This window comes from Typopeltis vanoorti, chromosome 22 (genome assembly GCF_054136105.1).
Source record: "Typopeltis vanoorti isolate ZY-2024b chromosome 22, IOZ_Tvanoo_1.0, whole genome shotgun sequence".
NCBI classification, from domain to species: domain Eukaryota; kingdom Metazoa; phylum Arthropoda; class Arachnida; order Uropygi; family Thelyphonidae; genus Typopeltis; species Typopeltis vanoorti.
Genome location: NC_143570.1, coordinates 69,390,943 through 69,463,031, shown reverse-complemented (window position 1 = coordinate 69,463,031; position 72,089 = coordinate 69,390,943).

Sequence of the window (72,089 nt, the reverse complement as noted above, 5' to 3'; positions counted from 1 at the left end):
ACCATAACGCATGGCGAACGACTGTTTTCTCCGTTTTAACGTAATTATGCCAAATAAAACTTTTGGCTCATTTAGGTGCCAAAGCAAGTCGGCTCCATTCAAGCACAGACGTGCGGATTTCTTGCAAACTGTGGCATGACATCTGCAAAACGTTTGCCTATACGACTTCGTATAGGCATACTTTTTGCAGGTCTGTCGTCTTCGTCCCTTTATCTACAACTCATCGTAGATCACGTTTTCAGTGGCTTGTATCCATAATAATTGGACAAGACGCCAGTGAGCTAATGTGCTCTTTACAGATGAGTCGTTTTGTCCTTCTTCCGATTCTAGGCGACCCCTGACTGGTGTGAAAATGGTACTGCTTACCATCACGAATGTTTCTGAAAGGAATAGATACGGTGTTGTTGGGGTCACTAAGCTTAACGGACACGCCGAGCTATAGCTACTGGAAAAAGTGTCTGACTAGTAAACGATATTGCAACGAAGTTCTTCAACGTCATGTTCGATTGTTCTGTAGTGCTGCAGACGAAGAATTCATTTTTATAAATGACAATGTGACATCACATCCTACATGAACAGTGGAGATACTGGAGAGCGAGGATATTAATCGAATGGCCAGCGTGCGCCCCAAATCTTAACCCAATGGGACACTGCTGATGTAAATTCCCTTGCAGGAAAGAAACAAATCCTCATCCATGCTCTGAAGGAGAAATGGGCCAGTTTGCCCCAAGAACTCCTGAATCACTTGTGGTTAAGCATGGTACGACGTTGTGAGAATTGCGTCGCAGTACGGGATGAATAAATTCCATATTGAAATATCTATCCGAATAGTTTTCTCTAAGTCCTGTACATTAATTCCTTACCTACGAACCTAGGAAATTTAGAACTTTTGCCAAAAACGTATTACAATTTAATTTTTACGAAATATATAGCATATTTTTGTCTAATGTAATTTACTAGTTTGCTGGCAATAAATTTATCTCTACATTTGTGTGTGTGGTCATGATATTTTTTTCATACAGAGGTGAAAATGTAATTTGTTCTTGGCTTTTAGACGCCGGTGTGTATATATATGTGTGCTTTTTGTAGGGTACACATTCCGAAGAGGGTTCGGTCAACTGTGTGAATGACATGGTACACCTATGCTAAAATGCTATTAGGAAACTTCACATTTTTTGATTATTTTAAATCATTTTCTTACTGATCTTCATAGTACCATAGTTTCTTGCTGATATTTTATAGATTTGCTTTCCAATACATACTTAAATTATGCAAAATCATAATTTGGTTATCATGTGATTTCATGGCACTGTGTGCCATATTTTTTCTCTTTGATGACAACCAGGAGTACGGAAACAGATCATTCCACTAAAATTCTTGTATAAATCAGACTTGATATTTTATTTTTTATTTTTTTTAACCGTAAGGAAAGAATCGTAGAGTATCGTGAAAATGGTGTGTTTTGTAATAGCATTCTTAGAGGATACATTCATTCGCATAATAATTTTACTATAGGCATGATTCCCTCCTCTCATTTGTGCATTTAAAATAGTCCCAATAACACAAAGTTTAAAATTCCTCGACATCTTTTAAAAGTATCATAAATATAGAAAATTGCTTAATTCCATCGTCATTTCGGACTGTTTTGCCAATGATAATGCAGTTTTAGTGGTATCGGGGAAAATAAGAACTTTAACCCCGAAAATCAGTTAATTGCTGTACGCATATGATCAAATAACATCACCATAGAAGTCTCTTATAATTATTTAAATGCAGTATAGATTCGATTTGTTCAGAGTTAAATTTAAGTTTTCAAGATTATTATCAAATCTGAGAAATTCTAGTAATCAAGATGAGCTATCTGAATGGTGGCATTCCTGTTAATACCAACGAGTACCAAGAAGTCGGGCACGGGTTATGAAACTTCCACCCTAATTTGGTTTATGTATTGTAGACATAAAATAGTGTGCTCTTTAATTTTGCTACTGCCTGTTGTTACTTTTTTTTCTAAAGAATAGTACGCGATTCTTAACTATCGTGAATACCAAATTTCAATGTAGTCTAAGACTGTCTGGGACTGTGAAAGTCAATTGAAATTATTTTTTACCATGTTTTGCTAATGAAAATGAACTGACTGAAATATAAACTGAACCGAATGAAGAAAAATAAATATTCGATCAGTCGCCCAAAGGAACTTGTGTATGGCCACAAAAATGAAGCTAATAGGTCTATACGCAGTTAGCGATATACCAACGATGTGTATTAATCTTGGATTTATAAAAACATCACATGGTGTGTCAAAAATTAAGGAAAAGGGAAACAAATTCATAATTTCTTTTGTTTTCTTCTTCATAAATCAGTTATTAATTAATAATAGTGAAATCTGTAATGTGGTTTGACATTCATTCGTAAAACCCAGTTTAGTCGCCAGTTTCTGCTTTCATTCCACTCATAAGTACTTGAAGTGATTACAATGCATAACATTGGTTTCTGCTGTGCAGCTAAAAATATCTCGGTTGTATTCTTACAATGAACATTCCATTCTTTCTTTATCCTGTTCTTTTGTCTCCTACATTTTATACATGCATGTGAGGAATCTTAGGATGATATCTGCAGGAGGTATTGTAGATCTCGAAAAAGTAACCGCTGCCCTTCTTTTTCTACCTCTACATCTATCACTCCATTACACCCGGCAGTCACATTATCCGTGCGAAAAGGAAAACTGTGAATGAAACGTTTTTAGCATAAAATCCACTGCTTGATGTCATATTTCACCCAGAAGAATGATTATAGGATCTCAATTCCCCACCATCGAGGTGAGTTTAAAGCGAGCTTGCGATGCGCCGGACTCTATCCTAGAATCAGCAAGCGTTCTCACAGCAGGCCTCACCAAAGACATTGTTCCTTCCCTTGCATACAAATCTGTCAAATGCAGCACAGTATGGTAGGGGGAAACAGTGATGTATCACGTAGATAGTTGACTTTTTTCGTACCATTAAACATACAGTCGAGATTCCGAATTCACGGTGATCACTAAGGAAAGAAAAATGGTTTTATTTATATGTGAGAAATAGACATTTCTAGTTTCGTGAAGAGCGATTATTCTATATATATATAGTAGTACAAAGCTAAAAAAGTTGCTGTTAGAATACAACTGAAAGGATTTTGCACGTGATGTTTCGAAATATATTGAAAAATCAGTAGCCTAAAATTATATGCTTGTACGATAGAGAGAATTAGATAATATCACGTAAGAAATAATTGCATCGTATGAACATATTTCTATTTACATAAACAGAGACAGACTTCTGGAGGTCGACTGATTTAAATCTGATTTATATGTTTATATTATTTTATTTGGCGATCGCTTATTTTCGATATCCTTGGCGCGATTGGCGCAAACACCTTCATTCACGTTTTGATGTAATACCGATAAACTGCTTAATTGTTAGTTTAATTTTGCTCAGTTTCCATATATATTGCTGTATTCTTTACCCGGTATAAGACCATGACCTGTTGACTGGAAGCCTCAATCGACTTTAAAAATTCTTTGTATTATCTTTAAAATATGATTTTTCCTGATATAATACTAATTTACTATAAATTTAATTACTCATCTTTATGGGTGGAACAGATAGGTTTTTTTGCGTAGATAACAATCAAATTACTGAACATTGAGCAGCAACGATGCATAGTTTATATTTGGTCAAAATGACAATGATAAGATAAGCAGAAGAGGAGGAATCTTCCCTACAAATCCTCCAGTGCTTTTCGACTCTTTTGCACTTCTCAGTGGATAAAGTAACTTCTTGAAGGCATGCCAAATACCGTTTTTTGGGATTAATTTCAGCCTTTCCTTTTTTAAAACAACGTGAAATAAATGTTTTGTTAAATTCTTTTGTCAAACAAGTGAAGCCAATCAATAATATTCCATCTGGAATGGACGTTACTGTTGATCTGCAGTGATTCTAGAAATAAGCTTAATTGGTGACTTTACATCGTACTTGACATAAGAATCACTGCCAAGACTCCTAATTGTTAATTGCAGTATGCTAAATATTCATCTTATACTAGTCACGTAATCTAACTAGGTAACAACATTAAAGATTTAAATGGAAATGTCTGCTACATTGGAATTGAACATTCACTCTTTCTTAATTTCACGAATACTTAGTTATTTCATCTACCTTCATTTCAAGGAATTTACGAACTTTGCGTTAAGGGATAATTTATAATCTGATGAATAGAATACCTCCATTGAGGCTGTAAGTTTCATTTACCACATGAATAACAGGAATCTAGACGAATGGTTCTATCCACGTCCTCATAGTTAAAGTAGCTATTTTTGGAAAAACGTAGTTATTTTTTCTGAGCAGATGCCCGTTCAGAAAAAATAAGCACATTCAAAATGATAAACTAATTCACTAAGGTTCATAGTAGGGATTTTCAACGGCAAGCGAATTACTGAATATATTGCGACCGAAAATGAAGGCTTTTCTGATCGAATTGAACTGTGAAGTTTAATTGACTTTTGAACTGAACTGAACTGCGCAAAATCAACGGTTTTGCTAACTCAGATTCCATTCTATGCTTTTATTCAAATCGTCTACATTGATGAGATTTAAATATCATGACCGTATTTATTGTAGTCAACTGTAGACTCGATCAAACACATTTCGTCTTACTTCGGAAAGAATCGTCAAACCAAGAGTATATTCTTTTAGTTTTTTGAGAAAAACAAAACCAGATTTCTCCGTGATATAGTTTGTCATTTCTAATTCTAAAATAATTTTAATATCAACTTAAAAATTTTTTAAAGAAAAATTTCAGATCCTGGAGTTATACAGCTATTTCATGATTCGCGCGCATTTCCATAATTATGAATCTCAACTGCATGTTTCTAATTATCTCAGTCATTCTTGCTCAGTCTTTCGATTGGTAAAGGAAGTCCCTATCTTGGTGGCTAGGTTTCCCAATTCTTTAAACCATTTTTCTAGAGTTATATGAAGGCATTGGTTTACGCGTGGAACGTAGATAATAGGTAGGCACTGCATTAGAAATTTTCCGGATGCAGACTATATTCGAACTTACCAACGAGAGAGACAGAGTCGGAAATGTGCACCATTTGGTAGACTATTTTAGCATATATATTCAAAATACTTTATTATTTTTTTAATTATTGATTTCCAACTTTATTACTCAAGAAATCAATCCCTAGGATTGAGCAGATCTCAATTTTACATGAAAATGGAGATATGTTAAATCCCAGGGATCGATTTCGTATACACGGGATATGAAACTTACCCTTGTAACTGGATGTTAAAATCATATGTTACGAAATACATTATTAGGAAGAATAACTTAGGTGAACTTTTCTTGTGTTATTTTAATTTTCACTACGTTGAAAAGAGAAAAAACCAAAGAGGAAAATACCAAAGTGGATTTTTTATCTGAAATGCATGTTACTGCTCTACGCTGCGCTTACATATTTCAGTAATTTTAAATTTCTCTCGCAATAGATTTCTTTGTGATGCTGCGAAACTTGCCAAATCCGAGCACATTGCGAATTAAAGCATTATACTAGAGCTTTTGCGGTATTATTCGATATTCTTTTCAACTGATGTGTACCTTTTGAACTGTAACGATCGAAAATTGTAATGTCTCTATGCTCTTCTCGCCTTCCAACAGATCCATGACTACTTCTTCGGCTATACGCCTAATGTAGTAGAATACAGCTGTACGTACATCTTTACTGAGCAGCCCGGAGTCTCGTAAATGGATCATAAGCCCTACCTAGAGTTTGTTCGTTTCGAATTACACATTTGTTACCGAGCAGCTGATCTCTTCACGCGGTGTTTAATGGTGGAAACATGGAAAGGGCTGGTCTGATCGTTATGGCTTCTGAGTTTACAAGATTAATGTGAAGCACTAGATGTGAACTGTATCATTTAAGTGTGTCTTTAATATTATGCCTGCCGGCCTGCCATATTCCGTGCAGAAATGTGTGCCTACTTTGGAATTCCACAGCTTGCGATAAGAATGAGCAAATATAATGCAGCCGACGGAGTCGAAAGTTCTTTATAATCCGAGAAAAATAGAATGAATCATAAAATATGGAATGATACATTCAGCAGTATCGATTTAACACATATATTTTCTCAAATAAATCGGTAAAAGAAATTCAAATTCAAACAGCAAAAGATTTGCTAAATGTTCTTAAGGTTGCCACTTTACTAGATCTTATTATATAAGCAAAACCTACGATGTCACAATGGCCCTCCATACGCGAGTGATACGGGTAGAACGTGAAAAAAAAAAATAAAGATAATAAAATATCCTGAAATTGGCACATTCGCATGTTTATGTATATTATTTCGTACGATGATACAATGTCCATGAGCCCCTTTAACGGGGAGGTACGGCATCATCCAGTCCCCCCCATTTTTATCCCGGCTCATGACCGGGATAGCTGACGAATCAGACCTATGGCTAGAGGGACCGTCTTAAGTATTCCTGACTGTAATCGGCGTATGTTCTGGGGGACGAAAAATCCGAGTTTACCGGTGAACCTCCCCCCCCTACCTCCGTATGAGACCGGCTAATTCACCTTTAGTCGAAAAAGACCAGATAGATTCCTCACGTCACTGACGGGAATCAAACCCAGGTCTTTCCGACCAAAGGGCTTCGTCTATACCAGTGATGGCGAACCTATGACAGCGTGTCGCCACTGACACACTTGAGGGTTTCAGGTGACACACCTTGGATGTTGAAAGATATTGGTATTCTGATGAAAAAAACTGGGATAAATAGTGTAAGATCGCTCTCAGTTAAGGCGAAGGTAGGTTTCGGTTCATTGAATGAATTATATTTTATAGTTAGCCTATTTCTATTTTATTTTGTAACTAGCCTATAAACAACGAGCGTTTTAAGTTTACGTTTTCTTTCTTAATCATTATAATTTATTCATAGTCATATCATATTATAAAAACTTATAAAAATTATTATCAATATCAATTGTATTATCAATATAATACAATTGCAAAGTTTCGGAAAATCTGTCGATGTTATGTTTGGCAAGAGCTTTGAGAATAAACTCAAAATATTTCAATGTGATTTAGAAAGTAACAATTTTAAGTATTTCCCAAGAGTGAAACTTTTTTTAACGAAACCAGTCCCAAAAACCGTGAACAACATATCAACCAATCTATCGAAGTTCTAGTCAGTAACTGAGCAGTTTTCTTCTAGATTTGAGCAATTTCGAATGTTGGAACAAACACTCCAATTCATAAAGTATCCTGATGAAACAGAATTCATGGATCTTAAATTAGATGGCTTTGAGTGGTTGGATTTAAAAGATCTAGAAAGGCAGCTAGCTAACTTCCAGTGTAATCCTATCTGGAAAAGAAAGTTTATTGCTCTTAGAAATGGATTATAAAAACTTGAGCGAGAACGCCTGCATGATACTGCGTATAAAGACTGTGAAATTCTAAGCGTGTGGAATAGCCTTCCCGAAAATTTTCATGCTCTTAAAATCTTTGCTAAAGCTGTTCTAATAATTTTCTCTTCTGCATACTCTTGTGAAACTCTATTTTCTGCCTTAAATAATATCAAATCGAAAGGGAGAAATAGATTGAGCAATGATTTGAGCGCTGCCTGTATAGCATTAAAATGTACACACTATAGCCCTTCTATAAAGCAACTTTCTGCCAGTACTCAGCAACAGAAAAATCTTTAAATGTAATGTTAGTTTGGAATTTCACTTTATTAAATTAATTGTACAATATGAATTCATAGATTTTATATCAATCCTATTAAATAAATAGCCTAATATGATATGTATAAGTCACCATCTATGATTATGTAGTTAAATTTATAATGCATGTATGCAAGTGGCACATCAACAATGTCAATGTTTAAAAAAAAAAGTCTTTGACACACCTGGGTAAAAAATGTTCGCTATCACTGGTCTATACCGACTGAGCTACGGAAGCTCAGTTTATGTAGAAGCTTCCGTAATATGTATGTTTATGTAGAAGCGGCGGTTGGAAAAGGTAATCATTGTTGAGATAGGCAACACTTAGGTTTCCAAGGATAATATAGGTTGAAATACCCATTTATTAAACTGAGGCATCCAATATTAGAGATATGAGGACGCTGTAGTTTTACCGATCTTAGATCGTTTCATCGCCGACGCCTCTGCAATGATTCAGTATAAACGGTTGAAATATATTATGTATTTATTTTTATTCTGAATCATGAAATTGGAAATTATTAGTCTTTAAATTTTCGGGATGTCAAGATTTTTCTTTTTTTTTATTTCTTGGTGTACTGTTGAATTTTAAATAGAAATGTATCTCCATGGTTTTTGAATGACACATAATCAACATCATACGAGATGTGAGATGTGGCTATTAAATAACGAGACTGGTTGCACAGTTGTACAACTTAATTGTTATCCACTTCAACATACTCCCCTCCTCTATCTATACACCGTTGCATACGAATTTTCCATTGTTGGAAACAGTGCTACAAATCACCAAGTGTTATCTGCATCAGTAGCGCTGCCGTTTTCTTCTTTACCTCATCCACTGACTGAAAATGGGTGCCCTTTAATGCGGATTTCAAGTTTGGAAAAAGGTAAAAGTCGCATTGAGCTAAGTCCAGAAATAAAGAGATAATCGATGCATTGGAAAACCCCCACGTCACCGAGAATGAAAAAAGCAAGAATGAGTAAGTCAAAACTAAAGGCAATGCTAATCGTTTTTTTTTTATATCAATGGTGTGGTAATGATTGAATGGATACCATAGGTTCAGACAGTTAACTAACAGTATTACTTTCAGGGTCTGGCCAAGCTTAGGGAACAAGTGAGGAAGAAGAGACCAGATCTGTGGAAGAACGGCGCTTGGATTCTCCATCAGGACAACGCTTCAGCTCACTGTCTGTAAAGCAGTATCTTGCTGATAAGAAGATCCCATTGTTGCACCATCCACCTTACTCGCCGGACTTAGCTCCATGCGACTTTTATCTTTTTTCAAAGTTGAAATCCGCATTGAAGGGCATCCATTTCCAGTATTGCAGTGGATGAAAAGGAGAAAACGGTAGTGCTACTAAAGCAGATAACACCTGATGACTTGAAGCACTGCTCCCAACAATGAAAAATTCGTATGCAACGGTGTATAGATAATGTTGAAGGGGATAAAAATTAAGTTGTGCAATTGAAATAATAAACCACATTTTTTCAACCAGTCTCGTTATTTAATAGCCACATCTCGTATACATCTGAGCACTTAATGTTTATAAATATTTTACTTCAGTGGGTTTAGAAGCTAATGCGATTTTGTAGTCATACCTCTTGAAATTTTGACATTTATCCAAAGATTAATAGGGATGGAGGCTCGCGTAAACATCCACGTACCATTCCTTTCATTGAAAAAATAGTTTTTGCTGTCAGTGTTATATGCAGATGCAATACATAGACGTATAAAATGTAAATATTAAGTATCGCAGAGTAGAGAACAAATTCTATAACGCGTTGTGTACAAGAATAAAGTTACTTTAGCAACGATAATGACCATGTCTAAATTATGTGTTTCCTGGTAGATGAAGTAGTTAGCATATACACTTTGTAACAAACAGGTTGTGGATTTGAATTCTACCTTCGACAAGGATGTTTGTTATATGTGTTTATGGAAGATGAATTACATTGTTTTGTGTGAAACCACCTTCTTATATGATTATTGCAAGCCTGAAGTGAAGTTCGATGTCTAGTATTTAGTACACAGCTACCAGATTACCTAAACCTTAGTTCACCGACCGCTCTAATACTGTTCTATAGGTTAACATCATTTCGTGGTTAACAGCATTTAAGGATTCACTTTTTTTAATGATTATTAACTTTTTATCAGGAAGCGTTTGGCTAGTGTGCAACTCCAAGAACCCTAAGAAATTCCTAATCGATATTACTGTTCACAAAATAAACTCCATGCCACGTGTCTAAATTTGAGGGAAAAACTTAAGACCTCCTAAAAACTAATCCAAAGTTTTAACTGAGGTTAGACTTAAATCGATACTAGAGCTACAAACTCTTCATAAGAATAGGTTAATTTCTACATAAACAGATTTCTTCAGTTTAACAACCTGTACAAAATATACCTATATTTCTACTTGATTTTAATGGGACCATTTTGTGCTAGTGTACCAAAGAAAGAAACCTAGACATAATTACAATGGGGAAATGTTCATGACAGTTATAGCTGTCAAGAAAAGCTTAGGTGGCGATCTGTAATGAAGAGTGTGATCGTCTTAGTGTCAGGACGTAAACTGAGATGCTTCCAATAGGATAGCAGCTGCACGTTGACATGGGAATTCTGATGCCAAATATAATCAGATGTTTTGGTGTAGTCTGAGACATCATGATGAATTTTCCATCTATGTCTCCGTTATGCATTAATGATGAATAGTCTCCATAATGAATTTCTTTATTTATTTGGGTTATCTTTTGAATCAGTTGATTATTATTTAAATATCTACCGTCAGTTTTATCCCGGGAAACATTTATTACTTAGTCTTAAATAAAAATGGACATTATAAAATGTCCCGTAGAGAAATTAAATTCAAACAAAAATATTGCTCTGATTTGGGATAGAATTTTGATTCATTATTAACTTAAAGTCTACTTTTCACCTAAAGATGAGGTAGACGTCTGATAAAGTGCTAAAAGTGTCCATCTCCAATAATCGGATTTTCATCTTACCAATCATGTAAAAATTACTTTAGAACATAATCCACTTTACAGATGTATGATCACTTCACGCCTTTAATTTTTAGCTTATTTTAAATAACTAGCCAACCTAAGATGACACTACTTTCTATATGTCCTTTGAACATTCGCCCCCCAAGGTTACTAAATTTACAGTAGGAAAAATTTACAAATATTTATGGATGAGCTTTGCATAAAAATACACAGGTAATTAATCGCCAATGCCTGTCTGTGTTTTTAGTCAATACGTTTTTATGAAAAACAAAACCAAGACGAAAATTAAAATCAATCAGTCACAGATTGCTTTTCTCATGCCATTTTCATCAAAAGATATTTTTATATTTAATTAGAATACCTTTCGCACACGACATTTGTTTAAAATGTACTGTCCTTACTTTTAGGCTTGGAATCGCTTGTTTATTTGAATTGAATAGTCATAAATTTTATATAATGGATTTATATAATGGACACTATATTAGAATTATGACAACAATAAAACATTCACATAACATGAAAGATAGAAAAAGTAATATAATAATAATGATAAAAGGATACGAAAAGTTCCGCACCCGAAGTACGAATGTTTTAACTTCTTTCATCTGTGATCATGTCATCATGCCAATCGAAGTTTTCTTTAAGTTTGAATTGGGTTATGTGGACTCAGATCCTATTCTGTCTTGTAGCTATGCCGATCAAATGTTGATTATCTGTTTCTTGAAGAAAAATAAGTAAATATTTAATCATTTTCATCCTCGGGCATTTGTTGGAATTTTAAATTCGAAGTTTTTCTGTTTGGTCGTGCATTCGTAATTTAGTCAATTCTCCATACAATTATATAATGCAGAGCTTTGTTCTACGTCGTCTACAAATACTCGGAAGAACTAGGTCTGCATATTTGCAGAGGCAGAGGTCGTCTGACTACGGAGATTATATTTAGAATGGAGAATGTTATGTTTTCATTGTTCAGATTGAGGTAGAAGCGAATACTCTTATATCCAGTCCCATCGTACATGAAATAATTTGATCACTCTCATTAACTCCTCCATTTTAAATCTTATGGGAGCCTGATGGTTATGACGTAATGGGAAATAATAAGCATTAGTAACACCGTCATTTAAAAGTATGTTATAAAATAGCGAAAATATTATTACACATATCCTCGTAGATTCATAGCCGACAATAACTATAAGTCATAAACTGCTTCTATTATTAGGATTTTCGTTATCCTTCAAGTCCATAAAATTCTCATTTGAGAAACAACCGTTTCGTAAGGATATTTTTAAATTTCTGTGCATTGTTTTCTACTGTCTGCTTTGCCCAAAAGGATTTTGTCACAGTTTTGTTTTATTTTGTCTCAATGTCTCAACGGATTTAAAACTACACGATATATATTCTTGATATCTATGCTTTTTATACTTATAAAAATAATTTAGTCATCGAAGTTACAACATGCGAAAAACGTTTCATAATAAAAATGTAGCGGAATTTATTAATAATTAAGATATGGCGATATAATGTTGATACTTTTTGTTATTTCGGACCTAGGAATATGAACTTTAGAATATCCTTCAGATATTCTAAAGTTCATATTCCTAGGACCGCTTCGTTTTTATATAAAAAAAAGTGATAGAAATGAGTAAGGTGACATATCATCATTCGATGCTGTAGGCGTGCGCGGCCGCCTCGCGCGCGCGCGATTAGACATTTCTTTCTCCTTTCTATTCTAGAAATGATGCAAACATTTGGTTCCAAATTGCAGTGCTGATTTGAGATCCGTAAATTTGAGATTCCTCACATAGATAGCTAACATGTAGTCTCCTCCAAGGTTGATAAACAGTAAATATTTTTACACGCGCCTCCTCGGAGGGAAAAATAATGTCGTTTATAAACAGGTTTTCTATTTAAGCGAGACCATTGGTTACATATTATTAATATAAATTCACACTCTTTTCCCAACAAGTTTGGACATTACTTCTTTACAGTTATGTTTCTTCATGCTCATTTTTTCAACCTATAATTTTCATTAAGTTCGATTGCTCATTTTTAATTAAACCAGTCAAATGTTACGGATGAAATTCGATACCTTCTCGGTACGAATTTAACTCCGAATAGAAAAAGAAATGAAATGCACTTAAATGTGTGCAATGTGGATCGTCTTTTTGAAAATAAATTTAAATGTTTATATTTAGACAAAGTTAAAATAAACTTACGATTTAGATTAGAATTTTCCCCTCGCCAAAGAATCTTACTGATTGATGGCCAGTTGTCTTTAGAACAGTTAAAATATTTATCAAAATAAACCAATTCAGCTTTCTGCATGATAGTTATGTAACAGAGTATTTATAGGGAAAAATCTTTTGCTGCTTGATTTTATGACTGCGTCCTGTACATCCCTTTTAATCATGGCTGGGATATCTACGCAATCTCCATTGAGATACCTTGTATGAGGAACAGTGAATTTCTGGGGTACTCCCGCAACTATTCAGTAATTTATTAATAAATATATTTAGAGCCAAAGGCTTCAATTCGGCGACGTAAAATTATTGAAATTAAGGGATATTACATCCCATATTGTTTCACAGCAGAAAAAGAAACTCAGAGTTTCATACCGAATAAAGAAACTATATAACGTTCAGCGAGTCCAAGCGTAAGCAGATACCTGGATAGTGTAACACATAACCCATTTGGTAGTGCAGCACTGAGGCAACTCATAGTAAGGGTGGAGCAAGCTCTGATCACTATTCTTGGTATTTACCCATAATGTGAAACCCAGCTCCTAGGAGCTGTATTACTGTTCTACATTATGATAGAACGTCACTACCCAGACCGGTTTCAACCTTTATTGAGGTCTCATCAGTGAGTAGCTAGACCTAGATAATACCAAGTTTGTGGCGAACAGATCAGTGTTGCACTACTAAATAGGTTATGTGTTGCACTATCCATGTATTTGCTTACGTTTGGACTCGCCGAATTTTATATAGTTTCTATATTCGTTATGAAACTCTTTGAGTTGTTTTTCGGCTGTGAAACAATATGGGATGTAATATCCCTTAATTTAAATAATTTTACGTCACCGAATTGAAGCCTTTGGCTCTTATTTATATTTAATAAGATATAAATAACTCTGTTCGCCACAAACTTGGTATTATCTAGGTCTAGCTACTCACTGATGAGACCTCAATAAAGGTTGAAACCGGTCTGGGTAGTGACCTTCTCTCATAATGTAGAACAGTAATACAGCTGCTAGGAGCTGGGTTTCACATTATGGGTAAATACCAAGAATAGTGATCGGAACTTGCTCCACCCTTACTATGAGTTGCCTCAGTGCTGCACTACCAAATAGGTTATGTGTTGCACTATCCAGGTATTTACTTACGCTTGGACTCGCCGAACTTTATATAGTTTCTATATTCGGCATTAAACTCTTTGAGTTTCTTTTTCGGCTGTGAAACAATATGCGATGTAATATCCCTTAATTTAAAGTAATTTATTATTGATAATAGAGCATATTAATTTTTCATTCGAATGTACAGAATTCAAGCATAAATGAAATTTTTTCGTTATGTGATATAAAAATCTCATAAGCTCATCTCGTCGCTTGGCGGGATTCATTCAGGTCCACTTTTCTTTGCCAGGTTAACTGACTGGTGGCGAACGACACAAGCAGGATTACAGGAACACAGATAACAATCCTACAAGTAATCCGTATTTCAATATAAAAATATGAATTATCTAATAGCAGGCCGGCAGGAGGCTTGATATTTAGCACAGAGCATGGAATCATCACTACCATCAGCCACGTTTGTTTCGAAACGAAGGAAGTCTTCTAAACTAAAGCTCTAGCATAAATTTTACTTGTGCCTTTTTTTTTCGCGCAATCAGTTGAGTTTTTAAGTAAAATAACTTATTTAATAACTTTGCTTTTCGCCGCCGAGAGTTTAATTTCTCTACTCTTTTCCTGGGTGAAGCCTTTAATCAGTTTACAAAATCAGTTATTCATTTGGTTTGCTATAGATGAGCAAAACATACCTTAATATTACTTTTCAGAAACTCATATCTGAGCAGCCAGAAATCCTAAATCCTTTTGCAGTGATTGCAGCTGCAAATGAAGCCTAGAATTGATATAATGTTCTCTCTCACTTCAGAGAGAGAGAGAGAGAGAGAGACCTGAATATACACTAATCGACCAACCACCGTAGTAAATGATATTTTTAAGTTGTTTACTTGCACGTTAATTCCTTATTGAAATAAAATGAGCACTCGATGAAAATAGAAAAGCAAATGATCTTGTTCAGCGATGCTGTAAGAATTGTTAGAAATTGCAATGATTCACTTTTCTTGACGTGTGAAATATGCGACTTCCTTAGTAATTTGTGATATTTCGCTACACGAATTCAACTCAAAGAAAAACCCTTCCTATGTGAATGTCCTTGTTATGCTATATTCGCATAAAAATGGAGTAGCAAAATATTAAAGAATGAATGAAAGAAAGAATTTAAAGAAAATGGATTTCTAATGCTGTTTTGTCTGAAGCAGGACAAAGGGAAATTTTAGCATTTTTAGTCATTTCTATGCCCCTCATCCATATAACACGGTCTTAAAAGTGCTATTGAATAATTTATTTTAGTTTTATTATTATATTTGGATGATTTCCATATATTATTTAATTTTCTTAAAGCAGCAATATTTTTTACGCCTTTCGCATTATATTATATTATTATATCAGTTGCAACTTCAGTATCGGCATTAGCTTCAAAGTATACAAATTTCTTAATGTCTTCTACTACAATGTTGTGCAATTTTAATTTCTGTGTGGCATTTATGTTCATTTGTTTATATAGAATACTTCCCATTTTGCTTGTACACACATATCGGCCACTGAATTAGAAACCTTCATGTAGATGTTCGAAAGCGTCACTTAGGCAGCATACATAAAGTCGAGCATGACAGAGAATACCACCATCTTCCCTGGCTGTCACAAAGCCCGGATCTGAACCCCATTGAGAATGTACGGTACATGTTAGAAAAAGAGATCCCAGTGCAAGGTCCCATTCCTAAAATCTAAACTAGACAGTTTAAGGACTGTCTGGATGGTGTAGACATAGATGTAGTTCAACACCTTGTGGAATCTATACCAAACCGCATATGTGCTGGTCGGGCTAAATGAATTCAATACACTATTAAATAAAGATTTTTCATTCAGTGGTCATGTGTGTATATCAGAGCATTTTGATTATATCAAAGCTGTTGTCTGCATAAACTAGGTCATAAGCTGATAAAGCATTCCATTTAATTCCTCTTCTTACACCTGTAATCTTTCTCATAATCCTGTCAATAACTATGCTAAACATTAATCCAGACATTTCACAATCCTGTCTCACCAGACGGATCTCAAACCGTTCTGTTTTCTGTGCAGCAGCACAACTTTTACTTCTACATACATTTATTGTATTATTGTCACACATTTGTCAGAAATTCTGTAGATTCTGATAATTATCCATAATCGTTCTCTATTAATACTACTAAATGATCTGGTAAAATCTATAAAGTTTGGGTATAACGAGCTTCCCAATATTATATTTGATCAGAGACGTTCCTTAATATAAAAATGTGATGCACAATACTCCCACTTGTTCTAAAATTGAGTTGATCATGCCTTAATATCTTTCTTTATTTTTAACCCTATTTATCAAAATTTTACAGAAAACCTTTAGAGGTACTGACGGCATCTAAATGTTATGCGACATATAAATTACACGTCCTTGTCTACAATGACCTTTCGTTAATCCTTTGATCCGCTCGGACTCCTTGAGAGGCCGGGATGATCAAAGCACATTCTAAAGAATTGAGAATTGCTTTGATATTCTTGTGTATTCAATTCTCGAGAATTGAATACACAGCTGCTTTCATACAGGAAATTCTCAAACTTCACAATATCCCAATGGCAACCTATTAAGGAAGTCTTCGAATATCTCTGGAGAACTGCATATTCAGTTTTGCTCCTCAATTTTTCCAACAATTTTTATAGTGATGGGAGAGGTTGAAATTGCATTTCAATCTGCATATCGCTAACAAATAAGGACTCTTTAACAGATCGTACTGAAGCCTAACTAAGTCTTTCTAACTAACTTAGTCAATTATCTAAGTCTTTCCTCGTCTGAGATAATTCTCGCCCATACAGTAATTTGATATCCGGATAGCTAATCCATTATATAGCTTGTAGGTCTCGTACCTAATTGCATCTGCACCAATGATTTCTAAACTTTCTGAACTTTCCTAATTTCCATCGATTGTTTTGGATAAATTTATATTTTATTAAACTAATGAGATTTTAAATTTATTCCAAAATAACTTCGGAATGAGTAATCCAAGAATACTTAAAACATTTCATACGTTCTGTTCATCAGAAATCATCCATGAAGAAGCTAAATGTATTTGCTATTACATTTAACACCACTCCAAAAGTCTGGTTTCAATAAAAATTGCTCATACTTCGAAAACAGTTTCTCACTTGTCTCGTATAAAATAAGCAAAAACAGCTTTACAGCCTTCCCTACTTTGTTTCCTCCCTTCTTCCAAATAAATATCCTATAATTGTCTGTTTCTTTCCGAAATAGGTCAATGGCTGGTAATTTTTCGAATCACTTCGTAAGTATGATTTGATTCTTAGATCTCTTATTTTCTTCCAGGATCGATTTCACATTTTATCTATTGAGTTTAAAGAGAAACTTCTTTATTTGTTTAGTCGTCGATGCGATCGAATTTTATAACAATCAGCAATTATGTTTTATATTGGATATATTGAGAGAAACTATATATTAAACCATGCGTCTATTTTTGGTCATTGATAAATGGATTTTGTGGCAGTTCGTTATCAAACAAAGAAGCTGATTTCTCTTGGTTATAAAAGTTATTTCTTTGAAAACAAAGACGGCTCAGTGCTCAAACATTATTAAATAACCGTATGACTTTTGTTTGTACAGCTGTCTCTAATGCTACATTCGGGAATTTTCAGTCGGTCATGGCAGTGTGTCGTTACTATTTTGGGTATAGGATAGCATATGTTAGCTTAAGTTGTGCATGAAAATGACATTTTTTAAAGCCAAAAGGGAAAGAAAAATATTCGCACAAAAATAAGCTAGTCGAGGAAAATAGCATTGCCATATCTATATGAATGTCTCCCACTACTTATTCAGGTAACGGTGACCGAATAGTGCTTATATATTCTGTCATTTATCATATCCAGTGAACTATATTATTTCAAATAAGATTAAATGGAAAATGACTCTCCTTCACCCATAAAATCTGTCTTTATTCTATTTAAGGGAGAACTCTTCTGTGATGCTACTGGTAACGGTATGATTCCATTTCAAATAGAAGCATGTCGTTATCAATAGCAGTATGCTACTATCAGTAGCAATGTACGAGCCAAATCTTTATTTAGCTGGAAAAAATTGAAATGCATTTTCAATCAGGTGGTATCAGGAAACGTTAGAAATGGCATACTTCACTAAAGAAATCCTACCATTTATAAATATCTGTTATCATATACGTATATACACAAGATTGAAGTTCCATTCCAGTTATAATTTTTAAATATTATGAACCACAACGAAATTTCGCATTTGATGATATTGCTATTATGCCTCTCTTTAAAACAACTCACTTAATTCATATACCAAAATCAGCTGCTTTCATACAGACTTTATTATTATTACGTGACACCGCTAAGGAGTCCAAGGGCTCTTCTCGGGAGGTGAAGAGCCCTTGGACTTCACACTACTTCACCACATAAATACTAAATCCTGCACCTTACATGACAATACTACTACCATCAACACACACACACAATGCAATCTACCACCATCAACAGCATTTTTCTCTCTCAAATGTGTGCGTTTCAAGGCCGATTTGCCTGTATGTAGCATAAAAATCCTACGTTTCCCGAAGCAAAAGACAGTGCTACCGCGGGATGAGATAACCTAAGTCACCTTCAATTAAAAAACTCCATATAAAGATTCCTTTCGTCACTAAGAGAATAAACCAGATCTTTTTCAATCGAAGTGAGCATTGTTCTTTTATTCCAATTGCGCTACGGAGGCGCTTTAAAATTATATATTTAAAATATTTTAAATATATGATTTTTCTTCAAAAATTATATATTTAAAATTATCTTTAAAAAGTTTTTCATTTCTAAAATGCAATTAGTTCTTTGAAATCACTACCACATACCAGAGGTTTCAGATCCTACTCGCAAATTGATTCTGTGTTGGTAAAAGTATGAATTAAACTTTATCATGCATTTACACGTAAATGCTTTAAAGTTTCAGTAAATTTTAAAGCATTTACGAGATAAAATATTCTAATTTTAGTACATACTATACTACTATGGATTATTAATATAAAAGTTTAGAAAAAATGGCAATGAAAACCAATATTTTCTCGGTAGCCGCACAGATTTGCTTTGGGAGCCGCATGCGGCTCGCGAGCTGCAGTTTACCCACCCCTGGACTAGATGAACAAATTGCAAAAAAAATGGATTTACCCCACTATTCGATCTGGTCAATTGTGTCTGTTCTTGTTATCCAACTCTTATTAGTATCACGCAATAACTATATCTGGTATAACAGCTCTTGATTGAGATCCGATTCATTATTTACAAGTCGGTGTTTTGCAATTTGTTCATCTAAACTGCGGCTCCCAAAGCTACTCCGTGCGGCTCCCTAGACAATATTTGTTTTCATTGCCATTTATGCTAAACTTTTATATTAATAATACATAGTAGTATAGTATGTACCAATATTAGAATATTTTATTTCGTAAATGCTTTAAAGATAAGTAAAATACATATATTTTGTAACTTTACATTTTTAGTTTTTAAATGGTACTGGACAAAAGGGTTGTAAATGTGAATTTTATTATCGTATTTGGCGTAAAAAGTGTTTCGACATTTTATGGCCTGTGTCGCTCCAGCCAAAATTAGTTACAAAAGTGAGTACTATGATCGCTGCATTACCCACCGCCTCTGTTGCCTGGACTCTGCATCATCACTCTTCATGCAGTACACGCAAGTTACGCGCTTGTTATGGTAGCGGAACATAACTAGTGAATTTTAGTGTAGATACGTACTTTTCTGATTAATAAATAATTAAGATTGATTTTAGTGAAAGTTATAAAACCCTTGTTTAAAATAACTGAGCAACAGAAGAGTATAAAACGAAAATACGAACTAGAAATGAGGGTGTTTAACGAACAATGGGAGGACGATTTTAACTGAAACAATCCTTCGTATTGTTTCAGCACAATACGAAGAAAACTTTGAAACACTTTATAAAGATTTTGAGAATAGATTTGAGAAACTAAAAAAGTTAAAGCCATGTTTTGAATTTCTTTTGAATCCTTTTGTAATTGATGTCATCAACGATGGATGTCCTGTTGTTGCACCTTTAACCGCGGATGTTGCTTTAATAGAGACAGCTTATTGGGCTGCAGGAAGATGTGGGTTTGAAGCTAGTACATAAAAGCTCATTTGTAACTGACTTTTGGAAACAAATCCCAGAAGCAAAGTATCCCGATCTTCAGAAACTGGCTTCCGACTAATCTCTGTTTTTTGGGACAACTTACTGCTCTGTGAATCTCTCTTCTCTGTAATGAAATTTATAAAGTCAAAACATCGTTCTGTCCTCACTAAGTTTCTTAGAGCAGCTTTAACATCCTACCTGCCAGATTTTAAACCATTAACTGCACAAATGAAGAATCAATCAATGCTTTAACGAGTAGAGATTAAACGTATTCTTCTTTGGTGAGTAGGACTACAATATAATTGTATTTTTCATTATTTATAAATACAATTTAAAAATAATATTTTCTGCGGCTCTTGAACATTCAAAAATGTATTATATGCGGCTCTTATTACCGAAGAACTTGCCCACCCCATGATCTAGACAAGTCTGGCAGCTTAGCGCTATTTTAACTGAAAAACTAAGTATGCATAACATTTTATTTTCGCAAAACGTAAATATTATTTTTTCAAATTACAAAATGATTTGCTATTGGAAGATGACGCTAACACAATTACTGCCTTCTGAGAAATTTGTCAAATATACCAATTATCATTAAAGAAACTGATGTGATTTCAGTTATTTCAGAAGGCACTAATTGTATTTGCATCATGTTCGATTTATTGAATGCAAGAACCCTTCTAGAAGACATGTATATTGGGGGAAATTGCCAGTAAAATATTTTTTTTTTATTGATCTCTTAAATATTTGCATATGTACAATGATCATCTATTCAGTGTATTATTTTACAAGGTTCAGCACTTTGTGTTACATATAATGATATTTCAATAATAGTGATGATTACATACTTGTTGTTTTTTTGCTATTTTTTTAAATAATCACAGTAATAATTTACAATTATATTGTTCAGAGTTGCATAAGTTATATAATATTACATGTTATAGTTTACTTCTTTTTTTTTTTTTTCGAAGTTTGAAAAGGTGTGATTATACAACAGTATTTACACATATGCAATCAAAATATTATATTTCCTATTTCTCACAAACATGCAATGTAAACTCATTATTTACATTTAAAAAAAATAATAATAACAATAATCCCTGGAAAGGGAACTGTTTGCTCTATGGGATTTCAGTCCCTAGTAATGTAGGGTTTAATAAACTGCGTATTCAATATATATATATATATATATATATATATATATTGTATGATAAATATCTGTATGATAAATTTCCTTAATTGTCTGGCTGTTATCCAAGTTTAAATATTGAATAGTATCGTTTCATTATAATTATTAAAAAGATTAACTAATCATGTTAAGCATATCGAGAGAAATAACAGAATAAAGGAAGTTGAAGTGTATTTGTAAAGAGAATAATACCATACTTTTCTATAGATGGAGTGCAGCTTAGTTAGGTCGACATTTTTGTTTAGAAGGAAGAGACATATCTAATTTATAACTGTGTGTTATATTAAAGCCAAATGCATTTTGATGTAATCTGTTACGCGATTATAATAAAACTCTGACCAGCCGTATTAAAATTTCATGTCATAGAGAAGAAAAGCAATTTTTAGTCGAAACATTAAAATATATATTACAGATTATGTGAAAAACAATAAGATTAAGGGGGAAAGAGTCATTTTCTTGTTCTTACAATGAAACTGCAGACCTAAGTATAACGTACTCGATAACAGTAATCTCATCAGTATATTGTAGAAAATATTATGGCCTTTTGAAGACGTTAAACTCTTTAAACTGAAGAATCGGTATGGGGAAGAATACGAACTGCAACGCCATTGTCGGAAACATTGTGATTATGATCACAGAAGGACACGAACGATGAAAGTAATCATCTGGTAAGGATGTCATTACATGGAAAAGACTAATATTAGAAAACTGATAAGACGGGCACCGTATCGACTTATAGGGGTATTGCATAGTAAGCATTTTTATTGCCCTACTGTAAACATATTTTATTTGAAATGCATTTGGCTGCACTTTATTTGATATTTTGCTCCACAGTTTCAATTTTCAGTATATTACTTTTAACTGGAACCACATAATTCAGTTTCTCATTTATATATTTTACCTCAAATTATATCCATGAAACTCTTACGAAACTGCTTAAAGAGAATGTTATCAAAAAAGAGTTAAAGGGCGGTATCGGCATTGTGACGCAGTCGATGCTAATGAACAAATAGCTAGAATTTACTATTTTAGTATCTATCCATACACAGATTTGTGTAATAATTAGTTATTACAGATTAGCTGAAATTTTATGGGACTTATTTCATACCGGCCATGTTGAAAACTAAACCAAATGCATTACTGTCTGCCTGACGTACTTTCTGCTAACCCGTTTGGGTGGGATACGCTATCTGACTGTACAAAAATATTAAATCAGTTACTTTCCACGAAATTTCCTGCTTTGTCAACCTAAAAGACGTGCCATTATTGGATATGCCACATCCAGACAGCTTTCTGAGAAATTAGGCTGACTGACTCATGAAGTGTAAGCAGATTGATGCGCTTCCTACAGAACAGCCATCAAAACTGTCAGGTTTAACGTTTACCGTACTTCGCTTACAGCCTAATTACATGACAGTTAATGCGAGATTACTCTCCTCCGCTATAGCGTGTTTGACGAATTATAAATATTTAATATCTCGGCCATTATTAGGCATGTTAATAATGTAGTAATAAGGAGATTATTTCTTTATATATTTATATTTCTTGGCAATTGTCTAAGTGCTGTTACCTTACTGTTCGAATCCTCTCGTTAATTTAGAATCCTACTGAATTTCCACATTAGAAGTAATTCGCACTACGCTATACCTGAATGTCATAGAAACAATAAGTATTCAGAATTTATTTGCGAGCATACCAAAGTTATGAGATGTATAGGAATATGAAGATCAAATGTACAAGGATAAAAATGATCCAGGATAATAAAAGGTGAGTTTTGCAACATCATTCTGAAAATATCGTTCGTTGTGCGTTTTACTGCTGATAACTTTCAGTTTATTTTTAAGTTTACACTTCATTAGAAGCAATGATATTTTAGGGACACGCAAGAATATGCTGATTATTAGATATACTATTGAAATCTATCAACTCTTGCTTTATTGTATGAAAGGATATATATATATAGGAGACTAAACGGATTTCACGACATCACTAATTTTGTCGCCAATTACAATCTCAAAATTAAGTCAATAACGTAAAACTATTTTTTTTCTATAGTTCGGTAAAAAAATACCATATTCAAATTCTGAGAAGTGTCACATTCGTTAGCAGGAATTTAAACCATATATCAAATTCTTTTGGAGAATCTTTTTGTATGCTGCCTTCACTGATATATTTAAAGAAACTCTTTTAATGATTACTAAATGATTTCACAATCGCTAGCCCATCGTACAAATGTTTAACTTAGACTGTGAGTCTCCCATTCTATCTGTATGCCGTAATTCTCATCATTATCGATTTCGCATAACCAGCTTTCTGAAGTCTTGTTCTCTCAATTGCATAAGTTCCTTCTCCATAGAACTACATTATCCTCAGCAATGTCATCTTTACCCTAAATTTATTAACTAATCCATACCCAAACTGTTCCTTAAGTAATATGAATTTGTCAGTTGACATTACATAACTCATACTTGACTTTTGGTTAAGCAGTAGACTAATTAATAGTCAGCTTATTATTTCATAAACGACTGCTACGAGAGGGTTCTTTTCTGTATATCTGTCGGTGTATTATGTGCGTTATTAATAAACCAATTTTCATTATATAATGTGCTTCAATATTTCTAAAATTATGAATTTGTCATTTATTACAAAAAGGGAAATTTCACTACCAGAATTCTGATAAAGGGAGTTCTTCAGATAAATTTTTATTTGTGAATTTATACCAAATTCAACCTTGCATTAACTACAGGCATAAATATTAATCCTATTTCTCCAAGTCAAGTTGCATTTTCACTCCCAACTTAACTTCTCACGGAATCGCTGTTAAACAGTTGTAAATCCCAAGACTAATAGGGTAACGTTTCATCTTCGCAGTACACTCAGTTAAATCTAACTTAATCCTAAGATCTTTTCAACCACGATAGTCAGACTGAATAAACTCTCTTGACTCTCTCCAAATCTGGCTTTTCTGCCTCGCACATAGCTGATTCTTTTCAGCTAATAGGTACCGAAATTCTCTTGCTCTAGCAAAGCATGTTTAAATGTTATCAACAAGTACGTTTCTTGCGAAATTTTAGTTCTAAAAACTAAAATTTCGAACTAAAATTTTATATTCTTGTATTTTTCGTCACATCTAGTAAATCATTCCTTTGAGAGCAACATCCTTCGTTGGTCTTTCCCAGATACTGCAATCCTGAACTATAACACATTTTAAATGTAAATTACTTTCATACTCAACTATGGGAACTGCCCATAGTTGGTTGCTATAAGGAAATACGAAATCTCTAATAAATTTAATTATTTAAATTAAGTGATGAAGGTAAGGGGGTTTGTAAAATATATCAAATGGAACGACGAGTAGAGGTCTTCCAGGATATTATTCATCGATATGATTACTGAAATGCGTGACATACGAATACCAGTTAGAATACTTTATTTCCGCAAATGCAAAATAAATAAAAAGTCGATCGAAAGAATTTCTCACGTGCGCCGCTATAGATAAATCTAATGAAAACAAAAAGCTATCACTTTTCTCACTTCGTCAGCCTGCTTTGCAGAAATGCTCTTCCATCGCCTTAAGTTACATAATCCAATAAAAAGTACCATGCTGCGTAATAAACTTGAAGATTCTAACAAATCATATCTTCTTCTTTAATCACGCAGTCATCATTTAGCTAATTAAACCAAGTTTTGTGAACTTAATCTCACGTGTAATAGTATTAGCCATTGTCGAGTGGGATTTGTATAACAAGTTTTCCTGATTATGATATCGGATATTCGATTTGTGTTGATGGCGCAGGCGATAATTATGGAAGTACACAGGGACCCTTTGCCCTTTCTCTGTGTTTGAGTACTTTATTAACAGAAAATAACGCCATATTAGCGAAACTACAAATGCACCGTGCCTTAATCTAAAATCAATACAAATTTGTCTTTGCTTACATTAACCAGCTTAGGAACAAAATTATTCGTTTGGTAAACGATCCTTTCTAACAAGTTAATTAATACATGTAGTAGTAATCTGGCATATAACATTTCTGAATAACTGCTCTTTCGGTAATGACGTGTTACCTGTATTTGTGCATCAGTTATAGCTCAGCCATTACTAATTGCATTAAATGTTGATCAGTGTGGCTGTGCGATAAAGCAAAAGTTAAATCGGATTAAGTGATAATTAGAAAGCAAATCCCGAGTCCATTGCCTCCCTTTCGTAGAAGGGGTTGCTGCTTATAACCAACAGTCATAATATATAAAAAAAAATCCCCTCCTCATTAATTGCAGTGATTTATTTGTCATAAGGAATATTTACGGATGTGTACCTCTCATTAATGCCTCTCATTTTTTTAACTTGAAGGAGGAGATAATGTATTAATTAATGTATGTATTTTTCCAGATTTGTTTGTAGTTATTTCTAAAGTAATGCTACTTAATATTTCATTAAAATCAAACACATCTTGGAATTATAAACCCATTACGCCGTGTATCCCTCTTTTATCCAGTTATATGTATTAGATTTCTGTTGTAGTATCAAAGTAAGCCGTAAAAATTAATCTTATGTAGTGAACTGTATACAATCAACTCTTGCGTTATTAAAACCAATTTAAAAAGATGAGTAGTACATTTTTCTATAATTTAAAACTAAGATCTAGACAACAAGAACAACTGTGACAAATTACAGTTATTTTGAACATTGGAAAAAATGATTTTTTAAAAGAAATTTAAATCTGTAGAAATATTATTCATAGCAAGTTGATGTGTGCCTATTCAGACTGCCTTTCAAAAAACTGAAGGTCCGTGTTATGGTATCGAATGAAAAATAAATACCCATTTCGCGTATGTTAGTGAGACTGCTTAAAATTATTGTAACACTGCTTATTCTGATTGATGTTCTTCTTTGTTAGAATAGGTGTACTTCCATGCATATGATTGAATGTCGTATCAGTGATCCGCTGTCAGCTCACAGATAAGGGATATTAGAAGGTACATGGGTGTAGTGCTATATCACAATGCCATTACGTTTCCCTCCCTGTACTAAGATGCCAGTAGTAGTAGCTACCTGATAATAGGGAGCGATAGTAGCAGCAAAATATGAATTAAGGTTGTGGCAGCATACGCTAGCAAAAAAAAAAAAAAAAAAAAACTATAATTTAAGGCTGGTGCCATTAATTTTAGTTTTCGGTATTATAATAGTTTTACTATACAAAAAAACTCCAGAGAGAGAGAAAGAGAGAGAGAGAGATAAAAAATGCACATATACTTCGTTAATTTCATGTACCGTGTTACCATTGCCTGGATATCAGTATTGCGCAGCAATGTTGTCAACACGTATCTTTAGGTTTGTAAGACCTGTCTTTAAATTGTATCAATGAAGTGATGAAACTTTAATGGGTTTGTAATTGAAGATAACTTAAACCAATTGTATTTGAAGGCATTGCGGTTTTGAAATTATAGTTTCGGTTCTTTCCAAAACAGCACTAAAATCAACCGAACTCTACACACAGTGAATAGCCATAAGGTAAACGCCATTATTCCATAAACTCAATTCCCTCACTGTATACTGTAATTCTAATTATTTCTATGGTTATCAGTCAACATCTATGGGACACGATGCTTTCCGGTATAGACATTGTAAAAGTGATCACGACAAACATTTGGTTATAATCATTTTCTAGCTAACTGAAGTCTTATTGATTGGAAGCTTGAAGTACAGATGAAATCATGTTTATAAACAGGTTTCCTGGCTAATCTACCTTTTGTCCCGTTTAATGATTTGGTGCTCTTTTACTTGGAATTCATAGATTCGAGAAATATCTTACTCCGGTAAATATCAGAAGTGGAATTTCCTTTGCATGTATTTTAGTTACACGTACTGCGTCATTTCGGATTTACTAAAATAATTTTGGAAATTTGCGTGGTTTCTCTTCATTTTTATAACCACATATATGTTGCAACTCGGATTCATGAACCCTAATTTAGTCTGAATTGACTGGATATATACTATATCCATTCATCGTATTTATCATGTATAGGGAAATGAATCGTAGGGTACTAATTATAATAGAAACATTTTTATCCTTTTGTCATTTTCTTGCATCGGCAGTTTAATCTAGTACTAAAATATATTTCATAGATACATTTTTGGTTTTGTATTATTCGTCCAGCTAATTACGAAATTCTTCAAATTTAGCCACGCCTGGTTAACTTCGGAATAATGGCGTTTACCTTATATATTATGGATTAAACAAATTCATTATTACCAAGTTTTTAAACCTAAAGCGTGTACTTAACTTCATACAGAAAGAGAAAAAAGTAGTTTATTATAAAACGTCAACAGAGTTTGTGATAAGGCAAAACAAGACAATAAAACACAATATAAATCAAATGAATTGGCATGGTGATAAATTATGTCCTTATATACGCTACGGAATTCTGCTTGTTTATCCCAAACGTAAACTTTGTTTATTTTATTGGAAGTTAATTTGGTTCTAAATCTCCTACGCAATGCTAGTTGTGATGTTGTACGTGGTCAGTGTAAGTCACATTTTCAGCGTAAAAATGTGCATTTCATTTATAAAAGGATATTTATTTTCTGAAATTTTCAGATGCGTCCATATTTTTGGGAATACCAATCCCTCATAGAATTGCGTGTATATGTTTCTCTCTTGAAAGAGGGAAATAATGTTCTTTCTCCTAATGAAATGCGCTTATAAATCTGACTGGATATATTCTTGTTAGATAACTCAACATCCAATAACTGACGTTAATAACGATTTTTTTCTAAGAGCACTGCTGGTTTTGCAGCTATGATCATAAGTACACGAGGTTATCAGTATTATTGGTTTTAATGATAACTTCACCAAACAAAAGTTAGAAAAGCATATATTTGTGCCATAGGTGGTCTAAGGACTAAGATGATGGGTTCATATTCTGTAAATATTCAATTAATTTTCTTTCGCTGTAGCTGACGTGTGGATATTTCATTGGTAATGCTGTTAATATCAATAGTTTTAAAGGTCTATTTCTCGGTGTTTATATAAATGATAAATTAAATTTGCTTCATAGTGCTTTCGTAGTATACGCAGTTGCATAAACCTCACGAAAACCACACGAAGTGTTACTCAACTTGGTGACAACAATACATACAAAGAAATTCATAATAAATTAGCCGATATTTGCAGTTGGTTTAGTCATTCAAACAAGCTGGTTCATATTATTGCCGGAGACCAAAGAATCTCCTAAATGTGCCGTCCTGATTTTAAGTTAATATTACGCCCAGTAGTATTGCATTATATAATACGATATGTGTAATGCAGTATAATCATATATTACGATACAACCATGGTAAGATTATGCTATATGACTATAAATTACCAAAAAGTAGTTCCATAATGAATGGATATTGGAAATTCTGTCGTTTTTCAGCGATTTGACACTAATGTTGATATAAACGTAAGTTTAAATCTGTTTGATATATATATATATATCAGCGCTAATTTATATTATTAGCTGTTAAATTGAAACAACCTAAGAAAATATACCAACTTTTGAATTGAATGCAAACCAGAGTAAAAAGATAGGTGATAATAATATTCATATATTTTATTCGTCTTAAATACCATAAGAAAGAATTTTCGATTCCAAAAATTAATTCGTCGGTAACTGAGAAGTGTGTTAAATTTATACCCAACTGCTTTCGAGCATTTTCCTTGTACAGCAGATCACGAAAGTCATTAACGCAGAGTTCAAGGGATCCACCAGATGAGATATAAACATGCATTACCTAAGGTCTAGTTAACAAATGAATACCATCACAGGAGTGCGTAGAGGCCGTTATTAAAATAACGAATTCTGAATTAGCTCAGCTCTAATAACGGACATGTTAAATTTACATATTGTTAATGTACCTATGAATTCAAGAGTAGATTATAATGCAACTAAACTTAGTGGTCTCTCTCTCTCTCTCTCTCTCTCGTTCTTTGATCTAATCAACTCTAATAAAACGTATTCACGTGCACTTAAATAATTGCTTCTTAAAATGGAATTATTTTCAAAATATAATGAACTGTACAGGAAAATACATATGAAAATTGTTGAAACAGATTCCTAATCTTGTTAGATAGACACAGATCTTTACAAATGAAACATAACACGCATTGGTTGGGATAATATTAAAAGCGAAAACCATATTTTTTCTTAAAAATGATAAATGAATAACTTAATGGAAGTATTGTAATTTTCGTAAAAATTCAGTCCAGAACTGTGTGTGAATGAATTAAAAAAATGTCAAAACCTGGCAGATCACAAGCACATACACCGTGCACTTTCACATTGGCAGTACAGACTTATTAATTATATTTTGAATCACACATGAGGATCACATATATAATTAGCATCTAGGAAAATACGATGTATGACTTGAGAATGTCTTTAGTTGAGAACTTACTTTAATTTCCCGGTTTGAACGCACTACTTCGCTTAGTGGAAGCCTGAAATGGCTTAAAAACGTTCCATATTTGGTTAATAGTGCAGGATTTCCAGATATATTTAACTTTAGTTTGCCGACAGTTCTCAGTCTAATGTGCTACATTACATTGAGAAATAGGTTTATAACTATAATTCGTGGATGGAATGTACATAAACAAATGAACAGTTGCTCAGCAATCACCTCTAAACCTACGCGACAAAGCATAATAAAATTGGTCAGTGAAGAGGTTATTGAACATTTCTGAAGAGGAAAAGAGAAGTTGGTGTATATTGTTATTTGTCTATCCAGAGTATTCTGAAGAAGTACGTAATAATATGATCAAGGTGCTGTGCACTGAATTATCAGATTCTAAGACAACTTTCTCTGGACAGCGTGAATTATGTGACATTTGCTATTTCATTTTTTCTTTTGATGAGGGGACTAGTGTTGGTTCTACCTCATTATTCTGTACCATCTAAGAATTAATTTTTGTTTTGCTTTACAGGAATAGTATTGCCAATATGCTCTATAGGTGCATAATATTATATATTTTCTTTAAGATGCCAGACGAAGTGAAACCTTCATCAACTTTTTATGCTCAAGTGAGAAGGGTAGCGAAACCTACAGTACATCCGGGCAGGCATGAATCTAAAGGGAGAAAAAGTAATCCGGAAATACAGTACATCCGGGATTAAGGGAGAAAAAATGAATCCGTTGACTTGTTTCTTGAAGAGCTGAAAGTTGTATTTGGAAAAAACAGTGAAGGAGCATATTCCAAGAACAGAGATACATGGGGTGGTAGGAATAAGAGTTAGTAAAATAGGTGTGAATTTGGGCAATAAATGAATAATGATCAGCAGGTACTCACGTTGTTATATTCGTGAAAGATTGGTGATGGTGATCAGAACATTGTCTAAGAAAATATCTATATAAGGGACATAATGAGGAAACAAAATATTTATGAGAGTTACTTGGAGTAAATTTGTGAAGGACGTCATTTATCGGATTGCCATTTTCTGTATAACACCAGTATTCTTAGGGTGCTTTTTGGTGCTCCTCGTCCAAGATATTAGAACAGGTTGGACGGAGTAGATATTTTTATAGCCAGAACTTGTACAAGTGAGTAACATCTTGAGTGGAAAAGCACATTTCGTTTATTTTTTGAGTGAGTGTCAGAGCTTTTTTTTTTTTTGCGCGCTCGCAATAAGATTTTTATAGCATTGAAGCTCGCGTGGTTATCCTCATCCTACTGAACAGTAGTAAGAGGATCCGATCTAGAAGTAGCGAACTTTAATGTACTATCAATGAAGACGTGGAATGAGGTATATTTTTATCATTGAAACTATCGAAGGATTTCATCTCAATTTGCGAAAGTAAATTTATATTCAAAAGAAATGTGGATGACAATACGGTGCCATGGGAATAGGAGATGAAGTTTATTAACGTGATATTCAGTGAACTACCAGAGAGGAGGCTGCCAATCCCTTTGCAAAAGTTAGAATACATATCATAAGGTGGTAGTTTACAGAGCAGGCTTGTGTCCAATCAGGCATTGCATTTATTCAATTTCTTCGAAATGTTAAAAAAAAATAAATAAATAAATAACCATTTTCACTTCGCTTTCGTCCAGAGATCTGTGTTCACGATTGTGGGTCAAAGTGGTGAATTCATATTTCCGGTCAATAATTTGCCAGCGGGCCACCAGATGGAGAGGATCAACATCCAATTCCATGATTATTGAATACGGAATATTATTGAAATATATCCAGATGTTATTTCAGTTTCGATGGGCACTTCTCATCTACTCTGAATCTTTCTCTCTGAATGGAATTTGTATTCTGTTTCGAATATTAATTTATTTTATGCTAGGAGACAGCCCACTTGACTAATCCAAGAAATGTATGGGAAGCCCGTTTTGGGAATCATTTTGACCATCGGCCTTGATTTAAAAAAAAAAAAAAAAACTGATTTCTGTGTTACCTGTAATTTCTTAATATTTTTGTTTCTGATCTAGTGGCGCTTAAAACTAAATTATAGAAGACTTCAATTTTTTTTAAATATCTGATACTTAAATTATAATACAGAACGCAATGTTGCTAGATGGTTTCTATTGAGTATGTTAGACTATATTCCATAAAATACCTTGCATTTTTTTAAATATCATATTTGCTAATATTCTTTGTGCCAGTGAAAAATCACCTGACAAAAATCCATCAAGGTACTGAAGGTTTAATGAATATAGTTGTGTACATCATACGAAACAGCACATGGTTTAGATTTCGAGGTTTATCATATAGGAGTATATTAATCATCAATTTATACATGGGATTTTGGGATAATACAGCATCTGATATCAACTGAAATATACGCGATTTTAAGATATATTAATGTAATGCAGATCAGAAAATATAAGCAACATGCAAAAAAAAAAATCTTAACTGATGTAAATGGATAGACTATTAAGGAGAAATGAATTACCTACTCAAATAACGTGGCATATCATATTACAATAGCTATGGTCACAGGTTTGTTCAGTCTAATCTAAAAAATATTTTAAAATGTTTTCTTGCTATCCTAGCCTACTTCTCTCTCTCCTTCGAATCCATGGATAATTACGGCCTCATACTTGAATTCGGTATTCCCGTTTCCTTTTAGGGTGGATGTATGTGTGGGAAGGAAGGATAGAAGCAACCTAAAGCAATTTTTGACATCTGTTCATCTATTCTTCTGGCGTGTCTTTTCTTCGATGCACAATCATTTATATCTTTTCTCGCAGTCAGTGTGGCATTAAGTTTTATCTTTCTTTATTTTACATTGACTTTCTACCTCTTCTGCTCCAAATATCTTTTAGCAGTGTAGTTTTAGCAAATAATGTCTCTTAGTGATAATATACCTAAATTAAATAAACAAATTAATTTTTGCATTGTTCTATAATATAGATAAGTATTTTCTTAGATTCATTTCTTTATTTAGTCTTCGTTAATCTATCGCTTGCATTTATTCTCTTAGATCCGCACTTTTAACGAGAAGGGTAGTATTCAATTCTGACTAATTTATCTTTTAGTGTGATAATCACAAAAACCTCACAACGAGCGATAACATTGATTAATTACTTCATAAGATAATTTCCCTTTATATGAGTGACACTAGTTGGAATTAACTGAGGGTCTGCACTGCGTTTGTAGACAATAGAGACAATGAGCCGCATTAATCATTCTGTTGCATCAGTTAACACCAACTCAGCCGATCGCCGTCTTTGATATAATATGGCACTGAATGGATAATAAAAGCCAAAGATGACTTTCAAGTCATCTTTAGCTTTTATTATCCATTTTAGAGATTATCCATATCATATTATCAAGTTTAGAGACACGATTTGCTTCTTATGCTAAAAAACCAAAAGCAGCTTACTCTCAATAAGCTGCAACGGTTCTAATCATTTTGAATACTTACGTTTTCAATGACACTGAATTCCAACATGTATACAACTTACACAATTTATTGTACAATTAATGATGATAGTAATTTTGCATGTATCAAAATAGGAACTGATAACAGATATTGCAATCTTTCTCCGAGTTTTACGGTCTATTATTTTTTTATTTATTATTTTATTTATTATATTAATTATTGTAAGAAAACAATAGGATTTCAGTCCAGAAATGCATAACTCACAAAGTACAATATTTAAAACTGTAACTTACCTTCATTACAGCGGTAAGTCGGTGAGAAATGAGTGAAATGCCTGCCTAAAATTTGAATATTTACTCGTTAAAACACTTGAGTAGTTAGAAACCAGACATATTATGTCAGGACAATGGTCAATATTTTAACCCTCCTATCAGTTGTAATGGGTTTCAAGATAGAGAGGCGACTAATTACATAACTATAAAAGTGCACTTCTCTTATTCACTGATTTTAAGACAAATGGATAATTAAAAGACAAATGTGACTTCGTTATTCACGCAATAACGGAGGTCTGAGATAATGCGGAGAGCAAATAGCACTGCTAAAGACATGAGTTTCAGAGAGAAGAACAGAATTGTAAGATGGAAATGCAGACTACTTCATTAGCTAAGTACACACAAAGGAAGATTTATTCAGTAAAGGAATGATTCATTTAAAAAAAATCGAACATCTATAATATATTTGATTATGACATACCCACCAGAAAAAAAAAATTCGCTTTATTAAAGGACGCTAACATGCTGATAAAATACTTAATTTTTTAACACTTCTGTTTTCCACATGATTTATATTGTATTTTACTTTCCACTGTTTTATATAATGCCCAGGATTCAGAGAATCGGCAAATATGGAAGGTAGGATGCTTATTCAAGTGGACTTATGGAGACCGGTGTGCTTTCTGCTATTACAAAATAATTTGCAGCAGTGGAACCTTTATGGTTTGTACATTGGTAAAAATTTGTGACAAAAGTGCTTTGTGGCAAATTTTTAAGAAAAAACCGAAAAATATTATCAAGAAGGACAGAGCAATGCATTGAAAATATTACATGACATTCTTCCAATATGCAACAAGATAAGATCATATCGTTCTGCTAAACCAGCTAACCACTTGTTAGTCTACCTAATGTGACCTAAACGTTATATTAATTTCAGTGCTTCTTAATATTAAGACAAGAAGGCGAAAGTAAATTTTAACCACCTCCGTCTCTCTTTCTCTCTGGAAATATAAATATTTAAAAAGTATCACATTTAAAACTATTTCTGAATTAAATTCAAATACAAATGATGAATTTAATTCAAAAATTGTGTTAAATGTGATTTCTTTTAAATGTTATATTTTATGCAGACTTTTAGAAATTTCCCAATCATTTTCGGATCGCATCTTTTTGACAGAAATTCTATTTCAGTGACGTTTCTGTATTTCTGCTTATAATAAAAAGCGAATTTGAATTTTTAAACTTATTTTCGGACAGATAGTAGCTTCATTCATTCGTGCCTGCTTAGCCATAAATTATAGCAATGGTTCATCAAATACCTATGCTATTTAATTTGTATAATATCTGTCTATTATAAAAAATGGACACTTGTTTTGATGTGCCAATAGAATTGTTTGTTTTGTGTGTTTTTAATCAGGGCATTCATAAATATGACTTATATAATTCTTCTAAGCATAATAAGTCATATTTATGACTTATTATGGTTAGAATATTCCAGAATAATTCGGTGCAGGAAATATATATTCATATAGAAATTGGAGAAATTAAATTAACTTGAAGCAAGCAGAAATCGAAAGGAAAATCTTCAAAGCATCTATCTAATTACTAAAACTTTTCTTTTGATATATATATATATATATATATATATTTTTTCTATTTACAACGAAAACGAGCCCTTATAAACGAGGAACTGTCTACTTGCTTGGCAGGCTTTTACAAAAATCAATGCCAAAGGTGGGATTCGAACCCACAAACTCTAGACTGGGGAATAGGTGTGATATCCACTGGGCCAACCAGGCCGGCAACGTTATTTGGGAGCTTTTTATTATATTCACATGAATACTACCGTACCAGTGTGCTGTGCTCAAACCATTTTTTTTAAGAATTGTGGAAATAGGATGTTTCAAAATACTATGTGAAGCTCACTTACGAGAATTTATAAATAGTAAAGAAATGTTCAACACTACATAGCTACAAAATAGTTAAAGGTATCAATTTAACATTAAAAGAATGAACAATGTTTTGTACCGAAAATCGAGGAGCTCATATTTTCCGAATTATTTCATTTTTAAAAATTACATTTATTTAACTTAATTCTTACAGTTTAAACCTTTGAAGTCTCCAAACCAAACTAGTGTATTGGCTACAATCTACGAAATATACATGAAATGCTAAAATTGCGAAATAGTTATAGTAGGAGATCACACTATTATTTGTGAGTGTCAATATAATAATTACTTCACAATATAATAATCAAACATGATTATTATATTGTGAAGTGTGTGTGCCCTCCCTCGATGAGTCTTTGGACTCCTTTGAAGTGTTACGAAATATTTTCTTTTAATATAGTAATGTTATCTCCTTCTAATAACTTTACTATTTCTGTTGGTATTCTGTCAGAGCCTAAGACTTTACCATTCTTTTCTAGCTGAGTTCAGCGCACATTCTACCTCTGATCTTCTAATGAATGGACCTTCCATTTGTTCATAAGTATTTTCTGGGTTCTGTCTGTTATTAGTAAAGAGTTATTATTATTATTATTATTATTTTGACACCTCCAGGGAGGCTAAAGACTCATCGAGGGAGGGGGCCTGCTCTACAACTCTGTCTCCACCACTCAATCCACCAACTGACCACAACTACACCACCACCACCACTTCAGCAGACAATCACAAATATCCATGCCCACGGCGGAATTCGAACCCGCAGCTTTTTGGCTGGAGAGTGGATACGCTAACCACTCTGCCAGCCAGGCTGGAATAATAATAAATAAATAAATATCAGTAGTCAAAAAATAAAACACGAGGGATAGGGCTAACTACCTTATCCTCGAGGCGGTCGCAGCTTCAAATCGTAATAGGCCATGCCCAATACGAAAATAACAGGCCATAGGCCTAATATGCTTATAGGGAGGAGGGAGGAAGGGGTAAAAAATTAAACTGTTTGCTTACTGAATAACATTAAATGATAAAATCTTAATTATAATATATGCATTTAGAGAAGTTTACCAGAAGAATTGTTTTTCTTTATACTTAATGAATTCATGGCGTTTAATATGGAGAAATTCACGAGTAATGTTTTGATTTTTTTTTTCATTCATTCAATGCTGAGGCTGCCCAAAACACAGTTCGATTTGTTGACATTATGCGCATGAAAAAAAAAAAAAAATGAAACTACATGAAATTTTAATGAGAGCATTGTCTAGCATTGCATGCCACACTTTATCTTAGCGAATACCTTGATAATTTTAGTTCGTTCCTCTATAAATCAACATATTTTGGATATGCCACTCTCCTCTACATATTTTAAGAATAATGCCTCTTCCATACAAAATTATGAACTTAAAAAAAAAAAAAAAACTTAATTCAATTAGAATATTGCAGCATCACTGTGCAATAAAAAGTTCAGTCAACAACAGTAATCAGCACAACCAATTGCAACAATTTGGTCTGTTTGGTGCAAAAGGAGTGTTGAGCAATTAAAGGATATTTTTTTAAAAATATTATTGAAAAATGAAGATATGGTATCGAAAACTGAAATTAATATATATATATATATATATATATATATATCTTTTCAATTCCAGAGGGCTTAATTTATAACTCATTTCGTGTAAATTCGTATGAAAGTAAAATTTTCTTCTTAATGAAACTCCGTTTTTTTAACGCGTTATTTCTGCAAAATCTCTCGCATATCAAATAAGTGTACATACAAATAAATAGTAATTAGGAACATTCTTTCATTGCACATTGCTGAAATTCAGTCAACTGCTTGGATGATAAAAAGTGGAAAGATATTAATGCTTACTGATTCTAGAATGATATTGCTAAAAGAATTAAGCATCTTATCTAAATAACAAATTGTTCTCAACGCACTGATCACTGATTTACATGTACAATATCTGATACGTTAGATCAGTGCTTCTTAACCTTTTCAAAGTCACGAAACACTTTTAATTATAAGAAAAATTTGAAAAACACCCTAATGCTTTTGGTGTTCCCCAAATTTTTATGGGGAAAACCAAATTTTTGATTTTGGTGTTCCCCATAAAACTAACAATAAAAGTATTCATGGGATCGCCTTTTATAAAAATGGAACTATTTTAATGCAATACTTGAGCTTGTCGGCGTTTGCAGGTTTCAGCAATACCAGGTCTAACATTTGATATAGCTACCCTTATCTCTTTGTGTATATTAGTAAGTCTTTCACGCTTTTTTAGTTTTCATATGGGTTAATATTCAGAAACCGAGCTCACACAAATTATGATGTTGAAAACTGTAACAGATTTTTCAGTGCTCTTATGGAGAGAGAGCTGAGTATTCGGTTTGACAAAAATACACATTTCTTCAAGAGTTATTTCAGAGAATTTCATTTTTAGAGTAAGATCTGTCGACAAGGTAACTAATTGTTCTTCTTCTTGTAACGAAAAATTCACAACTCGATTTATTAACTGTGCCAAATGGATTTCGTATCCAGTCATAATTGTGCGTATTTAAGGAAGGAAAGTAACTTGAAAGCTTTTTCTCCAATATTGTTAATTGTTCTGTTATATCGGAAATAATTTCCTCGACATTTTTATTCAAAGTAGCCAGTTACACTCAGAATTGTGTCATGTGACATCTTTCACCGGCGGATCACTTGCAACCAGTTCGCGGAACACCGATTATGAACCACTGTATGCGTTGCATTGTTGAGCACTCTGCGCTTGCTCACTGTTATAAGAATCTAATAGCTGACACTCACCTTGCAACACTTAATGTTTCACTGCCGAGGCGTCTTTTGGGTTACTTGAGAGCATATGTGATGAGGTTGGAGCCTCATTTCATTGTTATTCAGTATTCAAGGTGTGTTCTTCAATACGCTGCTCAATAGATTTTTGGCGCTATCCATAGTACGATAACCAGTACTCACGCCATAGTCGTTAAATACCTGGATATTTTAGAGAACCATGTCGAGGTTTTGTAGTTCGGAGTAGTGACCTTATCCTGATAAAGGGAGGTGAATACTGTTTTGATTTTGTTTCCAAAGTTTTGTCGAAATAGAGCTAATATATGGAAGAGTAGTAAAACAGTATTTTTCATTAGAAGAGCCTGAAATCGTGACTTGGTTAAGTAGCCTTGAGACAACGCTCTCATTGTATCCATTTGGTAGAATTGTTTTTTTTTTTTTATATATTAGAGTCTCATTGTTAGATCATCCTTGTGAGTAATCAGGTAGTGTTCTCTTAGTGTTGGAATACCCATTTTATGAGGTTGCAATGAAAGGAATAGGAATGTAGATATCCGTCAGTATGAGTAGGTTTTCATAATATAGGGACTTAATTTACTAGATTCATTGTACGAAGATCCGGAAATGGGGGTGAAATATTAGATTTCTAACTCGTAAATTAATTGTATCTTAATGGTTTGGCGATTGAGGTACTCACGGAAATTCAGAAGTGAAGGTAATCCATGGTTCCAAACTAAGAATATATCATTGACATACATTTTCCATAATTTGTGTTTAAGATGGTAACCTTCTAAGACCTTTCAGTTGTTTTCATATAAAGATCTGCGAAAACTGGAGAAAGAGGACTGCCCATGACTTGACCAGTATTCTGTTTGTATGTTGAGTTATTGTACTTGATATCCTTAGAAATGGTATTGGATTCAAAGCTCCCAAAGGACTTTGCTAGGTATATGAACGAGATAAACAATCGACTGACGTTGACGCTATATACTGCACACGGTTCGATATAGCAATTTATTATCGATCTATTAATGATATTATTATCGCAATATTAATATTGTTCGTGTATGTAATATATTAGATGAATAAATAATTATCGTAATAACATAACTGTGACTGTAATTATTATACTACTTCAAATATTATATTGCATTACATGGGCAAATGTATTGCCATATTTAATGAATGAATGAATAAATTCTTCATTCCAAAGTTATCGTCATTTGTATATTATTCCATATGGTAACTGCGTCCATCATGATTTAAGCATCTTCATCATTTTTTATATTTCCCGTCTGCTGTTTCATAACTGCTTGAACGTGCAGTGATTTTAACACTTAGTTTAGCTAACCTCACCGTTTCTGAGCAAGGCGCAAATAACTGTCAGTTAGCATTAGAGAAAGCAATGATTATCTTGAAACAACAGACCTAACATGCATGCTTTTCACTTGCTCAGTAATAAATTATCAGAAGCATTTAACTTGGTACACTGCAGTGCATTTGTGTGTGTTAAGATATTACATAATTACATGCCACTGCTCAGAGGAGATCGGTAACATGTACTATGCAGAATTCAGTGGTAGTGCTCTTATTCTATTCTCTCGGAGATCGATATGTGGTTAGCTGATTGCATTCGCGGTTATAGAATTCGAAGTTACTATCAATTTGTATTAATTATTACTATTACTTCAGCTCAATGTCGATTCAGCTATTTCCAAAATATAGCATTTTATCATAATGCAAATATTTTATTATAGGGAATGAAAGAGTGCGTGAATTTAATTGCTCCGATAGCATTGTAAATTCTAATGAAAAGTTCATGAAAATAGAAGACTCATAATTAGTAGTAGAATGTAGAAACTTGTTACATTTTAATAAAAAATCATATTTACGATTTTTATTAAGGTAAAAGGTAGGGTGTGGTGCAGAAATTTACGGAGCATCTGCCGTATTTTGCAGCAAAGAAAAAAGCATGCTTATATTTTAAGTGGAAAATCTCACATGATTATGAGACGATAGAATTGCAAGCAATAAGCATTGCGGCATAATAATTTTACCTTTATTATTATCATTATTTCCACAGATTAGAATTTTTAGAAATTATCAGAATTGCTGCCTGAGAAAATAAGGGAATCATAAGAGACCTGTAGTATTAAAAAAAAAAAAAAACCTTTACAAATGCTATTCGCTTCTTCGAACGGAATTCGCTATCTGAGCTTTCCAACCAAAAGCGAGTTGTTAACGATTGAACAATGAAGCCCTAAAACGGAATAGATTCATGAATGATTCATTGCGTTAAGTATATTTTTTTTCTCCTGTAGACCACTTTGAAATACTGTCTTTAACGATTTCACCGTTCTAACATTTTGGAAAATCAAAGCTGTTTTAATTTCAAGCTCTTCAGCAAATGATATGAAAGCAACCTACAAATCTTGTGATAATCCGAAAAAAGAAACAGTTGTCTGACCCTTTCTCCTTACGCACTTAAACGATGAAAATAACGAGTCATTTGTTTCTTCAGTTTAAGTAAATAGAAAAACCGATTTTTTTCATCCATCTCAAGTTCTACAATAACAATAAATTATTTCTTATGTTATCGCTAATATCGTATTTAAAATAATTAATATATGGCCGATAATTTTATCTTTGTGTTTGATTAACAATATCAATTAAATACAAGAAGAATAAGAATAAAAACACTGTTTTTATTCTTTCACTTTGTGATAGTATACATATTTTAGTGTTTGTCTATGATATAAATTTGATGTCATCTCGATATATTATGATGATATGCAATTTCTCTACCAACGAAGGTTCTCTGTTTTCCCATTTTTCATTAATGTTTGCATATATTATTTAAGAAGGCTTTAGTGTGCTGAGCAGATGAGTACTCCTAGATGGAACATTGCCTGAGAACATGATTAAAAATCACCAAGAGTGAAGTCGTCGCAGATCCATATTATCTGTATTTTGTTTTGATATAACGATGTAACATATACGTTATAATTTGTTTTTCGTGTGATAAACAGTTTTTGTATTTTTTGTATGCAGTAATTTGATATTGAGTCATTACGAATTTTTAACAGAAGGTAAACACTAAATAGCATTTATTAAGCGGCATTTATTTTATTGCACAGACAATCGAATACATGAAAGTAAAAAATGATAAATGTGTTTGAAAAATTAGTGATATCACCATTTTGAGATGATATCAACAATTCACCAATTGGAATTCAGTCAGTTCTGCCAAACGCAAAAATATTCCAACGTTACCAATAGATTTTCATAACGTAGTGTATTTCATAAATGTCTTACACGGTCATTTACTTTTGTTAATGTATAGTTGATACTTGTTTTAAGAATGATAAAAAAATGTTAAAATGTCAGTGATATCACCGGATTACTGAACACACATGTGTTTGTCGTTATTTCGAAAAATAACTGGATTTGATTTTTTAATTCATTTATGTAAACATATTTTGACAGTTTCGTACAAACACCATCATGACGAAAGAATTGTCTAGAGGCGACCTTGTCATTTGCAGTATGAAACCATAAATATGCGGTGTGTGTGAGATTAGTTGTACAGGACGAATCTCTTGGTTACTGTGTGACAGCAAATTATTGTTACATGCAGCCTGTTATAATATAGGTTGGCTAAATGAGAACGTATTGATTCTAAACCATCTCTTCACAAGACTGATTAAACTAAAAAAACATCTTCAGCAATCATGGAATACGGGTTGTCTCATCATATTTACATTTACCTGGATTCCTGTACTGTACATTGTTTCCTGAATTTCAAGTTCGTTTATTACTATTAAAACAATATATTCCGAATGTATATTTTATCATCATCATTGGCTTGCCAGACCTACATCGGCTCTGGCCTTCTTCAGAAAGTTCTATCAGCCTTTCTTATTTGATGCCAAACTCCTCCAATTTTTGACTCCTAAAACCTTAATATCTTGCATCACTCCAACTTCCCATCTTAATTTAGGTCTTCCAAATTTTTTTCACTTCCGGCTTAGCATTAAATATCTGACCTATTAACTATATTAAACATCTCCTTTTACTATCTATGCGTATTTTATATACATTCATAATTTCATATACATAATTTTATATACATCGATATACACTAATAATTTTTGACTTTCATGTATTCGATTGTCTGTGAGGTATTTTGAATATCTACATGGGGTATAGTATTTAAGATCTCGTGTTTGCATTGAAGATCACTGTATTGAAAAAAAAAAAGTGATCCATATTTGGGGAGTTCAGGGAACTATATCTAGAAAATTCGCGCGCGCACACACACACGTCTGTATTTTTGGATCAAAGACATTAATCTATATCTAGTATTATTCTCGTAATAATTATAATTATTTGGATAAATTGTGAGCTTAAATTAGACTGTTTCTTAACAGATCCTAGATAATTTCGATTCTTTCTGTTTTCTACAGCATGAAAAATTATTGGAAAGAAACTTCTTAAAACCATTATTTATTCACTTCTTAATCGTTGGTGAGCAAGACAATTTCTCACATCAACAAATATTACTACAGTGCATTCATAAAAATTGTAACGAAACAGAATATCTTAATTACTGTAAGTGTTTAAATATTATGTGCTTTTAATAAACCCTATTATTTTACTTGCTTGTCTCCATATTAACGACCCCTAGTTGTAAGCGATTAGACGCATGCCCTTTGATTGGAGAGACGTTGATTTAGAATCCGATGGAGAGAGTGATAACGTTTATAAGGGCTTTATGAATGAAGATAAATTACTTTCATACTATTGCCAATTTTATTTATTGATGGAGTTTTCTCACGATTAAATGAAATATAACATGAAGAAATAAATTTGTAAGAAATTTTGGGTCCGATAATCGTTGCTTTATGATGGATAATTTTAGCAAACCTATACTTTGAGCGTTGCATTCCCTCCCCCACCCCGTTCTATCCACTTAGTCATTTACGCTAAACTCAAACTCGAGCATATCCGTGGTATTCTTTACTGTACAGAGAAAATTAAATAAATAAAATAAAAATATAATTCCAAAGTTTAAGAAGAAAATAACTTTCACGAATTCGTGCAAACTCTCCTTTCGTTTTCATGAAAGACATTCCTCTTAAATAAACTACAGAAATTTTAAATAAATGTCTGCATGCAACCGGCATTTCGTTTTATTACACAATAAAAGCGAGAGAGAGATGGCTGGTATGAGGAAGTAGGCCATATAATAGTGCTAAGCATTTTTCTCAAAACATGCACCAGTTTTATACAAATGTGTAAGAATTTTCAAAGGATTTCTGTGAATCTAATAAGATGTCAAACAGATCTCCTTCACTTTCATATAGGAACCACATGAATATCCTTATGGAGTTGCAATTTATTCCTTTGAGCTTACTGTTATAAATTATTACTGTAATGCAGAATTTCCGTCTCATTTTTGCTTAATATATTTTCTCAATAGGATACAGGTCTTCTACGGTGATTTAATGCAATTGCCCTATTTTAAAGCGAACGTTCAACTTCCCATTTCCTTGTCTCTAGTCATTATTTATGTGCAGCATGGACTTTTACGATTATGAAATTCAGCACTTCTTTATAGAATTTTAAATAATACTGCTTTGTTCTACTTCATATAATAAATTTTGGTGTTGCATCCTCCATTTCAATTGCATGTTTTGTCGATTTTATGGGTCTTTTCTTTTTTCTTTTGTTTACTGGTATGCATGTATGTCTAATAAAATTATGCAGTAACCAGGAGGTTCCATGCCTATTTGTTATCTAGTGATATACGGCCATGGGTAATAAGTGGTTATAAAATGACTTTAATTTTATCACTTGCCTGAATTACTTGACTTGCTGTCGTTTAAATTAGTAGAAAATGCCAGTTTGGTCCCTGATACAGGTAACTTTTATTTTGAGCGTAATGTAAATAAATAAAAAATCAAGCTATTTTAAACCTGGTTTTACTCCATTTCCCAAGTAAGCAAACAGACAAATAAGTCAAGTTTGCGCTTGCACATAATGCAAGTCTAGCTGACCCTGCAGGTAGTGCAAGACCAAGGTAACTCATGGTAAAAGTAGAATAAGCTCTGATCACTAATCTTAATATTTACCCATAATGCCAGGTTTAAAATAGCTTGGTATCTTTAACATTTATTATACCCAAGGTAAAATACTTTCTACATTTATATCTCCTCCTGAGATTTTTATTTAATAAGGTTAAAACACTTTATGGTAACTTTTTCTGGTAAAATACTTATAAGCTCTGTATTACTAAAATCTTGATATTTCTAGCCTGGCTCCCACTGATGAGACCTCAATAAAGGTCGAAACCGGTCTGGGTAGTGGCCCCTTGCCTTTAATACAAAGCATCATACATCTCCTCCAGGAGATGTGCTTTGCATTATGGGTAAATATTAAGATTAGTGATCAGAGCTTATTCTACTTTTACCATGAGTTACCTTGGTCTTGCACTACCTGCAGGGTCAGCTAGACTTGCATTATGTGCAGGCGAAAACTTGACTTATTTGTCTGTTTGCTTACTTGGGAAATGGAGTAAAACCAGGTTTAAAATAGCTTGGTATCTTTAACATTTATTAAACCTAAGGTAAAATACTTTCTAAATAAAAAATCATAATAAATTATGAAAAATTAAATGTGCGCGCGCGCATTTTTCACAATTCCGTGTTATCCACTGCCTTTGTGATCATAATTGCAGATGTACGTGGTTTGAGATGAAACTTAATTAATCCATCCGCCATTGTTAGACGGACTGATATGACACATACTGATGTTACAGTTCTTCCCGATTGGATTGAGATCCAGAATCAGTGTAAGCCAATCATTCTTTCACAGTTAGAGAGATAGACTCCGTTGTACAACCTTTACCCACATTTGCTTATCTGAACTGAAATGGATATTACTTAACTCGTCACTTTATGTATATAAACTACTTTTGCTCTTTGCTTCACCAGTGTAGTATGCGATTTTGACTGCTATCATTAATAATCGCCTTAGTTTCATCTGCCCTCCATAGAAACTGAGACTGTACGTTAATAGAGGGGTCCATCGTAGTGACAAAGTACGTTGGACCCGTCTATAGACAGTTCGGATTCCTGGTCGATCGTTTCCACCTAGGAATGTGAATAATTCGCGAATTTCTGTTGTTCGTTTGGTGTTATCATCTTGGATGCTAAGAGTTCTTGGCTGAGACTTGTATATATACAGCCATGATACGAACGAATTGTACGAAATAGTGTTATTGCATCATATGAGACCTGTTTCGAAGTGTATGGGTTCTTTTTGTGACATTTACAGTATACGGATGTGTAGTCGAATACAGAGATATCTGTTTGAGCTATAGGCACTGTAGACTTCTGGTTGACGTATATTGCAATATATATATACACCACGTGCGAAGAACGGAATATACATATCAGTAGGTTTCATTCAAAAACAGGTGACTGATACTGATTTCAACAGTTTTCTTGTATGAACAACGATAAAATGATAGTTAACGGCATTGGAGTTTCTTTCAATTTCACTCATTGTCAGGAAAGGCTGTAATTTTATGAAATGCATATGATCTCCCACAGACACTTCGCATATTGATGCATGAAGCGCTTATTATTTTGTTTTCTTTTATTTTCGCATTAATAATTATCTTTGCGAACATGCATATTACGTACCCACTTTCCAACCAACAGGCTGTCCGTTCTGATCTCACAGTAGAATATTATCCTGCTTATTTGGAAGAGCGAAGTGACTTGGAAAGTACCAAAAATGGACTATTTACATGTACATATAAGCACAAAATCATGCTAACTCACGAAGCAGTGATAAAATATACAATATTATCCGCAAAAATGAACAGTTGTTTAACATTTTGCAGTTGCATTTGATATTGAGGCTGTCTGCACCTCTACAGCAATTCGCAGACTTAATTCAATGGTTAATTAAGAAAAAAATTATCATTTCTTCTCTTTAAGTTGAAGTTTTCTATTTAAGTTCCACATATTTCTTAGACTAATATACAATACTTAAGCTTCTCTAGGAGTAAACATGCTACGTGGAAAATGTACTAACAACACTTAGAAACGCTCACAAATATAAACATCTTAACATATCCGAAGTCAAGCGCGTGATATTTAGTTATGATTCGTTAGTACATAAATTCAGAAGTTCTTTAGCAAAATTTCTCATAAATTTAAAAAATGAAAATTACACAGCTTTTTTTCCTCTGCCTACGCTATTTGCTGTTAATAATCTAGCACACTTTGACTGTGCTTACCGATCAGAGAAGCTTATCGATTAAAGAAGAACTCGGTGTATCTTTTGTCTGATCGATCTTTATCTGCACTGTTCGAATTAGAATTTTGAAATCTACATTCTAGAAGAAGAACTGGGGAAGTTTGTACTAAATTTTCATTACTAAACATAAAGATAAGGTGTTCTGTCTGTCTGTCTAGAAAGCAGCGTAATCCATCAAGTAAGAATTTTCCAATACTATATGAAAAAACGATTTGAAATCGACTGATTAACTTTTCGTCTTCTAGCAATTCTGGAGAGGCACGGACACTTTAAACACTGAGAAAGTCCAAAACTGCCCTTTAGTATTATTTTCTTAGTATATTCTGAGAAAATAGAGATCACACGACATTCAGTTGCATAGCAAAAATGCTGTCTTCACTTTGAATGATTTCACGGAACAATAGTTATTTGCCACACAGAAATTTCGTTGCTATGTGGTAAGTTTGCAGAAATGGGATATTGGTGTCAGTGAAGCAGAAGATTTCAGCCGCAAATGCGTCCTTGTGTACCCTCATACAATATTGGTAGTAAATCCGATGTAACGAAGAACTTATTTAATACCAACAACAAAAACAGACAGAATCATTAAGAATATTGAATTACTCTTGATGGCAACAAATCCAATATATATTCTGACAATGTTACTTATGTACTTAACGCACTAAGCAGCATAGACAACAAAGAATATCTAGTTATTTACATAATAGTCCATTCAAACTTCTACAACTGGGAATACCATTCAGCATTTTAACTTGAGACACGGATTTAGACTTGATTCTGTTTCATTAAAACTCTTTCTAAAAGTCATTATTCTCATATTGCAAAATGTGCATTTCAACATATTTAAAGTTATTTATATCATATGAAGGTTAAAAAAAAACATGCTTCAATATTTACCATTAAAGCTTAATTATGGGAATTTTATAGTAAAAATGTTGGAAGTTTTTTTCACTTGGTTAGACAATAAATTATACATTCAGTTTAATCCTTTATTCGAGTATCTTCAGGACTGGGGGAAACTCATGGCAAAAGTGGACTGAGTTCTGATCAATTTCCTTAGTATCCCATAATGCAAAGCACATCTCCTTGCTGACATCTATAATGCAAAGCACATCTCCTTGCGGACATCTATAATGCTATGCATTACATTCCCATATTGCAAAATGTGCATTTCAACATATTTAAAGTTATTTATATCATATTAAGTTTCGACCTTTACTGAGGTTTCTTCAGTGGGAGCCAGATCCAGAAGTGATAATACCAAGGTTGAAGCATGAAAACACTTCAGGTGCAAACTTTGTTTGCTTACACTTGGATAAAGGATTAAACTAAATATATAATTTTATAGTCTAACCAAGTGAAAAAACACCCCACATCTTTCTCTAATCCAGAGTAATTTAATAAGTGACACCTTTTGGTAACTGGCATATGGAAATATGACTTCTACATTGCTTCAATCTTGGTATTTCCTCTGGGTCTGGCTCCCACTGAACAGACCTCAATAAAGGTCGAAACAGGTCTGTGCTTTGCATTATGGGATACTAAGGAAAGTGATTAGAAATCAGTCCACCTTTGCCCGAGTTGTCCCAGTCCTGAAGATACTTTAGGTGCAAACTTTGTTTACTTACACTTGGATAAAGGATTAAACTAAATATATAATTTATAGTAAAAATGTTATTTCATGGCTTTGGTCGAATAATCATATTACATAGCTCAATTGATTCATCCATTCATTCACTAATATAACGCAGTCGAGTGGAGATTTTGTGTGTGAAACATTTCAGTTTCGAGAAGGAAGCTTTGATTTCTTTTTTGAAAAACTTATTTTCTTATGGAATAAGAAATTCGTGCATTTCCAATGCAATATATCTTGATTATCTGAGTAAAAATGATGATTATTTCATTACCTCACAAATAATTTGACGTGTTAACGTTCTCTTCTAAAATGTACGAATGGCATCCTTTAATCTTTTCTTCGAGTTCCTTTCTCGTGCTTTCATTTTAATGAAGCCAATGGCTGATACACCGTAAAAGGGAAATGCGCAAGCAGAACAGATTTAATTATTTCAACCTGTCTTTCTAGGTGAGAATAGGCAATAGTCCTATCCAGTACCTCAGCAATATCCATATGTGAGCTGCGTTAATAAAGGAATGAGATAATTGTCATCTTTATGAGATTTTTTCCCTACAATATGAATGAAAGTAACCAATCGGTAGTTAGGATCAGTGCAACTAATGAGTCTTTGATTTAATGAAATTAATCTTGAAATACATATAATGCTATAGGTTTAGCATAGAATAATTTGTTATATTAAGACGAAATACTGTGTTTTTATATACACAGGTTTCTTTCTGGATTGTAATTATTAATATCCTTTAATGCATATTTATTTCGAGGGAGTTAAATCGTTTTTTATCATTATTATACAGGCTCCTCCATGGAATCCGTAGACTCATCTCGGGAAGTTCAAATAAATAAATGAAATAAAAAAATAATAACAATTATCAATACCTATATAATATCTGTCATATTTTGTCTTGAAATCATTCACCGACAAAGCACACCCATAACTGACTCTGGCAATCTTTTACACTTTCACTACTCTCCAAGCAAAAAACCTAATTCTCATTGCTTTACTAATCACAGTCTTGCTCAATTTCCATGGATGATCCCTAGTTTTTCACATTATTCATGTAACTGAAATATTTCATCCAAAAGTCCTATACACCCACCTATATAAGTAACCATATAAGTCCTATACAACTTATATATTTCCATTCTATCTCCACCCCCCCTTATCCCCTGATCAACTAACTTCTTTAACCCACATATCTTCAATCTCTTCTTATATGAAGTATCAAATACTCTTTGTCCTGCCATCATCTTAGTTACTTTGCTCTGAATCCGATCCGCCTGATCCACATCTCCAAGAGACTCACGTGACTAGATCTGTGCACAGTAATCCAGATGAAGCCTCATCAAAGCCTTAATAGTGGAATAATAACTTTATCGCTACATTTCCGGTTTTACTTCAATAACTAGGTAATCCTATGAGCTGTTTTAGCCACTTTTGTAACATGCCCTCTGAATTTCAACTCCGTAACCCACCAACACCCCAAATCCCTAGCTTCAAGTTACTGGAGTACAGTCTCATCAGTATGGTACAAAGGTCTTCATTCTCAGGTCTGTCAATACCAACTCTGTTCTTCACCTTTCTTTATAGATTTCTATGAATCACGAAGTCTTCTCCGAGGTCTTTCTCTTTTCTGCCTACCTTTAAACTTAGCAATTCTGCCTCATGCTGTTTTGGTTGTGACCTAAAACAGCATGAGGTTTATACTACTAAGCGAAGATCACATTCCTCCTGAAGATGAGAAAGGATGTCAATTAATCCAGCACTGCTGAGAGACTGGATAATGGATTTGTAACTGGGATTAATACATCGTCTTGATGCGCTATCGCTATCAGAAGATAGACACACGATTTGAAATATCTATAAGCACTCCTGTAGCATCTATAACCATTAATATTTAACCTTTCTGCAACACGAAGAAGCATAAACAGCTGGCTACGGGAGATGTTCACTTCACCCTGTACACCAAATTCGCCATCGTTTTCAGGTCTGTGTATTTTATATCATTGAGGATCATAATGGGATGATTACAATAATTTTCTAAAAAGAATTTTCTTGAACTAAAAAATTGCTTATAATCATGATTGACATTAAAACTAACAAATATGGATAAAGGTATATTCGAAATATAACTTTGAGGACCGATTTTGTTCTTCTTTAGAGTAGTAGTCATGAAATAAAACATCTCTTTAAACTAATGAAGGAAATTTCTCCACGTTGAGGAATTCAAAGAATAAGTTATGTTTTGTGGTTAAGGAGATTCAGTGACACGACGATCATTTTAGATAATTTCGAGTAGCTAAACACAGTCCGTGTCACACTCTTTATGACACGGACTTCCTATAAATGGTATGGAACTACTTTTTTCCTCTTGTGGCTGATTCCTATGACAAAACATGGACACAAACCGGATTGGATACAGGTACTTAATCTTGCTTCCTGCTGTTAACTACCACCACGTTAACTCTAAACATAACACAGAGCTACGCGAAAAAGTTTGTTTCGATTGTATCATAATTGATACAGTCCGATAGATATGGGAATAAGCATCCATAAAATGTTATATGGTTGCTTATTCCCATTACTTAATGGTAGCTTGCACAACATATTACAGCAGCAATACATTGACTGACTCTTCCTCCAATAGTATATTAGAATACCCTTTCTTTAGGAAGACCGACGTTCTTCCTATAAACGCAATTATATAACTAAGCGACTAAATAAAGACAATAAAGTGCATACGTTAAAACTGATGATTTAAGTTCTGTATACTATCACAACAAAATGCCAGTACTTCCTTTGCCTACTCCCTATGTCTAATGATAGGCTACGTAAAACGAATTACGACCGCCAGATTCGGCCATATCATCCTATAAGAAAGGGAACAAATTCATGCTATCGAATCAATTACCTCCGTATATAAGTAATGCGGGCTATTAATCAACAGTCAACATTTGAAAAGAAGCGCGGATCATGTGAAAGGCATTGCCTCGGAGAATAAATAGCAGACTTCGATCGCCATTTTAAATTCACGGTTCTCGGCTTTCTACCGGATAATGGATAAAATAGGTGGTCGTCCATTAAAGCAAAAATATTACTTCTCCTTTACAAACGGAGCACTGCATTTGCCATTCCTTCTACACTCCCCCAACATAACCATAAGTTACGAATTTAGAATCACATTTCAACTTAATGTACCGTCTTCAAACAGTAGTTTCTATAAGCCGTGTATAATATGAAGTAATTACGAATTGAAAACATAAAGCTGTGTTCTCAAACGCAAACTTGTTCCTAAATAAATTAGATAATATTTTGCATTTCGATTTTTTCATATCTAACAAATATTTTATTTTAAAGTAATCACGAGTCATTTTGTTGTTTACGAAATCGCAGTTTTACATATTTTCAGGATTTGACTAATTATGTTCGGAACACTATTTTGTACTATTTTTGAGTTGACCAAGCATACTAAAATAATAATAAAAAAAAAGAAAACGATATAGAAGAAAATTTAGGCCGAGAGGGAGACGATAGGTTGTAAAACTGGGATTTCATTTATATCACCTAGTTAATACATTTATTCAGTTTTTAAGAGAGTCAAAATTAAGTGCTGTTTCATATTGAATTTACAAAATTTGCACTCCTGTTGCATATAAAACGAAACGACTGCATGAAAATACCATTTCTTAGGAACAAGTTATCAATTAGTTACTTGTTAGTGATTATTTTGGATATCGGAGGCTTAAAGGATCGGCTGAATAGTTCTCATATGGGGAACCATCCGTCGCTGATCACGGGAGTTTGACCTCTCATCAACAAGAAGAGGAGAAAGCAAAAGTTCTTTTCTTTTTTTATCTGTATATCTCCTTCCGCATCCAACGCATAACTTTTACTCTAAGGAGTTTGATATGATTGAGAATATCCAGCAATCGTCTTACCTATTCTTTGCATTAAAACATCTTTAGTAATGTAAAATAATTACATTTTAATTAACAAAATTATTAATGTCCGGAATTGTTACTTTCCAATATTTTTGCCACTCCATTAGTTTTATCGCCTACATAATTTGTATATTTTTATTATGTACATAATTATGTATATTTTAAAAAAATATACAATTCATTAATCGGAATCATAATCACTGTTATTGTTTTCCAATCTATATTTTGTGCTAGAAAATTTCATTCGTTTTGACCACTACTTTTGTTTCTAAGAATCATTCACGTAATTGTGCGAAATGAATTGCATATTTACATAGACTTTGTGTTGTGACACTTTCGCTGTGGATGAAACAGCATGCAGTAATTAAAAATAATTCATTAACGAAAATTGTGGAGCATTCGACTGCGCACTCTCAAATATAAGTAATGCCTTTACCAGTACAATCGATGTTTATCTGTAGATAACTGATTTTATATTATGTATTATTATTATTATTATTATTTCTGGCAACTACAAGGAGTCGACAGACTCATCGAGGGAAGCCCTAACATCGAAGAAGAACAACTATTCGGCATTCACACAGTACCTATCATACCTCGCCTTGAACTCATTCACGGTCATAGCACCCACAACAGACTCTGGCCACTTATTCCACTCATTCACCACTCTCCAAGTAAAAAACCTAGCTCTAACACCCTTGCTAACCACATTCTTTCCCAGCTTCCATGTATGGCCCCTAGTCCTCCCACCACTAGTCCTATTTTCAAAAATATCTTCTGGATTAATCTTATAGAAACCCTTCAGTAATTTGAATGTCTCAATCATATCACCCCTTTTCCGCCTATCAACCAATTTTTGCAACCCACAAATCTTCAACCTGTTCTCATAAGGTTCATTCCACAGACCTGCTATCATCTTGGTCACTCGTCTCTGGATCCTCTCCACCTCCTCCCCATCAAGAAGAAACCCTGGCGCCCATATCTGGGAACAGTAGTCTAGATGGGGTCTTATCAAGGATCGATGTTTGTCTCTGCTTGTTAAAGTATTTTTCAGCAACCAAGTGATTTGTTGAGCTGATTTAGCTACTTTCGCAATGTGCCCCCTTAACTTTAACTCCCTATCCACCAACACTCCCAAATCCCTGGCCTCATCGATCTCCTGGAGTACGGTTCCACCAATGTGATACACTGCTGCTAGTCTTTTCACTCCAAAATGCATAACCTTACACTTTGCCACATTAAATTAACATCCATTTTCCCTAGCCCAGTCCTCCAAACTATCCAAATCATCCTGCAAAATGTTGACATCCTGTACACTCACAATTGCTCTACCCAACTTTGCATCATCAGCAAACAAGTGAAAACTTCCTCTCAGATCCTTCCCTATATCGTTAATGAACAAATTGAAAAGTAGTGGACCAAGAACAGAACTCTGCGGTACATACACCACTAGTCACAAGCCGTATTTTAAACTCCACTCCTGAATAAACCACTCTCTGGTATCTCTCCATCAACCACCATCCTATCCATCTCACCATCCCCATCTCCCCATCTGCTCCAGTTTACTGATGAGCGTTCCATGTGGTATCCTCTCAAAGGGCTTGGCAAGGTCCAGTAGAATCATTGTAAATTACCCTTATTCAGTTCAGCTGTCACTATGTTATTAAACGTGAGCAAGTATCTGAGGCATGATCTACCCTTCACAAAACCATGTTGTCCCACATACAGTATCCCATTTTCATCTATCCAATCCTGTATTCTTCTCTTGGCTAATTTCTCCAAGACCTTGACAACGATTCCTGATATGCTAATCGGTCGGTAATTTACAACAGCAGCCTTGGAACCTCCTTTATGCAGTGGAACTATTTTCCCCTCTTTCCACCCCCTTTAAGTAATTAAAAGCAGCTCTTGAAAATAAAATTTCATCATTCAACTTTTCTGCTAGTTCAAATATGCAATACAAATTAATTTAATTTGAAATGATAGTGTTAATTATAACATGCGCTGTAATTTTTTCTACTTCAGATATTTTTTGTACTTTTGGAACTGCTATGTGTAACTGTCATTTCACTTTCCCTCGTCATTTAAGATAAATAATTTTTTTGATATGTAGATTCGCATATTTATTAATTATAATTTTCTTCACCAACAAATGCTCTAATTGACGTAAATCTAATTTAGATTTTCCCAAAAAAAAAAGTAATTAATTTTTCCGTCATTCTCTGCGTTGACTTCCCACAATGGACTGCGTATTTTATTAGTAGATGAATTTTATTAGTTTTCGCATGCACTAAATATGTCGTTTTATTCCCTAAATTCTACTAGCCATAGGTTTTCCTTTATTTTCTTTTTCTCACTTTCTGGTAATAGTAAATTCCACGGAGGATTTATAAATTAAAGATAGAAATATTTAATTTGTGTTTAGCATTGAATTAATAAGTGTTTGGAAGCCCGAACATAATGTGCAACTAACAACAGTGATTAAACTTTAACGTGTGTTGTGGATAACATTAATGCGATGTACTCAATTTTTGGGAAACAAATTTCTTTTTCTTTTTTATCTTTTAAAAGAACGCGAGTGTTTTTTGTTTTTTTTTAGAATCTTAAACTCCTCATTTGAAAACGAATTTTATTTTCTCTAACAAGAAAGCAATTTTTGGATAAATCTATAAAGAAGTGTACAATACGAAGTTTATTTAGATAACGTATTATATTAAATCCTCATTACCTTCGAGGATTTAAATTATGATATTGAAAAATTTGATTTTCGTGTGTAACTCTTGTTAGATCGTAATCCACGTCCATGAACAGTCCATTTTCACTGTTTTCTTTCCCTTGAAAATCTGATAAGTTAATTTCATTTTAGAAATATCTTAAAAAAGGGATGAATCCGCTTTTACAAATGGGATTCTTCCCTTTGTTCATCCTTACATCTATGAGATTAGATGCTGGTAATGTAGTTGAAAAAAGTAATTCAGATCCCTTAGTTCCAAAATTTTGATATTTCAGAAGATGTTTAATCAGAATGCATATTTTGTTCTCTTCCTGAAAGCTGTTTACAACAATTTTACGAGATGGCAAGTTTAGTTGTATAAAACGCACCGCATTAGAATCTCAAAATATTTAATTTATATTCAGTTATCGTGTTTGAGACCCATTAAAATGTTTTTGCATTCCTGTCGCGAGTAAATTTCAGGATATTTAAACCAATTTTCGTTCCTTCTAATTCCTTTAAAGAATTTTTTCGTTAATCATTTAATACAATGTTGAAGCAAAACAATATCCTATAGGTTAGCAAAATGGTTGGAGATGTCTTTCTTATCGCCAGATTTTTCCCTTTTATAGAACTTTATCTTGCGCATTCTGATGAGGTAACTTTCAGAAATTCCTATGAGTAAGCACCCATTAGACTGTTTTTTTCCTGTCATTCTTATGGAAGAGATTTTAGAGAAAATCGGTATTTAGAATGTTTACAAATACTTCTTGAGATATCTCATTTTTTTAAAAAATTATATTATTAGCAGATGTATAAAGCTGATATAAACAAGCATAAATTATATTCTGCAATGAATTAAACTTGCTGTTTAAGAGTACTATTAAAAATTGTGTTTAAATTTAATTTCCCAAATTGTCTTTCTTTATGTGTTTCATAGATTTCGAAAAAGCATTCGAAATCTATGAAACAAAGTCAAAGTCAACTTCGACAAAGTCAAACACACTAACTAGTACGCGCGGTTAGCCTAGTTTCACTATTACTCCAGAGATATTGAAAGAAAGTTAGTTATATCAGTCTTTACACCGCCATTGTGCCGTGGATTGTCACACATTCTTTCCACTCTGTGGAATCTGTTCTCAGGCTCAAATTATATAGCCTGATCAAAGGAATAGCCAGTCAGCTGCAACACGCTTTTAATATTCGTGCTGATATCTTACTCATTCTGTTCAACAGCTATACTACCTCCTCTTCATATGCTTAAGATTCTTCATCCAACGAGGAGGCAGCAGTGAGTTTAATGTTGCATACACTAGGTTATTAGCTTTAGCAAAATGGACTCTCATTATTTAAACAATAAATCATTTGCATTGGTCATATATATAGCACTAACATCCAGCAAAGTTACACTTTCATACTTATTCTTTCTTTTACTTGCAGCATAACTATAGAATCCTTTCGTAATTTTATTTATCTTGCAGAGCCAACTTTCCGAACAACGCTTGTAACCCATCTGACCTGCTCCTTATAATTTTCTTAACTGACCTCATCCTTGCGTACAAGGTAATTTTTATGTCATTTTTTCTTTCGAATCTCTTGCTTAATAAGATTATATATCCATTTCAGTCCTATCCTATTTATTCTTAAACCTCTAGGCACGAATTCCGATTTTGAATCATTTAAGTATTTTTAGAAAATTTCCCCATGTATTGCCAATATTCTTCCCATCTAGCAAATGATAATACCATTACCTAGAATAGGCCTCAGCTGTTCATAATGTCGTGCTTTTTAGTTCAGCATATAACCTTTTTTCTGAATGCATGGAACATCCATAAACTTACTCATTTCCCAAGTTAGTTATACTGCATGATCACTGTCATCAACCGGTTACTTCTTTAACCGAAACCTCCTCTGACACTATAATCAGATCTAATACTTTTTGAGCTCGAGTTCCTTCTGTCACATGCTGCTTGAGAAAGTTGTCTCACAGCGATTGATAAATTTTTTCATTCTTCTCATAATAAGATTTTACTCTTATCAAATTAATGCTTGGTTTTTTTACTCCTATCCATTCATATATATATATAATATGCCACCAAATTCTATTCTTCGTAACATTTTAAACGATAGTTAAAAATACGTCATTGACTGTTTTAGAACTTTCGTTAACTGATCAGAGTTTTATGACATCAATTTCATTTTTTTAATATTCATTTTTCCGAAACTGGATCACATATGATCCACTAGTTCCTCATTTTGGGAATATGTTTAGCAAGCAATAATTTTGTCTTTCTGTAATGTCACGAATTAAGCTGAAATTTTAGAAAAAATGTAATGTGTTATGGCATATAAATACCGAAAAATATTGCAACAAAGCTTATTTTTCAATGAAACGTCACAAAAAATATGGAAATATTTTTGTGGTACAATCCAGCCAAGGAGATACTTCCTAGGCTGGATTATACCAAAATTATACCAATTTAATATTTATACCACACCAATCGTAAACTTGTCAAGCTACTTCTGGCTCCAATAATCCAGAAGGTATCTCGTTCTCCCGAGTAGTGGAATTTATTTTCCATTTAATATAAGCAGCAATATGTCATACTCACAGTTAGGTTTTTCCTCGAAGCCTGTTGGTTAGATAGTAGACCAACTGTTCATTAAAGTTTCGGTATTTTAATTACTGTAATTAAGATTTGGCAGAAGTTGCTTTAATAAGACGATAATTATGTAAATGTTTTTGAACGTAAAAAGGCTCTATTTATTTATTTTTACTATAAAATATTTAAAACAAAATAGAAATACTTCACATTGAATCCTGGGTAATGAAACATAGCATAATCTTATAGAAATAATCTTTATTCAAAATATCAATGAGAAAGTACTGAATTATGAAATTAATTTTTAAAAATGTGGAAATCTGAGACACTTTTCTATTTTTAATGCAATTTTGCTGATATACTGAGACTGCATGCATTTTCAGAATTTAGTGAAAGATTGTTGAGAGTTAATTCGAAGTTTCTAGTTAAGAATCTAGCGAAATTTAAGGCCTTCCTTTTCTTTCTTAACTTTCTCTTCTTCTGATGGCCTGACATCAAATACTAGACTGTAATACTATGTAGGGAAATGATATTAAAAGGAATCAGTATCCTGAATTTTTGAAGTTCTAACGTCAGAAGGACAACGTATTGCTCCTTAATTTTACTCTTTCGAGTAAGCAATTTTTTTTTAGTCTTTATGAAGTGTTAAACAGCACTGCTGTTGCTCCATTTTGTGAAATTTTACTACCTAATATGTAAATATGAAACCCTTTTACCTGACAGTTACCAACACTTCTCACAAAAAAGGCGTTTTTGTGAATCTTAATTTAAAACTGAAAATTGAAAATTCTGAAATCTCCATACAGTTGACTGATCTGATAAAAAGTGATTGCGATGTCGGTGCAACGACAGTTGCCTTTCTGTTAGAAAAACCTGACTTCAAATTCTGTGTTGGACCAGGGGAGTCTTATTATTACATTCGCTTTTATCAAACAAATTGTCCGGAGAACAAGCAGGTTCACCGAGATAATCTGTGACATTTTTTCTATTTTTCATCCTGTTTTGCTGATGACTGTCAGAAGGATAGTGAAATGATAGAGAATTTAATTAAAGGATGTTGAGAGCCAGTTCGAAGCATCTACATGAAAATCTTACTGATTTGATATAGCAATGAGATTCTCTCTCTCTCAGACGTTATGAAATCCCATGCATCTGTGCAGTGTGGGTTTTATATCTGATAGTTTTGTGAACGTAATTGCAGCAAGTGTACTGAAAAACTGAGAATCGTTATTAGTTCGATGAATAACACGGCATCAGTTAAATGTTCACTTGATCATTTAGTTAACATCGAAGAGAAATTTTCCCGGTCAGCTTACCCATTTTTGGCTATGCTTTTCATGTGGAGCGAGTTAAATAGTCAGCTAAACATTTTTAGCTGACTATTTAAGGTAGATATTAAGGAAAGATTCATGCAGCGTCGATCTTGGATAATGTACGTTTCCTAAATTTAACTGTTTAAGAGAATAAAAATTAAACTCAAGTTAGATTGTCATTCGTATACATAATTATCAATATCAATAACGACAATTTGCATCTATGTTGTGATTTATTTAAAATAGTTTTAAATTATGTACACATGTAGTTTTGAAAAAAAACGAAAGAAATCCTTGAAATGAAATAACCCCCAGACTTTCCAAAGGCACATACTTGCTTAATTTTTGTTAAAAAGCGATATGTAATTATGTCTGTACTATTTAAATACTAAATAGCAAGTTCGCTTCCATGGGAATGTGTAAGAACAACAATTGCGCTTCGGTTGGATACATCTGGGCTGGAAATCCATATAGAAGTTGAGGACGAACTAAAAGGTAATTTCAGCTGAAGGTCAGTTGGGGAGTCTATTTTTATTATTTGCAGACACACATGTCCACACGGGGCTCTTCATTAACTTCCCAAACTGGTATAAACAAATTAACCAACATATTTTATTTGGTTTTATATTTGATGAAGGACAAACCCCACAGCTACAGTGGGAGATTAATTCATGCTGAGAAACAAGATGCAAGGCAAGCGAATTTTTATTTATTTATTTTTTTTTTGCAAGTCTGGTTTCCACCCTACTCCAAATTATAGACAAACCGATCAGAGAAGGTAGGTAGATGACAAATATAATACGTTCTCCTAATGGTATTTGTTAACTAGGTATTAAATCCCAACACCTAATACTAAATCCATAATATATTTAGAGAAGAGTTTCTTGTCGTTTATATCTTGATAGGTAAATCTTTCTCTCAGATACATACGTATTCTATCATTCCCTCTCTCTCTCTCGAACTATTTTCCACATTTATGAAGTTTTTGATATATTATTAAATAATTTATATAATAATTGTTCAGCTCCGGTATGTCTAGACAAATATGCCAACATATCTTCATCAGTCACATGTTTCTTCCTGTAAATGAATTGTGTTTTTTTTCTTAATGTTTTCGTCAGTTATTAGTGAATGCAGTGGATTTCGTTCTAAAAATCATCACAGTAGATTGCTTTGAAACGTTTGTGATGAATTATTGATGCAAGTCATTTACTTATACACGGAATTAATAAGTATGGAGCTATGAACAAGATTATATTCTATTGTAAGTAATGAAATGTATTTCATATGCACGTTTTTCTGTCAGGATGAACTGTGTTCGACGTAGAAAAAAGAAACTTTTCATCGTGCAGTTAATCTTCATGTTTCGTAATAAGTTAATGGAGTTGTTTACATTAGATGTAGAATAAATGAATTTGTTATTCTTCTCATCTTGTATTAGGCATTTTCTGTTCAGGCTTCACGGGTCTCCCTCTCTCCCCCACTGTATTTATGCACTTCTTTTGGTAGTCGATGTCTTTCTATTCTATATTAATGCTCTTTCCATTTCTCTATATTCTTTGATATTTTCATTTAAAAAAATATATATATATATATACCTAAATTTCTTTTAGTAACTTCATTTTCATACCATCTAATATTGTGCATCCTTTAACTACCTATGGGAAAAAATCTTCAGCTCTTCTGCCTGTATTTTTCTTTGATCCTGCATTTTAACATGTTCATATTTCTGAACCATAACGGAATTCAAAATTTTTCATTTCCAGAATTTTTTAATGTCGCAGTTTTCAGAATGCAAACGACTTGACAGATTTCATTCATATATGAAATTCAGTAAAGTGGAATATTCTCACGAAAAACATACGAGTGAATGAGATGATCACTTTTTAAATCAACAGTAGAGATACTTCGGTAAGCATGGTAATCACATCTAGACATCACATCATTTTCTCCATTAATAATACTGTTATTAATGGAGAAAATACAATAGCACAGATTTTTAAGACTGGAATTGCAACTAAGCTTTAAATATTCATATCCTCTTAGTATTTTATAGCGATTTGCACACCTTTTATTTTCTGTTAATAAATTACTGAAAATGTTTTCACCATTTCTAAATACACATGTAATATGAATATAACCTGAAACTGGCATACAACACTAAAGTTGAAGCGATGGTGAAGCATATCAAACTTCCATATTAAGTAATGAATAGAAAATAAGTAATCATATCTCAACATAAATTTATACTATCGTTGTGTAAATATTGTAAGTTTAAGTTTAATATCCCGGTTTCTTCCTGGAAAAAATAAACCTCTTAACTAGACAAAGAATGAATAGAAGCAGAATACCTAAACAAATTCTAAATTACCACCCAAAAGGTACTCGATGCAGAGGAAGACCCTTAAAAATGGAATTGAGTCCGGAACAGGCCACTTGGCCTATGAGCCTGGAAAGGAAGAAGAAGAACTAGACAAAGATTAACTCGAATTAATTCAGAAAAAGAAGGAAAAAGTCTCCAGTTGATGAACTAAAACTGAAAGGTCTTTCTCTGCAAATATAGCAGAATAACTATATTATAACTATTATTAGTTTTTCCTCTATTTCGGACTCAACTCTAATGCAAATAGCGATTGCTGCTTTCGAATTAAGAGTGGCATTCCGATTAATTCCTTAGAATGCTCTGCTTCCATTGAAGTGGAGTATGATTCTTTAATTACTTTTATATATTTGTTTCCTATTTCATAGATGTTCGTTTCCTTCTATAAAACTGTTCTGTATTCTACTTCTTTCTAATTCAGTGGAGATTATTCGGTGGAACTTCCGCCTATAATTTGGTCATTCTTTAAGAATAATTCAGAATTTAGCATGAACTCATCATTCTACACTCACTCCAACTTGGAAATCAATGCGCGAGATATGATATAAGTTTCCCTCTAAAATTACAATACTTTTTCATATAGTTCTATTGTCTGCCAAGTGTCTCACTTCAACCGTGAAATTTTTATACTCTAAAATTCAATTTTCAAAGATTATTATTATTTATAATTTTGGCAACGAGGTAGTGCCTGGCTACGCTGGTGTTGCACAGTGAAATTTGTGAACTGTGTATTTTCTCATTTTTAAATTGAAAGATCTCATCCAACAGCTATCAAGATTATCGTGCCTTATTCCTTTGGATTGTTATTATGTGCGGAATGGGTGTGTGTGTACATGTGTTTACATCGATCAAAAAAAAAAAACATACCTCCAAGGCCTGTAGCTGTATTGAATTTTCAAGATTAAAATCCAGAATAAATTCAAATATGTGCTCTCCAACTTCTTGTACTGTAATATTCAAAACCAGCTTTTATGAAAAAAATCCTTGTGAATGATATCAGCGTGAAGAATTCCATAATTTACACAAGCACTTGTAAGTCGGTGCTCATCAGTCCTAATAATGAACATGGTAAATATTTTCTCATTCCATTCTTTTCTCATTTTGTTTTCTCAATAAGAAACTAGAATTCATGTAATCGACTTGAAATACACCCTGTAGAGGTTTACAAAGTCGGATGACAAGCGAAAGGAAATTCTAATATGCCCGAAAAGAATCCTGTCCAGGAAAAAAATCTACACCATACTTGCAACTTTTTATACAACATATGACATCCAGCAATAAATATAACTTCGATCAACGTAACAGCTGCAACCTGTTCGCTCTCAGAAATCGAAGCAAGACTGTCAGCAGATAGTCACAAACTGCTGTATCTGTTTAGTCTGTAAGGCAATATAAACGGCTGCAAACTTACTAACACCTGATGAAGTGCTATGGGTGAAAATTGCAATCTGGTTTAGGAAATGCAACTTTTGGGAACAATTTGAGACTACATCGGGTGTGACCGTTGTCGTATATTAAAATGTTATAAGAATTTGCAGACTAGTTTAAGGAAAGAAAATTATTAAATACTTCATTTTCATCTTCATTCATCATTTATAATTTTTAAACTTGTAATGTGATGATACTGCTTTACTAACAGTTTTCAATGATACAGTTTACTAACACTTCCATCAGTGGATGAAACTCACATGATCGTCCAATCCTATCGATACGCCTAAGAAAGCTGCGTATGTTTTTGCCATATCTCCAATTTGATAACATCTGGTTGAACTTTACGTTACAGAGGAGCTTCATATAACCGTTATTGTTACGAATGGGGTTGAAGTTCAGCATACATTACTGTTTTGTAATATAAATAAAAAAAGTATTCTTTTTCTATGGTACCAATATCACATGTTTTAGTATTCTGGTTGCATTATTATAAATTAAAAAGAGTATTAGTTATATATGGTAATCTAATTCGAAATAAAAAAAATGGTAAGGCAACGATTGCTTTATCCTGAATAACACATTTCAAATCATATTCCTCTTAGGAGAAGCTAATAGTTTCTCAATAAAAATGCTATTTGTTATACTATGATAACATGCTTCTTCTTGATAACTATTTCATAAGGAAAATAATAGAATGATAAAATAAGTTAAAATCTCAAAACAAGCAAATTAAGTTGTACTCTAAATACCTGAAATTTCGACAGGTGACATCGTTCTGCGATAGTGTGACATTACCTTTCAATGCATTACTATCTGAAACATGTAGATCTAAATGATTGTGCATTTTCTGTTGTTAATTCTATTTTAGGTTTTTTGACTTCAAAATAATTTGATACTCTTCAGGGCTTTTCGAAACATGTCGACGCATCAGGTTGTTAGCTCTTTAAAAAGGCATTAATAAAAAGAGAATACATGCTTCTTAAAGAACTGCATTTTAAATAAACGTGAAAAACAAAAGTAATATTCCATATGCTGTCACAATTATCACAAATTAGATTCTCTGTTTGGTAAGAAATCAATATCTATCTTGAAAGGTTATTTTAGTTTCAATTTAGTTTCAAGTAAACAATTTCTTCCCAAATTGTGTTATGTCTCACGGATCTAAGTTGGAATCTTCACTGTTTCTACTGTCATTTCTGAATCCTCATTAGTGGATATGCAGAGAACACTCTGCAGTTGACAAACGTCAACTGATGGCTGCAACTCACTGGCGCATCTCTAATAAGTCCTTTGTTTGAAGCTCAGGAAGTATTCAGTTGCTCAAATTAGAAATAAATAATGAAAGCAGTTAAATACAAATAAAATAGGGTACATCGATCAATAATTCATGAAACCAATAAATCTGGGATTAATTCACATTTTTCGAAATTCAAAATAAGGATTAATGCACATAAATATGAGATGAGCTCATTAAATAGATCGGATGATTTTCGATTGCAGCTTCGCAGTATTTCATAAGAAAGCCATTTGTGTATCTTTCAATACAATTTCTTTTCTTTTTTAAGACTGCTTAATTTATTAGTTGTCTGGAATCAGAATGTTCGCCACTATGTTAATTAATTACGAAGTCAGAAGTACAGAAGTAAATCGAAATCAGCTTAAGAAGACAAAACACATACAAAAATATTCACGCCAGATTTAGTAAATAGCATGAATTTGAATTAATAATTAGAAGTTTAATTTTTATTTAAACAAGAGAAAACAGCAGGCATTAAAGAACACGTTGAATAATTCAAACGTTAATTGCATTAATCCTTTTGCGATTTGTGTTCTATCATCAGAATTGACAACACTGAGAGCAGAAGAGGTAATGAAAAATTCATTAGGATTATTTATAATTAGTGATAAGACATTTTCGAATCGCATAATTAATACAGGCGATATTTTACATCAAATGGAGCATTTCCTCCAAGCAAACTGAGAATTATAGTTATATAACGAGAAATACTTTGATCATATGAAACACATCAGAGGTATCATACTGAATTAAGAGGTTGCTCGACAGAAAATAAAGTATACTAATGCTTGCATTTACTTTCTTGGATGCGAATGCTAAGTGTTCCTTAACTTTTAATAATATTTTGTCAACATGAAGCTTTTGAAAATAATTTGCAGGTACACAAACGGTCTTGGAAGAAGTTAATTAAGGTATTCCTCTTAAATTAAGGGGATATTAAATCCCACGTAGTGTTAAAACCGAATAAGAAACTCAAAGATTGGAATCAGAGAGTTTCTTGCCGAATATAGTAAACCATAAAGTATCGGCGACACTAGCGTTAGCCAATGCAAGTGATCCTAGTACGTAGTACAATACCGGGCAACTCGTTGCAAAGGTGGGGGGAAGTTCAGATAGCTATTCTTAGGTATTTTCCATAATGTAAAAACACATTTCCTAGGAAATGTATGCTGTTATTACATTATGGAGGGAGGTCACTACCCAGACCGGTTTCAGCCTTATGAGTAAGTAAAGCCGTCTCTAAAAATTCGGACGATCCCTAGGCCACTCAATTGTGGGCGAAAGACCGTCCATCTCAGCGTTGGCTCCACTCAGTGATGGCCTTCCACCCACATGCCACCACCGAGCAGAACCGCTCAAATTCCGAAGAAAATCATTCACCGACAAAGCCCCTCAGCGGGCCGTGCCGGAGAACACTTTCCCCGGAGACTCAATTTGCTCCCTTAAGGCAAAAACCCCAAGGGAGCGAACTCATAATAGCCCCCACTGGTTTCAGCCTTTTTTGAGGCTTCATCAGTGAGTAGCTAGACCTAATACCAAAGTGTATAGCGAAAAGAACTTATGTACTCTGCGAACGAGTTTTCCAAACAGGTGCAACCATTAAGTTACTTAAGTATAAAGAGCTAATAAGCTTCATTTCGGCAATGAAAACATTACTTAAATTAAGGGGATATTAAATCCCACATAGTTTTAAAACCGAATAAGAAACTCAAAGATTGGAATCAGAGAGTTTCTTGCCGAATATAGTAAACCATAAAGTATCGGCGACACTAGCGTTAGCCAATGCAAGTGATCCTAGTACGTAGTACAATACCGGGCAACTCGTTGCAAAGGTAGTAAACGAAATTGTTCGTCTTATCAGAGTTCCATTTCATGTGCCTTGTGTTAGGCAATTTAATTATTTATAGGATCTGATAATAGCAGAACTTTCTTTTGTACTGAATATATCACCAACTTACAGTGGAGAAAGATACTTGTGCACGGCATCTCTTGAAATTTGGAACTTCGTTCGCCCTCACTACAGAGGACGAACGAAGCTGTAAATAAAATTCCGCATTTAACGATAGGATAAGACTTGTTTAAGAGGTTATGCACAGTAGATTGATGATTGTATTACGTATGTATTACATTATATTACGTATGAATATTTTTTAATAAATTATGTATAGACTCTTCGTGTAATCACCAACTGAAGTTAGTAATGACAATGAATTCAACTGTGTCGAGTGTAGACCACACAGACTGAGTTTGAATTTGTTACTCAAGTAGCATGTGAAAAATATCAATGTTCACCAATACATGTAGCATTCTGTTCCCCCTCTACACAGTTGTACATAAGTTCGTTCTGCATCGCTAATAGTTTGAGTAGCTCTGGATAGGATATACAAACATATCCAGAGCTGGATTGGCTAGCCGAATCGATATCATACTGCTTTCCAGCCAACAGGATGAATGATCTCTTTCACTAATAGACGAATGTCGTTGTCCGCTGTGAGATCATACCCTCCCTCTTATTGGAGACTATTTTCAAGACAATGAAGTGTCTTGAAAATGTTCCATCATGTATGTCTCTAGAGTTTGATTATCTAATACTTAACCTACTCACAGTACTAATATCGAATCTGCATACGACCTTTCATGGATAGAATTCGAAAAAAAAAAATTTAATAAAATTGCAGTGGAATTTTTTGTAAAGAAACTAAAGGGTCAGTTTCTTCATTCAGTTAATTTAAATACTACTGTATATAAAGTAGCAATTTCATTAACATAATTGTCTGCTCTTATGCAGGCCGTATTTGGAGTGCCCCATAAATTTTATTATGCTTCTTTATTTTTCTCTCTACTAAATACAGCAGAGGGAAAGTCTTCTTCAGCCTCCGATTTGTTTTCGTTTGTAATTTCAAAAGATCTACTGATGGTAAACCAAATTAAATTGCTTACAACGCATTTAAAACTAACAGAAATCATAAAAGTCAGCAACACATTTATGACTCTATAGCAGATAGGGAATGTAACTCAGTACTCAAAAATAATGAATTCCTTACTGCTTGCCAAAATATTAAACATTAATTATTTTTGAAATAAAAAATGCAATCCACATATCCGTGATCCAAATATATTCACATATGTGGATGCAATTCACATACCACATTTCAGGGATATTTGTACTGCCTGTTGAATCCTATTGTACGTTTGTGCCGTGCTGTCTCGCGCGCTTCAGGCGAGAACTCCGTTGACTATACAATATCTCTTTACAAAAAATGTACCTGCATCGGGCAGACACATTTTTAGCATTCTTACATTCTAGTTTAATTTTTTTTCTGTGGAGTTTTCGCGTAAAAATAGTATTTGTGAACCCAGTGGTATAGAAAATCTAATTCTAATATTATCTTATTTCAGGTCATGAAATACTACTGTTAAAAATGTCATGCGCTTCGTGTATAACTGAATTTCTTCGATTTATCGGAACGAAATAAAGCAATCATTACAATCAGTAGTTTCCTCCTTTTTAACTCCAATAATATGCAATGGACAAGATCAGTCCTAATATCCATTCACAAAAAAGGAAGGAAAATGGATTGCAAAAATTATAGAACAATAACTCTTAAGAGCATTTAGGGAAACTATTTATGAGGTGATATTAACCGAAAGAGGAGGGAAACTAATGGAAGAATATTAATGTTAAGATTAATTGTGGAGAAAGTTCTATGTAAAAAAAAAATTATGCCTGTTTTGTTGATTTTAAGTAAGCATTCGACAGTATAGATCAGAAAGCGGCATGGGCTGTACTCGAATCTTATGGAGTGAAGAAGAATCTGATGTGTCTCTTGCAGAACATCAATGACAATGCAGAGAGTGCTTTGAGAAACTGGACAAATAGGAAGATGCTTCCGGGCATCAAGAGGTATGAGACAAGAAGACTCAATATCCCGAAGCGTCTTGCCATAAAGCCGAGAATGCTGGAAACATGCTTAATTGACAAGCGCTCTCTCTATGGTTGTGAGACATAGGTAGTGGTCAACGACTCTGTGATACGAATGCTGTCTTTCGAAAGAACATGTTTTTGGAAAGAACAATGGATGTCATTAAGGACAATATAAGGAGAATTTCAATTCAAGGTACGAAAATAAATAATTTACAAATGACATAGTCATTATTGAAGAAGATGGAGAGGAACTAGAACGAACAGTGCTGAAGTTAAGTGAAGAAGGAAAGAGGTATGGATTGATAATAAACATCAATAAAACAAAAGCAACGGCATGCGTAGAGAAGAGGATGGAAATCAAATCACTTTCAGCGGACAAGAGCTGGAAGAGATGAGGAACTTTACGTATCTAGTGAGCAACTGGACGCACGATTTACACTGTAAAAATGAGAACATGTCGGATAACCAAAGCGAAAATAAACCTACAGACGATGGACAAGATATGAAAAAGTAAATCAGGGAGCCTTCCCATAAAGCCGAGAGTGCTGGAAACATGCTTAATTGACAAGTGCTCTTTCTATGGTTGTGAGACATAGGTAGTGGTCAACGACTCTGTGATACGAATGCTGTCTTTCGAAAGAACATGTTATAGATTACACGAATTGGGTGGGTGCGAAAGGTCACAAACGAATAGTCAAAATGCCAATTTTGCCTAAAACTTCATTATTTCTATTTTAACTTTTTTATCTCAAGTTATTTCCTTAATAAAGAGATAAAGGATAAATAATACTTTTTTTTTTAAAACAGTATTAAAGCAAAAAGCAGTTCTTTCTTTGGGTAAAAGAATAGACAGATATTCTTTGAAAAATCTTAGACTAAATTTCTTTTAGCAATTACTTTAAAATACACTATTAGGAGGTACTGTGTTTGGTACTTCGGTAGAACTTCTGCCTTTATTTCACCTGCATTCTTTTTTTTTTAAATATTTGCTTAATGTTTACTTTGAGAAAGGGGTGAGACTTGGATTCCATAGGGAAAAAAACGCATGTGCATGTGTACTAATTATTATTCACTTCACCATCCAGGGGTACGCGAGAGGTCTTTAGGGGATACGAGGCACTTTTTTTAATGTTGAATTACTTTTTTTATGAATGTTGAGTACTTTTTTTGTTTTTGTATTTTTATCGTGGTATTATCGAAGGAAAGTGCAGGTCTATTATAGAATCTGCCAATAACTAAAAAATATAAAGGAAATTTTAAACAAATTTGTCTGTTTGCATCTATCGACTGTCCTCCATTAAGACCGTGTATGGTTGACAATACGATCACGTTCCAACTCTTGATTCGAACTGTTTGCGTTACAGGCTTAAACTGAAATAGTTCGAACTGTCTGCTAAATTTGATCTGCATCATTAAACCTTTTTTACTCATCGTATCGTATGTTACTCTGTCGCGCAGACCTACACATTTTACCGCGTAACATTCCATAACCAATAATCCTGTGTAATAGGTTGGTTGCTCCTTATTCCCGGTAGTATCCCATGTCTGTCGAAGCGTGTGTTTGCGGGAGGAAAAAACCTGCCCAAGACCGGCTAACTTGGCTATGGCTGAGGAAAATCCTTAAAGCTCCTCACGTCGCCGACGGGAATCGAACCTAGGACACTCCTTCCCCAGGCATATTGTTGCGAAGCGCATAGGTACTAGGCTAACCACGCGGCCTTTTTTTTACTACAAATTTAAATTTCATAATTTTTGTTTCTACTATGGTGTATATTGGATCCATATAACTAAAATGTGTTTAGTAACTAAAAAATGTTTCACATGTTTGTAATTTATTATAATGCAAATATTTAAAAAAATCTTTAATTATCCGTACTCCAATGAAATATAATTGGTCCCAACTTATCTTCTCCAGTGTTAATAAAAATTTAAAAGGGATACGCGGATACCAAAAGTTGAGAAATACTGTGCTAGAATGAAATCTTCCGATCTTTTAAGTGCTACCGTGGATTAAAAATACAAGAAACTCATCGAACAGCTAACTGTTATTTATTGGTCACCCAAACATCAAATATTTCATTAGGAAAAACTCAATCCGACTTCAATGAAACAAAGACTACATGCCAGTATAAGCCAGATTAGAACCTATAACATGTCCAGCTAACGGTTCAAAATTAGTGTTGCACGACAGAGATGATATATGTAACAGAAAGGAATCAGATGTACAGCGTCACTCAAGGGAATAACTTCGTAAGTTACGAACTTATTCCCTTGGAAAGCACTTTGTTTCCGCAGTCGACTTAAGTTCCACAAAGATGGATGTCCTTTGAGACCTATCGTTAATTATATTGATGCGCCTATTTAAAAATTTCCAAACTCCTATCATGACTGCCAAGTACTAATATAGGCCAACTAATACTTTCATTAAAAACTCGGCTGAATATTTCTTAGTAGAGTTAAGGACGTTATTATGTAATTTATATACTGATGGTCAGCTTGTTGTTTATTCCAGAACTCTTATGATATCGTTGACACCTTCAACGCACTGTTCATTTTAGTTGGAAGAACAGGATTTACAAACAAATCGAAGTCGCTATTACTGGAAAACCCTCTCCGGTTAGATACTCTCCAGAACTGTTCAAACTCAGTGGTATTCTTCCTTTGGCCTTTCTTTAAGAATCTCCCTCCCATCGTTTGCCTGACGAAAATTAAAATCTTCACCGGTGTCAAATTTACTATGGAAAAAAAAATAACAAACAATAGAAACTGATCTTTCTGGACATCCAATTCGCTCAAACTTCAGTATGCATTCTTGTCAATTCTGTACTGTAAACCAATCTTTACAAGTAGAAATCTTTACAAGTTTACTTGTAAAAACTTACTACAGTTCATCACTGTTTGTTCTTTTGTTACTATATAACAAGAGCTCCTCACTATCAGCATATTGTTACAACCGAATGGTCATAAATTTGGTATCACATTAATTGATAATTACATGGTTTCTTTCCTTGCGAACCGCATTTGAGAAGACTCAAGTTCCAAATGATGGACATTTTTGAAGAGATCGTCAGGATGTTCAAGAATATTCGGTAAATATTTCGATAAATTACTTCTACCTTTATCTTATAATAAATTTCACAGACTTTTGGTCATCACCAAGACAGGCAACTTCTCTATTTACTGCTGTGCATCAGGTCTATGTGACTGTCATATTTTTGTCAAAACTGTATCCGTTATGGTGAATGGTCAGTGTACAGTTTAGTTCAGTATGACGTTGATCCATTAGAAAGATACAAAACGTGTCTATAAAAGCTCTTCTTAAACATAAAATGCTTATTCAGTGAAAGTGCTGAGGCCATGTAACACTACTGATATGAATCGCAGTGATGGGTTATACATGCCAAAAGTGATTTAAAGATTAGATCCAAAATGGCTGTAATTAGTTAATTTAGTTACGTTTTTCGCTATCTTTCACTTATTGATTTCATTCTCTGTGATTACCTTCTGTTATACTTGTCGTTTGTTTAACAGGTACTTGTTTTAACGATTATCCGAATTTTACAGGTCTAACTTTAATTAGACTAGCTTGTAACCCTTGCGTCACTGAATGCATATTCAGTTATTCTTTCCGAAATATTTTATGTTTAATATATAAATGATAATGATCAATAAATAACAATCTAGTGTGTTTACGTATTTATATAACATGGAAATACAGAAAACCTCACGGTATATCCCGATTTATACTGGAAAATATTTGTATTAAAATGACTGTATACTGCTACTCAAATGGTGGCAGAAAAAACAGCACATTTGTTTCATTAAATACTTTAAATGTATAGTTAAAATTTTAAATCACTAACGTGGTTTTAAATTACATAAGATTCAATCATGCATCATTTCAGTGTTTATTTTATAATTTTTTAATGTTCCGATGCAAAAAAAAACGAAATTTATAAAAATTTAAAAGAAACGTTGCAGTAAATGATTCTGCAAAGGTTAATCTCTTCACTGAGATGAGCTATTATCAATCCGACGTATAGACAAAGCGAAACTAACATCTGTTTAAGTATTGTTGTGAAACACCCAAAAATTATTGCTTCAGTCCTCCTGCTTCGTAAGTGTACCATATAGACGACACGGCGATGTAGAATTGTAATCAGTTTCACAATCGCGCTC